This window comes from Triticum aestivum, chromosome 7D, assembly GCF_018294505.1.
Source record: "Triticum aestivum cultivar Chinese Spring chromosome 7D, IWGSC CS RefSeq v2.1, whole genome shotgun sequence".
In the NCBI taxonomy this organism is placed as follows: Eukaryota; Viridiplantae; Streptophyta; class Magnoliopsida; order Poales; family Poaceae; genus Triticum; species Triticum aestivum.
In genome coordinates this window covers 133,427,003-133,499,091 of record NC_057814.1, presented here as the reverse complement: position 1 = coordinate 133,499,091, position 72,089 = coordinate 133,427,003, and the positions used below count along the sequence as shown (strand labels likewise).

General features: G+C 46.2%; 2 protein-coding genes across 9 annotated transcripts; one reads left to right on the top strand and one right to left on the bottom strand.

The window, feature by feature from the left end:
* Positions 1 to 41,232: 41,232 nt before the first annotated feature.
* On the top strand, positions 41,233 to 50,115 carry LOC123166143 (probable DNA helicase MCM9). 8 transcript variants are annotated; one of them, XR_006483380.1, is made up of 22 exons: positions 41,233 to 41,478; positions 41,557 to 41,659; positions 41,758 to 41,887; positions 42,006 to 42,144; positions 42,766 to 42,832; positions 43,051 to 43,225; positions 43,483 to 43,582; positions 44,318 to 44,415; positions 44,600 to 44,665; positions 44,819 to 44,911; positions 45,705 to 45,821; positions 45,942 to 46,014; positions 47,116 to 47,182; positions 47,284 to 47,365; positions 47,701 to 47,822; positions 48,052 to 48,146; positions 48,401 to 48,510; positions 48,576 to 48,623; positions 48,722 to 48,874; positions 49,185 to 49,312; positions 49,436 to 49,544; positions 49,723 to 50,115. XR_006483380.1 is itself a non-coding variant. In XM_044583910.1 (20 exons), the coding sequence occupies exons 1-20, from the start codon at positions 41,309 to 41,311 to the stop codon at positions 49,235 to 49,237; spliced, it is 2,061 nt and encodes a 686-aa protein (XP_044439845.1). In that variant the 5' UTR covers positions 41,233 to 41,308; the 3' UTR covers positions 49,238 to 49,673. The 8 variants fall into 8 exon arrangements, 1 of the variants encoding a protein (XP_044439845.1); XR_006483381.1 differs by lacking the exon at positions 49,436 to 49,544; XR_006483377.1 differs by having other exon boundaries at positions 49,185 to 49,544.
* A 1,023-nt stretch (positions 50,116 to 51,138) lies between these two features.
* On the bottom strand, positions 51,139 to 52,259 carry LOC123165659 (blue copper protein). The gene is made up of 2 exons (XM_044583351.1): positions 51,967 to 52,259; positions 51,139 to 51,853 (listed from the first exon to the last, which is right to left on the bottom strand). The coding sequence occupies exons 1-2, from the start codon at positions 52,133 to 52,135 to the stop codon at positions 51,426 to 51,428; spliced, it is 597 nt and encodes a 198-aa protein (XP_044439286.1). The 5' UTR covers positions 52,136 to 52,259; the 3' UTR covers positions 51,139 to 51,425.
* Between the last annotated feature and the right edge of the window lie 19,830 nt (positions 52,260 to 72,089).

The window sequence follows — 72,089 nt, the reverse complement described above, 5'->3', positions numbered from 1 at the left end:
ATATGCATCAGCTCCGAATCATGTCATTGGTCAATAGTTGGGTTGCCCGGCTCCTGTGATTACCACCTTACGTTCCGCTCGTTTCGGCTAAGGTAGTAAAGGGAGAACTACTGCGATTGTGTTTCTGGTTAGTCTGGTTAAACACCTCAGTAGAGAAAGCCGAAAACTGACTGTCATGATATGGTGAGAGCTGGTCAGCGATACGGTGACTTGCTACAAATCTTTTGCGATTTACTCCGTACTATACGAGGGGCTGGAATTCGCTCAGTCATGCGCTTAAGGCATCCTAGTTCGGATGGCCGCATATGCACTAGGGGCTAGTACTTAGCCCCACTATCAAACTCCTATGGCTAAGTGAAAGTGATAGAGCCACATAGTCTGATTGCCTGGTTCGCTGCGCAGACACCTCCTTTACGGACCAAGACGTTGGGTCAAGTGTGATCACGCGCTATTCCGAACACCCCCGTAGCATCTACATGGGGGCTGAATCCGATGACTGACAAACTCTTAGAATTAAAAAACGGCCGCACAGGAGGAAAATAATTTCAGATAAAAGCATACATATATTACAGGCCTTGGTTCATAACACAAAGTATAGATAAAACATATCACATTCACTCAAACATGATATCCTTTGAGCATTGACCCTCTACTATTCGGGCACCTGCCAGGACGTCGTCGAAGTACCGCTCCGGCTTGCGGTGGTCCTTGCTTTCAGGTGGGCCCTCGGTCGCCATGATGGTGGCCTTCAACTTTTCCCAGTGCATCTTGACACAGGCAATGGCCATCCGCGCACCCTCTATGCACGCCGAGCACTTCACGGCTTCAACTCGGGGCAACGCATCGATGAGTTGCCTCACCAAGACGAAGTAGCTGCTCGAAATGGGTTCGGCTGGCCAGAGCCAGACTATGATGTCCTTCATGGCCAAGCCAGAGATCTTATGCAGCTCCGCCAGTTGCATCATCTGGTTGTTAATAGCGTCGGACGCTCCGGCGCCACGAACTGTGACCAGAACAGCTTCTCCGTCGTGTTCCCCTCTTGGGCTCGGAAGAATTGCGCGGCGTCGGTGGCACTCCTCGAAAGATCCGCAAAGGCGTCTGGAGAACTCCATAGTCAAGTGAGCAAGGCATATCTCTGACCCCCAAATATAGTCTGCAAAAGAAAGGGCTTACCAGCCGCTATCTGTTCGGCTTGCCGGATCTCCTCACGAGCGCTCCGGGACTCGGTCCTGGCCTCCTTGGCCTCATGGAGGGTGTTGGCGAGTTCGACCGCTTGGGACATAGTCTTCTCCTCCAAGGCCTCGCACTTGCCGATGGCGGCCTTCAGTTCTTGCTCCACTTCGCCCAGCCTCTCTTCGTGCTGGCGGCGGGCGACCTGTTCGGTCTTTAATTCCGTCGCCGCTTTGTCAGCGGCCGCCTTGCCCGCCTTCGCCTCCTCCTTGGCTTGGACAAGGGCGCTCTTGAGCGTCTCAACCTCGGCTACGCTACCTACAATCATAATCATCGCATGGCATGAGCTACACTCTGAATTTGCATATCACTTCAGATACATATGAAAAAGAAAGCTCTTTTAAACATACCTTGCGCCTTATCGAACCGCTTGTTAATGCGGTCGATCTCATCATCGGCCAGCTTCAGCTTCCAATTGAGTTCAGAAACTTCAGCGGCCTGGGCGGTTGCCGCCAACACGGAAGCCTGTTATAAAATAGAAAAGTAAGTCACCTCTTCCGAATACTATGTGATCCTCTGTTCGGCTTTTTTCAAAGCCGAACACAGTCTCAGGGGCTACTATCTGTATACAGGCATATTTCCTTCATATGAAAAGCGTCTAAGAGTATTACGTCGCATACCTCAAAGCCTGTTAGTAGGCTGGTGAAGGCTTCGTTCAGCTCGCTCTTGGCGGACTGAACCTTCTCAACCACCACACCCATCAGGGTGCGGTGCTCCTCCATGATGGAAGCACGTAATAGTGCCTCCACCAGAGCGTTCGGCCCCTCCGGATTAGTGGAGGTCGCCGCCGGAGTTGGCGCCACCCTCCTTCAAAGGGGGTTGCTCGCTCGATTCCGGAGCCATATGGTTCTCCAGAATAGTGTTCGGCTGGGGGCCGGACTGGTCAGGGCCCCCGCCGTCGGTCTCCATGGGGGTTGCACCCCCATGTTCTCGGCAGCCGAGGCATCACCCTTAGGCGCCGTCTTGGCAGCCTCGCTCACCACTCCATGGCTCGGAGAGGCCCTTCGGGACAACACCTCGGTGTCATCCGCGATGGTTGGCAGAGAGGCCCGCAGAGGCGTCTCGCTCTCCACCATCTCTGGTGCCAGAGAGCTTCCCTCAGATATCGACGGATTGGGGAGGTCGCGGGCAGGGCTGAAATACACACAACAAAATATGTTATATAGAAAACATAAAAGACCGGATATTTGTAAAGTATCCTCTGATACTTACGATGCGGCCAGGGGCTTTGCCCTGGGGCGCCTCTTGGGGATGGGTTCGGCATCCGAATCCGAACCATCTTAGAGGGTTATCTTCTCCCTCTTGGACGCCCCCTCCTCCGGGTGTATTGAGGCTGCCCTTTTCTTTTTCCTCCCCTTGAGGGGAGGGTCACTTTCCGCCTCCTCCTCCTCTTCGTCTTCGTCCCCCTCGTGGGAGGAGAGGGATTTGGTCTGTCCGGACACTGCATCTAAAGTACCCTTACAGCTGAGGCCACCCTTGGCCTCCTTGCTCTTCTTCTTGGCCTTCTTCTCCGGCGCCTGATAGGGCGCCGGAACCAGCATCTTCATGAGCTGGGGTGTGGCCGGATCTTCAGGCAACGGTGCCAGACACTTGATCCGCTCCGCCTTTGCTATCCAGCCTTGTGGGAGGGACGGAGAACTCGTTATGCCTAAGGATTTATGGACCAAAGGTATGTTTGGGAATAATACACTTGCCGGAGTGGCCGGATTCTCCCTGTCAAGGCTGATGTCTTCGGTCTTCTTCGGCCACGTCTTCTGGGCCTTAAAGAGCAGCTTCCAGATCTCTTCGTGCGTTGTGCCGAAGAAGCACTGCAGGGTCCGGCGACCTTCCGGATTGAACTCCCACATATGGAGAGGCCGGAGTTGGCTGGGGAGGATCCGACGGAAGAGCATCACCTGAATCATGTCAGTGAGACTGGTGTTCTTGCTTATCATGTTTTTGATGCGCTTTTGTAGCATAAGCACTCCCGCGGTCGACCCCCAGTCCAGACCCTTGTTGGTCCACAACGCGAGCCGCATAGGGGGTCCGGATCTAAACTAAAAAGTGGCCGCCCATCTGGCGCTGCGGGGTTCAGTGATGTAGAACCACTCCTGCTGCCACACCTTGACGGTCTCCACCAAGGCCCCTTTAGGACAAGTGGTGTTGGGGAGCTTGCTCACCATGGCGCCGCCGCAGTCCGCATGCTGCCCGTCGACCACCTTCGGGTTCACATTGAAAACTTTTAGCCATAGGCTGAAGTGTGGGGGATGCGGAGTAGCACCTCGCACACGACGAGAAATGCCAAGATGTGAAGGAAGGAATTTGGGGCTAGATCATGGAAATCTAGCCCGTAGTAGAACATGAGGCCACAGACAAAGGGTGGAAGGGAAACCCTAGTCCACGGAGGGAGTGAGGGATGAACAAAACCCTTTCGCCGGGCTCTGGGGTGGGGATAACTTGCTCCTTGGCAGGGAGCCTGTGTGTGATGTCCGCAGACAGGTGCCCACCTCTCAGAGCTCCTTGACATCCTTCTCCGTGATGGAGGAGGCCTCCCACTTGCCCTTTGAGCCAGATGCAGACATGGCTGGAGAGGTTGGTGGCGGTGGGAAAGATTGAAGCTTGGGCGTTGGAGCTTGAGGATGGGAAAGTAGGAGAAGGAAGAAGGCGTGGGGAGAAGAAAAGGGATCTTTATCCACTTATACATGCAGTGAATATCAAGAGCCCCCCTCAAACCCTAAAACTCGCTTGTTCCCAAGGGGTCGTGCGGATGGCACGGTTGGATTACCCAAACCCGTATTGATGAGGATCCCGCAATAAGCGTACACGGACTCTGTTTGGACAAGACGTGTCAATAGAGCTCGCGCCTCGAAACACAAAGTGGGAGGCCGAAAAACGGTACGAAATGTTAAAAGACGCTAGACGTGGCATCTCGCCGGAAACATTTTCAGTTGACAGACATTATTTTGATTAAATATTTTGCCTTCGTGGTTGAGGGTTGTAACTGTCATGCAGAGCCGGATACAGTTCTTTTATTCAGAAGATTGCTTTAAAGTATTCGGGAGGAGGAACCCGCCTTGCAATGCCGGAGACAATCTGCGTGCCGAACATATCATCGTTGAAGACGGGATCACATCATTAGGAGAATGATGTGATGGACAAGACCCACCCGTTAGCTTAGCATTTTGTCGTGTAGTTTATTGCTACTGCGTTCATGTATGTCAAATACATATTCCTTTGACTATGAGATCATGCAACTCCCGGATACTGGAGGAATGCCTTGTGTGCTATCAAATATCACAACGTATCTTGGTGATTATAAAGATGATCTACAGGTATCTCTGATGGTGTTTTGTTGGGTTGGCATGAATCAATATTAGGACTTGTCACTCCGAGTATCGGAGAGGTATCTCTGGGCACTCTCGGTAATACACATCATAAGCTTGCAAGCAAACAACTAAGGAGTTGTGATGTATTACGGAACGAGTAAAGAGACTTTCCGGTAACGAGATTGAACTAGGTATGAAGATACCGACGACCGAATCTCGGGCAAGTAACATACCGATTGACAAAGGGAATTGCGTATGTTATCATAACGGTTCGACCGATAAAGATCTTCGTAGAATATGTAGGAGCCAATATGAGCATCAAGGTTCCGCTATTGGTTATTGACCGGAGAGGTGTCTCGGTCATGTCTACATAGTTCTCAAACCCGTAGGGTCCGCACGCTTAACGTTCGATGACGATTTGGTATTATATGAGTTATGTGATTTGGTGACCGAATGTTGTTCAGAGTCCCGGATGAGATCACAGACATGAGAAGGAGTCTCGAAATGGTCGAGAGGTAAATATTGATATATAGGGGATGGTATTCAGACACCGGAAGTGTTCTGGAGGGTACCGAGTACTTATCGAGTCACCGGAAAGGAGTTTCGGGCACCCCCTGCAAAGATATGGGCCTTATGGGCCAAGTGAGGGAACGCACCAGCCCTGGTGCACCCTTATGGAGGCCAGCCCTATGAGGAGGAGACGGAAAGAGGGGAGGGCAATGAAAGTGTGGATTAGGATTCCTACTTCCTTCCCTCCCCCCTCTTTCCTTCCACCTCGGTTATATATGGCAGGGGGGCGCGCGGCTTGGGAGGGACTCCAAGTAGGATTCCTCCTACTTGGGGCGCGCCCTTGGCTGCTCCCTCTCCCTCCCACCTATATATATGATGGGGGGCGCCTAGAACACACATCAACATCTGTTGGCCGTGTGCGGCGCCCCCCTCCACAGTTTACGCTTCCGGTCATATTCACGTAGTGCTTAGGCGAAGACCTGCGCGGATCACTTCACCATCACCATCACCATGCCGTCGTGCTGACGGAACTCTCCCTTGACACTTTGGTGGATCAATAGTGTGAGGGACGTCATCAAGCTGAACGTGTGCAGAACTCGGAGGTGTCGTGCGTTCGGTGCTTGATCGGTCGGAACAAGAAGAAGTTTGACTACATCAGCCGCGTTGTCAAACGCTTTCGCTTTCTGTCTACAAGGGTACGTAGACACACTCTCCCCCTCGCTGCTACGCATCTCCATGGATAGATCACTGCGTGTGTGTAGAAATTTTTAGTTTTCCATGCGACGTTTCCCAACAGTGGCATCCGAGCCAGGTCTATGCGTAGATGATATGCACGAGTAGAACACAAAGAGTTGTGGGGGGATCGTCATACTGCTTACCACCAATGTCTTATTTTGATTCGGCGGTATTGTTGGATGAAGCGGCCCGGACCAACCTTACATGACCACGTTCATGAGACCGGTTCCACCGACAGACATGCAACTAGTTTTGCATAAAGGTGGTTGGCGAGTGTCTGTTTCTCCAACTTTAGTTGAATCGGATTTGACTGCGGCCGGTCCTTGTTGAAGGTTAAAACAACAAACTTGATAAATCACCGTTGTGGTTTTGATGCGTAGGTAAGAACGGTGATTGCTAGAAGCCCGTAGCAACCACGTAAAACTTGCAACAACAAAGTAGAGGACGTCTAACTTGTTTTTGCAGAGCATGTTGTGATGTGATATGGTCAAGACATGATGTGATATACGTTATTGTATGAGATGATCATGTTTTGTAAAAGTCACTGGCAACCGGCAGGAGCCTTATGGTTGTCTCTTTATTGTATGAAATGCAAACTCCATGTAATTGCTTTACTTTATCACTATGCGTTAGCGATAGTTTTAGAAGCAATAGTTGGCGAGACGACCACGACGCTGCGATGGAGGTCAAGGTGTCAAGCCGGTGACGATGGAGATCATGACGGTGCTTTGGAGATGGAGATCGGAGGCACAAGATGATGATGGCCATATCATGTCACATATTTTGATTGCATGTGATGTTTATCTTTTATGCATCTTATTTTGCTTAGTACGGCGGTAGCATTATAAGATGATCCCTTAACTGAAATTTCAAGGTATAAGTGTTCTCCCTGAGTATGCACCGTTGCGACAGTTCGTCGTGCTAAGACACCACGTGATGAGCGGGTGTGATAGGCTCTACGTTCACATACAACGGGTGCAAGACAGTTTTGCACATGCGGAATACTCGGGTTAAACATGACGAGCCTAGCATGTACAGACATGGCCTCAGAACACTGGAGACTGAAAGGTCAAATGTGAATCATATAGTAGATATGATCAACATAGAGATGTTCACCATTGATGACTACTCCGTCTCACATGATGATCGGACATGGTTTAGTTGATTTGGATCACGTATCATTTAGATGACTTGAGGGATGTCTATCTAAGTGGGAGTTCTTAAGTAATTTGATTAATTGAACTTAATTTATCATGAACTTAGTCCTGATAGTATTAGCATATCTGTGTTTTAGATCAATAGCTTGCGTATAGCTCCCCTGTTTTATTTTTGATATGTTCCTAGATAAAACTAAGTTGAAAGATGATAGTAGCAATGATGCGGACTGGGTACGTGATCTGAGGATTATCCTCATTACTACACAGAAGAATTATGTCCTTGATGCACCACTAGGTGACAGACCTATTGCAGGAGCAGATGCAGACGTTGTGAACGTTTGACAAGCTCGGTATGATGACTACGTGATAGTTTAGTGCACCATGCTTTATGACTTAGAACCGGGACTTCAAAAAAATTGAACGCCATGGAGCACATGAGATGTTCCAAGAGCTAAAAATGATATTTCAGACTCATGCCCGTGTTAAGAGGTATGAGACCTCTGACAAGTACTTTGCCTACAAGATGGAGGAGAATAGCTCAGCTAGTGAGCATGTGCTCAGAATGTCTACGTACTACAATCGCTTGAACCAAGTGGGAGTTAATCTTCCAGATAAAATAGTGATTGACAGAGTTCTCTAGTCACTATCACCAAGTTACTAGAACTTCGTGATGAACTATAATATGCAAGGGATGAGGAAAACGATTCCCAAGCTCTTCGCGATGCTGAAATCAGCGAAGGCAGAAATCAAGAAATAGCATCAAGTGTTGATGGTTAACAAGACCACTAGTTTCAAGAAAAAGGGCAAGGGAAGGAAAGGGAACTTCAAGAAGAATGGCAAGCAAGTTGCCACTCCCGTGAAGAAGCCCAAAGCTAGACCCAAACCTGAGACTGAGTGATTATACTGCAAAGGAAATGGTCACTGGAAGCGGAACTACCCCAAAAACTTGGCGGATAAGAAGGATGGCAAAGTGAACAAAAGTATATTTGATATACATGTTATTGATGTGTACTTTACTAGTGTTCGTAGTAACCCTTGGGTATCTGATACCGGTTCAGTTGCTAAGATTAGTAACTCGAAACAGAAGTTGCAGAATAAACAGAGACTAGTTAAGGGAGAGGTGACGATGAATGTTGGAATTGATTCCAACGTTGATATGATCAACATCGCACACTCACTCTATATTCGGGATTAGTATTGAACCTAAATAAATGTTATTTGGTGTTTGCGTTGAGCATGAATATGATTAGATCATGTTTATTGCAATACGCTTATTCATTTAAGTCAGAGAATAATTGTTGTTCTGTTTACATGAATAGAACCTTCTATGGTCATACACCCAATGTTAAGTTGATAACGATAGTGCAACATATTTGTGGCACTGCCGTTTAGGTCATAGTGGTATAAAACACATGAAGAAACTCCATGCAAATGGGCTTTTGGAATCACTTGAATATGAATCATTTGATACTTGCGAACCATGCCTCATGGGCAAGATGACTAAAACTCTGTTCTCTGGAACAATGGAGCGAGCCAATGACTTATTGGAAATAATACATACCGATGTATGCGCTCCGATGAGTGTTGAGGCACGCAGCGGGTATCATTATTTTCTGACCTTCACAGATGATTTGAGCAGATATGGGTGTATCTACTTACTGAAACACAAATCTAAAACATTTGAAAAGTTCAAAGACTTTCAGAGTGAAGTGGAGAATCACCGTAACAAGAAAATAAAGTTTTTAAGATCTAATCGCAGAGGCAAATATTTGAGTTACGAGTTTGGCCTTCATTTAAAACAATGTAGAATAGTTTCACAACTCATGCCACCTGGAACACCATAGCGTAATGGTGTGTCCGAACATCATAACCGTATTTTATTGGATATGGTGCGTTCTATGATGTCTCTTTCCGTTTTACCACTATCATTTTGGGGTTATGCATTACAGACAGCCGCATTCACATTAAATAGGGCACCATCTAAATCCGTTGAGATGACACCGTATGAACTGTGGTTTGGCAAGAAACCTAAGTTGTCATTTCTTAAAATTTGGGGTTGCGACACTTATGTCAAAAGGCTTCAGCCTGATAAGCTCGAACCCAAATCGGAGAAGTGCATCTTCATAGGATACCCTAAGGAAACAATTGGGTACACCTTCTACCACAGATTCGAAGGCAAGATCTTTGTTGGATTCTTTCTAGAGAAGGAGTTTCTCTCGAGAGAAGTGAGTGGGAGGAAAGTAGAACTTGATGAGCTAATTGTAGATTCTCTCGAATTGGTAAGTAGCTCATAAGAGAAATTCGTTCCCGTGATGCCTACACCAACTAGAGAGGAAGCTAATGATGATGATCATGAAACTTCAGATCAAGTTACTACCAAACCTCGTAGGTCAACCAGAGCATGTTCCGCACTAGAGTGGTATGGTAATCCTGTTTTGGAAGTCATGTTACTAGACCATGTCGAACCTACGAACTATGAAGAAGCTATGATGAGCCCAGATTCCGACATATGGCTTGAGCATGAAATCTGAGATAGGATCCATGTATAAGAACAAAGTGTGGACTTTGGTGGACTTGCCCAATGATCGGTGAGCCACTGAGAATAAATGGATCATCAAGAGGAAGACAGACACTTATGGTAGTGTTACCATCTACAAAGCTCGACTTATCGCAAAAATGTTTTCGACAAGTTCAAGGTGTTGACTACGATGAGATTTTCTCACTCGTAGCGATGCTTAAAGTCTGTCCGAATCATGTTAGCAATTGCCACATTTTATGAAAACTGGCAAATGGATGTCAAAACTGCATTCCTTAATTGATTTCTTAAAGAAGAGTTGTATATGATGCAACCAAAAAGGTTTTGTCGATCCTAAAGGTGCTAACGAAGTGTGCAAACTCCAGCGATCCATCTATGGACTGGTGCAAGCATCTCGGAATTGGAATATATGCTTTGATAAGGTGATCAAAAGCATATGGTTTTATACAGACTTGTGGTGAAGCCTGTATTACAAGAAAGTGAGTGGGAGCTCTCTAGCATTTTTGATATTATATGTGGATGACATATTGTTGATTGGAAATGATATAGAATTTCTAGATAGCAGAAAAGGATACTTGAATAAGAATTTTTCAATGAAAGACCTCGGTCAAGCTGCTTATGTATTAGGCATCAAGATCTATAAAGATAGATCAAGACGCTTGATAAGATTTTTCAATGAGTACATACCTTGACAAGATTTTGAAGGAGTTCAAAATGGATCAGTCAAAGAAGGAGTTCTTGCCTGTATTGTAAGGTGTGAAGTTGAGTAAGACTCAAAGCCCGACCATGACATAAGATATAGAGAGAATGAAAATCATTCCCTATGCCTCAGCCATACGTTTTATAAAGTATGCCATGTTGTGTACCATACCTATTGTGTACTTTGCCATGAGTTTGGCAAGGGGGTACAATAGTGATCCAGGAGTAGATCACTAGACAGCGGTCAAAATTATCTTTAATTACCTAAAAGGACTAAGGAAATATTTCTCGGTTATGGAGGTGATAAAGAGCTCGTCGTAAAAAGTTACGTTGATGCAAGCTTTGACACCGATCTGGATGACTCTGAGTCTCGATCTGTATACATATTGAAAGTCGGAGCAATTAGCTAGAGTAGCTCCATGCAGAGCATTGTAGACATAGAAATTTGCAGAATACTTACGGATCTAAATGTGGGAGACCCGTTGACTAAACTTCTCTCACAAACAAAACATGATCACACCTTATTACTCTTTGGGTGTTCATCACATGACGATGTGAACTAGATTATTGACACTAGTAAACCCTTTGGGTGTTGGTCACATGGCAATGTGAACTATAGGTGTTAATCACATGGCAATGTGAACTATAGGTGTTATTCACATGGCGATGTGAACTAGATTATTGACTCTAGTGCAAGTGGGAGACTGAAGGAAATATGCCCTAGAGGCAATAATAAAGTTGTTATTTTATATTTCCTTATTCATGATAAAGGTTTATTATTCATGCTAGAATTGTATTGATTGGAAACTTAAATAAATGTGTGAATACATAAACAAATATCGTGTCCCTAGTATGCCTCTACTAGACCAGCTCGTTGATCAAAGATGGTTAATGTTTCCTAACAACGGACATGTGTTTTCATTTGATAAAGGGATCACATCATTAGGAGAATGTTGTGATGGACAAGACCCACCCGTTAGCTTAGCATTTGATCGTACAGTTTATTGCTACTGCTTTCATGTATGCCAAATACATATTCCTTTGACTATGAGATCATGCAACTCCCGGATACCGGAGGAATGCCTTGTGTGCTATCAAACGTCACAACGTAACTGGGTGATTATAAAGATGCTCTACAGGTATCTCCGAAGGTGTTTTGTTGGGTTGGGATGAATCGAGATTAGGATTTGTCACTCGGAGTATTAGAGAGGTATCTCTGGCCCCTCTCGATAATACACATCATAAGCTGCAAGCAAACGACTAAGGAGTTAGTCATGAGGTGATGTATTATGAAATGAGTAAAGAGACTTGCCGGTAATGAGATTGAACTAGGTATGAAGATACCGATGATCGAATCTCGGGCAAGTAACATACCGATTGACAAAGGGAAATACGTATGTTGTCATAACGGTTCGACCGATAAAGATCTTCGCAGAATATGTAGGAGCCAATATGAGAGATAAAGATTGATATATAGGACGATGGTATTCGGACACCGGAAGTGTTCTGGAGGGTACCGGGTACTTATCGGGTCACCAGAAAGGAGTTTCGGGCACCCCCGGCAAAGATATGGGCCTTATGAGCCAAGTGAGGGAACACACCAGCCCTGGTGCGCCCTTATAGAGGCCAGACCTATGAGGAGGAGAAGGAAATAGGGGAAGGCCAGGAAAGTGTGGATTAGGATTCCTACTTCCTTCCCTCTCCCCCTCTTTCCTTCCAGCTCGGTTATATATGGCAGGGGGCGCGCGGCTTGGGAGGGACTCCAAGCAGGATTCCTCCTACTTGGGGCGCCCCTTGACTGCTCCCTCTCCCTCCCACCTATATATATGAGGGGGGAGGCACCTAGAACACACATCAACATCTGTTAGCCGTGTGCGGCGCCCCCTCCACAGTTTACGCCTCCGGTCATATTCACGTAGTGCTTAGGCGAAGCCCTGCGCGGATCACTTCACCATCACCGTCACCACGCCGTCGTGCTGACGGAACTCTCCCTTGACACTTTGCTGGATCAAGAGTTCGAGGGACTTCATCGAGTTGAACGTGTGCAGAACTCGGAGGTGTCGTACGTTCGGTGCTTGATCGGTCGGAACAAGAAGAAGTTCGATTACATCAACTGCGTTGTCAAACGCTTCCGCTTTCGGTCTACAAGGGTACGTAGACACACTCTCCCCCTCGTTGCTATGCATCTCCATGGATAGATCATTGCGTATGCGTAAAAAAATTTTGTTTTCAATGCAACGTTTCCCAACAGTGTTATCATTATCAACTCACATCTTTTTGCATCAATGTTATGAACATGTGTATCACTACGATTGAGATTCAATAAACCATTCTCATTGGGTGCAGGACTATAGAAGGTATTATTCATGTGAACAGAATAACCATTATTCTTTGACTTAAATGAATAACCGTATTGCAATAAACACAATCTAATCATGCTCATGCTCGAAGCAGACACCAAATAACATTTATCTAGGTTCAACGCTAATCCCGAGGGTAGAGGGAGCGTGCGATGATGATCACATCAACCTTGGAAACACTTCCAACACACATCGTCTCCTTGTCCTTACCTAGTCTCCGTTTATTCCGTAGCCTTTGTCTCGAGTTACCAATATTAGCAACTGAACCGGTATCTAATACCCAGGTGCTACTAGGAGTACTAATAAGGTACACATCAATAACACGTATATCAAGTATACTGTTGTTGAAGTTGCCAGCCTTCTTATCTACCAAGTATTTAGGGTAGTTCCGCTACCAGTGACCGTTCCCCTTACAATAGAAGCACCTAGTCTCGGGTTTAGGTTCAACCTTGGGTTTCTTCACTGGAGCGGCAACTGGCTTGCCATTCATGAAGTTTCCCTTCTTGCCCTTGCCCTTCTTGAAACTAGTGGTCAACCATCAACACTTGTTGTTCCTTCTTGATTTCTACCTCCGCGGCCTACCGCGAACAACTCCGGGATCATCTCCATCCCTTGCATGTTATAGTTCATCACGAAGTTCTGGTAGCTTGGTGATAGTGTCTAGAGAACTTTGTCAATCACTATCTTATCTGGAAGATTAACTCCCTCTTGATTCAAGCGATTGTAGCACCCGGACATTCTGAGAGCATGCTGACTGGCTGAGCTATTCTCCTCCATCTTGTAGGCAAAGAACTTGTTAGAGGTCTCATACCTCTCAACACAGGCATGAGCCTGAAATACCAATTTCAGCTCTTGGAACATCTCATATGTTCCATGGCGTTCAAAAACGTCTTTGGAGCCCCGATTCTAAGCCGTAAAGCATGGCTCACTAAACTATCAAGTAGTTATCATAACGTGTCTGCCAGACGTTCACAACATCCACAGATGACGCTAGAGGGGTTGGCACACCGAGCGGTGCATCTAGGACATAAGCCTTTTGTGCAGCAGTGAGGACAATCCTTAGACTATGGACCTAGTCCGCATCATTGTTCACAATATCTTTCAACTTAGTCTTTCTCTAGGAACGTATTAAAACAGGGAGCTACAGCGTGGGCTATTGATCTACAACATAATTTGCAAAGCTTGGACTATTGTTCATGATAAATGAGTTCAATTAATCATATTACTTAAGAACTCCCACTCAAATTGACACCCCTCCGGTCATCCGAGTGTAACATGATCCAAATTCACCAACCCAAGTCCGATCATCACGTGGGATGAGGTGGTTTCAATGGTGAACATCTCCATGTTGATCATATCTACTATATGACTCATGTTCGACCTTTCGGTCTCTTGTGTTCCGAGGCCATGTATGTACATGCTAGGCTCGTCAAGTTTAACCCAAGTGTTCCGCATGTGCAAAAACTGGCTCACACCTGTTGTATGTGAACGTAGAGTCTATCACACCCGATCATCACGTGGTGCTTCAAAACGATGAACTTTCGCAACGGTGCACATTTGGGGAGAACACATTTTTATCTTGAAATTTTAGTGAGGGATCACCTTATAATGCTACATCGTCCTAAGCAAAATAAGATGCATAAAAGGATTAACATCACATGCAAATCCTAAGTGACATGATATGGCCATCAACTTGTGCTTTTGATCTCCATCTCCAAAGCACCGGCATGATCTCATCGTCACTCGCATGACACCATGATCTCCATCATCGTGTCGCCATCGGGGTTGTCACGCCAACCATGCTTCTACTACTATTGCTACCGCTTAGCGATAAAGTAAAGCATTACATAGCGCTTAATGATTGACACGCAGGTCATACAATAATTAAAGACAACCCTATGTGTTGTAGGGTGAAACCCTAGAGGGGATCTTTTCACACTTAGAGGGGGAAAAGGGCAAGAACACACAAGAACACAAGAGGAAATCACTCAAACAAATCCCAATGGCACATCCACTAGAATAGCATCACAAGATCCACAAGTTCACAATCACAATCAAAGGAAAGATACAATGATGATGTTCATCCCACTCCAAAGAGGTGAGGTCTTGATGGTGGTAGTCCACTCCAAGGAGGAGGTCTTGATTCCACAAGTGGATCCTCTCCAAAGAGGTCTTGATCTCCCAAGGAGGTAGGGGAAGAGCAAAGCTCAAAAATATCTCATCCAAATCTATTCTAACCCTCTAATGAGCTAGGTGGGAGGTACTTATAGTCTAGGGACGAAATTAGGAGGGGGAGAGGATACAAGGGCATCAACCCAAAAAGGCACGCAGGCCCTCGGAGGTGTCCGGGCACCCGGTGCAAAGTGGCCGGGCACCCGGACCGGACAGGGAGTTGGCGGAGGAGGGACCGGGCACCCGGGGGTCCAAGCCCCGGGCACCCGGTGTAGGCGCTGGCGGCTGGGCAGCTAGGGCCGGGCACCCAGGGCCCCCAAGTCCGGGCACCCGGGCGCGAGCTGGTGGCGGGCGCGGGAGGGGCCGGGCACCCGGGGTTGAGGGCCCGAGCACCCGGGGTTGGCCGGGACAAGGCCCAGGTCCTGGCCGGGCACCCGGGGTGGCCAGGGGCCGGTCCAGGTCGCGGTCGAGGGCCCGGTCACCCGGGGGCTGCGGGGTGCGGGTGCCCGAAGTGTCCAGGGCCACCTCTCCTTGGCGCCTCTCGAGGTTTCCTTCCTCCTTCTCCGTAGGTGCTCGGGTCTCCGCGTTGGCCTCATGATGGTCGTTTTCTTCGTACCTAAAGATGCATAACATTTCTGTTTGAGGTAGGACCCAACTCTCATGTGAATTAGAATGGAGCTCGAAGAGGAAGGAGTTCACCTTGTTCTCAATGGCGCGTGCACATGCTCTTGTCATTGGCCCTCTTGGTGCTTGTGGTGGTGATGGATTGTCGGTGTGGGTGGTCGAGGGATGCTCCGCGTCATCTCCCCCCCCCCCTTGGGAGAGATCCTTCCACGGATCATGATCATCATCACCATGGTACTTGGCCAAGTCTTTGACGTTGAAGATGTCGCTTACGTTGTACTTGTCACTTGGAATGTCAATCTTGTAGGCGTTGTCATTGTAGCGTGCGAGAACCTTGAATGGTCCATCGGCTCTCGGAAGTAGCTTTGACTTGCGTTCCTTGGGGAAGCGGTCCTTGCGTAGATGTAACCATACTAGATCGCCCGGTTGGAACACCATCGGAGACTTGTTGATGTTGAGCTTGGAGGCGAGTCTTTGTACTTGGCGCTCAATCGTGGAACGTGTTTCTTCATGCATCTTCTTGAGGTAGGTAGCTCTTGCACTAGCGTCCATGTTTGCTCGTTCTTGAAGCGGTAGAGGAAGAATGTCCAATGGTGACAATGGGTTGAAACCATAGACAACCTCGAAGGGGGACTTGCCGGTGGTAGAGTGTCTTGCGCGGTTGTAGGCGTACTCAGCGATGGGTAAGCACTCTTCCCACTCCTTGATGTTCTTCTTTATCAACACACGAAGGAGAGTGCCAAGCGTCCGGTCGGTAACTTCCGTTTGGCCATCGTTTTGTGGATGATACGCCGTGGAGAAGAGGAGCTTGATTCCGAGCTTGGCGCATAGCGTCTTCCCAAAGTAGCTTAAGAACTTGACGTCTCAATCCGACACAATTGTCTTTGGCACACCGTGCAACCTCAAGATTTGCCTACAAAAGATATTCGCAACATGTAAAGCATCGTCTATCTTATTGCATGGGATAAAATGAGCCATTTTAGAGAATCGGTCCACAACAACAAATATGGAGTTCTTGCCATTTTAAGTCCTAGGTAATCCAAGCACAAAATCCATGCTTATATCTTCCCAAGGTTGATGTGGAATAGGTAAAGGCATATGTAACCCATGGGATTGAGATTGTGACTTAGCTTTGCAACATGTAGAGCACCGGTTGGTGAAGCGGCCGACATCGCGAAACATCTTGGGCCAAAAATAGTTCTTGGAAAGCGTGGCAAAGGTCTTGTCGCGTCCAAAGTGTCCCATGAGTCCACCTCCATGAGCCTCTTGCAAAAGTAACAAACGAAGAGAAGACTCGGGAATGCATAGTTTGTTAGCTCTCATAAGATAACCATCTTTGATATAGTATCATTTCCAAGAAGTATGTGTCACACACTTAGCATGAGTAGCAAAAGTCACATCATGCTCATACAAGTCTTTGATATGATCAAATCCAACAACATTCAATTCAAGTTGAGTAAGTAACATGCATTTGCGGGAAAGGGCATCCGCCACAACATTTTCTTTGCCCTTAATGTACTTGATCACATAGGGGAAAGATTCAATAAATTCGCTCCATTTAGCATGTCGTTTATTCAACTTGGTTTGACCTTTAAGGTACTTAAGTGTCCCATGATCGATATGTATGACAAACTCATGCGGTCTAAGATAATGCTCCCAAACATGCAACACACACACTAGAGCATACAATTCTTTGTCATAGATGGGATAATTGAGTTGAGCACCAGAGAGTTTTTCACTAAAATATGTGATGGCTCATTTTTCTTGCATCAAAACTCCACCAATTCCATTACCACTAGCATCACAATGGACCTCAAAAGTTTTGTCAAAGTTAGGCAAAGCAAGAATCGGAGCATGAGTAAGCAAGGATTTGAGCTCATCAAAAGCGGTTGATTGCAAAGGTCCCCAAACAAAGGGTGCATTCTTCTTACTCAAGGCATGCAAAGGTGCGGCAATAGAGCTAAAATCTTTCACAAAGCGACGATAGAAACCCGAAGGCCAAGAAAACTACGCACTTGTTGCAAATTAATGGGTTGTGGCCAAGTTTTAATTGCTTCAATTTTAGACTCATCAACATGAACACCCTTTGAGGAAACAACAAAACCCAAGAAAACAAGCTTGTCAACTCCAAAAGTGCACTTTTTCATGTTTGCAAAAAGACGTTCTTGCGAAGGGTTTGCAAAACGATGCGAAGGTGGGTGACATGCTCTTTGAGAGATTTACTAAAAACAAGGATATCGTCGAAGTAGACCACAAGAAACTCACCAATGTAAGGGCGAAACACATAATGCATAAGACGCATGAAAGTACCGGGTGCTTCCGATAAACCCATAGGCATAACTAACCACTCATACAAACCAAACTTAGTTTTGAAAGCGGTTTTCCATTCATCACCCTCTTGTATGCGTATTTGATGACCCACAAGTATAGGGGGTCTATCATAGTCCTTTTGATAAGTAAGAGTGTCGAACCCAACGAGGAGCAGAAGGAAATGATAAGCGGTTTTCAGCAAGGTATTCTCTGCAAGCACTGAAATAATAGGTAACAGATAGTTTTGTGATAGGATAATTTGTAACGAGCAACAAGTAACAAAAGTAAATAAAGTGCAGCAAGGTGGCCCAATCCTTTTTGTAGCAAAGGACAAGCCTGGACAAACTCTTATATAGAGAAAAGCGCTCCCGAGGACACATGGGAATTATCGTCAAGCTAGTTTTCATCATGTTCATATGATTCGCGTTCGGTACTTTGATAATTTGATATGCGGGTGGACCGGTGCTTGGGTGCTGTTCTTACTTGAACAAGCATCCCACTTATGATTAACCTCTATTGCAAGCATCCGCAACTACAACAAAAGTATTAAGGTAAACCTAACCATAGCATGAAACATATGGATCCAAATCAGCCCCTTACGAAGCAACGCATAAACTAGGGTTTAAGCTTCTGTCACTCTAGCGACCCATCATCTACATATTACTTCCCAATGCCTTCCTCTAGGCCCAAATAATGGTGAAGTGTTATGTAGTCGACGTTCACATAACACCACTAGAGGATAGACAACATACATCTCATCAAAATATCGAACGAATACCAAATTCACATGACTACTAATAGCAAGACTTCTCCCATGTCCTCAGGAACAAACGTAACTACTCACAAAGCATATTCATGTTCATAATCAGAGGGGTATTAATATGCATAAAGGATCTGAACATATGATCTTCCACCAAATAAACCAACTAGCATCAACTACAAGGAGTAATCAACACTACTAGCAACCTACTAGTACCAATCCCGGACTTGGAGACAAGAATTGGATACAAGAGATGAACTAGGGTTTTGAGAGGAGATGGTGCTGGTGAAGATGTTGATGGAGATTGCCCTCTCCCGATGAGAGGAGCGTTGGTGATGACGATGGCGATGATTTCCCCCTCCCGGAGGGAAGTGTCTCCGGCAGAACAGCTCTGCCGGAGCCCTAGATTGGTTCCGCCAAGGTTCCGCCTCGTGGCGGCGGAGTCTCGTCCCGAAAGGTTGCTTATGATTTTTCCTCGACGAAAGACTTCATATAGCAGAAGATGGCCACTTGAGAGCCAACAGGGGGCCCACGAGGCAGGGGGCGCGCCCTGGGGGGTAGGGCGCGCCCCCCACCCTCGTGGGCAGGTGGTGCCCCCCTGACGTATTTCTTCCGTTCCGTATTTTTTATTATTTCCAAAAATGACTTTCGTGGAGTTTCAGGACTTTTGGAGTTGTGCAGAATAGGTCTCTAATATTTGCTCCTTTTCCAGCCCAGAATTCCAGCTGCCGGCATTCTCCCTCCTTATGTAGACCTTGTAAAATAAGAGAGAATAGGCATAAGTATTGTGACATAATGTGTAATAACAGCCCATAATGCAATAAATATCGATATAAAAGCATGATGCAAAATGGATGTATCAGTATTTGATAGTAACCACTTTTGAGATCAATTTTGGAGAAAATAGTGGCACCGCTAAGTTCATCTAGCATATCATCAAGTCGAGGTATGGGATGCCTATAACGAACGGTGATAGCATTGATGGGTCTACAATCGGAGCACATGCGAAAACTACCATCTTGCTTGGGCACAAGTATAACCGGAACGGCACAAGGGCTTAAGCTTTCACGTACATGGCCGTTGTCGATGAGTTGTTGTACTTGCCGTTGGATCTCCTTAGTTTCTTCGGGGTTGACGAGGTAGGGAGCCTTGTTCGGAAGAGGTGCTCCGGGGATGAGGTCGATCCTATGTTCAATGCCACGTAGAGGAGGAAGACCGGGAGGTAGCTCATCGGGAAAGACATCCTCGAATTCCTGCAACAAATTAGAAAACACTAGAGGATTAGGACTGTTAGTTTTCGCCACCTCATCTTTGCATAGGAGGACAAAGTGGATGACACTTGATGGGTTCTCACAAACTTCTCTCATCTCTCTTTTTGTGGCTAGGAGGACTAAGTTTTTCTCTCTTGGCGAAGAGGCGCTCAAATTTGGCTTGTGGCTCTCACTTTCTTTTTGGTGGTTCACTCTCTCACTAGGATCTCCACGATGGGTGGATGCTTGCTTATTGGCGATCACTTGGCTTGGGGACATTGGTCGAAGCACATATTCCTTGCCTTTCATCTTGAAGCTATAGTGGTTGGTTCTTCCGTTGTGGATGACTCCGCGATCGAATTGCCAAGGTCGTCCCAAGAGAAGGTGGCACACCGACATAGGAACTACATCACACTCCAAGGTGTCCTCATAGGCGCCGATCTTGAAAGAAACTTGCACCGTATGCTCCACTTGAATAGTGCCGGAGTCGCTTAGCCATTGCACCTTGTAGGGACGAGGGTGCTTCTTCTTGACCAATTGGAGCTTGGAACATAGCTCGTCGCTTGCCAAGTTGTGACAACTTCCTCCATCGATGATGACCTTCACGGAACGCCCGTTGATGCCGGCCTTGGTGTGGAAGATGTGGCACCGTTGGTCTTCCTCTTGATGGTGTTGGAGCGTCAAGACCTTGGAGACCACGAGAGAGGGACTTGAATCATTGTCACAAAACACTTGATCATCTTCATCTTCATTGACGCGCCGGTGCATGGCCACGTGCTCAAGGGCTTCCATTTCTTCTTCACTCATCGAGTCATATGTGCCATCATCGTTGAAGATCATGGTTCGCTTGTTGGTGCACTCGAAGGACTTGTGTCCTCGGCCACCACATGTGAAGCACTTGAAAGAACTTGTCTTGACGGGGTCGTTAGGTGGCGCCGAAGATGAGGGAGTCTTGGATTTGTAGGAGCTTGCCGGAGAACGAGACGAGGAAGGCGTAGCTTGCTTGGATCTTGACTTGTCGTCGGTACTTGGTGATGCTCTAGTTGAGGTAGGAGTTGCCGAAGTCGCGGGAGCTTGAGAGTAGGAGCTGTAAGTCTTGGACGAGTACTTGGCGTATTTGAAGTCATCTTGGACTTGTCGCTCGGCCTTGGTCACTTGATGAACTAGCTCGAGAAGGTTTGAGTATGGTTGGAAGTCGGCAATCTGCTTGATTGGGTGGTTGAGGCCGTTCAAGAAGCGTGCCATCGTTTGCTCGTCGTCTTCCTTGACATTGGCTCGTATCATGGCAATCTCCATTTCTTGGTAGTACTCTTCCACTGTCTTCGTGCCTTGTTTGAGGAGTTGCAACTTCTTGAAGAGATCACGGGTGTAGTGTGTAGGCACGAAGCGAGCTCTCATGACATCCTTCATTTCCGACCAAGTTGTGATTGGTGGTTCGCCTCATGTATGTCGTCGCTCGATCACTTGTTCCCACCAAATGAGGACGTAGTCTTGGAACTCGAGGGAGGCCATGGCGATCTTCTTTTCCTCATCGTAGTTGTGAAGACGGAGGATCTTGTCCACCTTCAAGGCCCATGAGAGATACTCTTCGGGATCATTGCTTCCGGAGAACTTGGGTATGGTGAACTTGAGCTTGTCGTAGAGGAGTTCTTCATCGAAGTAGCGGTTTTGATGTCGTTCTTGCCGTGGAGGAAGGTCCTCAAATGCTCGTTCCTCGAGATGTCGCTCTTGGCGTGGAGGAGGGTCTTGAAGCACTTGATTCTCTTGATGTCATTCTTGCCGTGGAGGAGGACGAGGGATATGCGCTTGGTTGCACCTTTCTTGTTGTTCTTCGCGATGCACGGCTTCTTCTTGTATCTCCCGACGAAGAGCTTCATCTTGCTCACATGCTTCCCGACCGCGTTGGACAATGACACGAGTGGAATCTCGGAGTGCATCTAGGGCCGCTTGAGCTTGAACTTCTCGCCGTAGTTGTTGTTGTCGAAGTGCTTCGGCATCTTGCTCCTCTTGGTGTTGGCGCGCTCGCTCTTCTTCTTGTAGGCGTTGGCGTTGCCTTGCTTGTGCCTCCACAAGGGTAGCTTGATTGTGGCGATGACGATTGTCTTGTGCTCGAGGTTGCTCTTGAGGATCGATGTCGTGAAGAGGATTGCGGTTGGCTTGACGGTCTTGGCGCACCGCTCGTCGAAGAGTGTTTGATGTCGGAGAACTTGAGCCGGAGATGGTGTCGTAGGAGTGTCGACTCGAGTGACTCTGTCTTGAGTAGGACGGCGCGGTACAAGAGCGATTGACCAACAAAGCACGAATCTCGTCCATTCTTGCATTGCTCTCTTGTTTTTGTTCGTCGAGCTTGTTGTCGAAGTAGTCTCTTGTACGTTGCTCGGAGAGGCGTAAGTCGGTGGCGAGATTGTCAATGCGGTCGCTCATTGCTAGTTGCTCTTGATGCAAAGCTCGTTGTGTGCCAAATAGGTGAGTCTTGGTGACGTAGGAGGTCATGTCGCCGTCTTGCTCGATGAAGAGTGGATTTGTAGAAGAACTCGGCCTATCCATCATAAGAAATTGGAGGTGAGGAGGAAAAAGAGAGAACAAAATCAAAGTTACCTTTACTGAAGATTGTGAATGAAACAAGTATGATCCCACGTGATGCTATAATAGGAGAATTGGTAGCGGGAGTTGTTTCTCACACCTACAAGTAAAAGGCTTAATGAGTAGCTCTGTTAGGATGGTGGCAAAAATTTCAAGCAAATGTTAGTCAAGATATCGATAAGGCTGAGAAGGTTCACAAAAATGCAAGTAAAGCAAATAGATCAAACCCAAGGATATCATTAGGAACACACACACGGAAGATAGATTGGATTCGCACAACCAAGGGGTGAGCTCAAAATGTGCAACCACGGAAAATGCTCTTGTTGTGCGAATGCTAGAGAGACATTAGCTCGATTGCTCAAATGGGCAAGATACGCATGTGCACCAACCTATAAGAGAAACGTGCCATCTTCAATCCCAACTATGCTATGTATGCGGTGACCAAGATGATATGAGTATGCAAAATGGCTCAATGCTATTGTTTACAAGCTCTTTGTTTCTCCTCTTTTGCTTAAAAGCTTTTCGTTCTTTCTCTTCTTCTTCTTCTTCTTCTTCTTCTTCTTCTTTTTCCTCTCTATGCTTGATGCTCGAGCCAAGTATGATATGAGACAAGTGTGTAAGATATGCACGGGAGAGACTTATGGCACTAAGATGATAACACGATCACTACGGTGCACAAAAGCGTGGCCCGGCAATTCTCAACTCGCTAGTCTCGATGGGTAAGCAACGCGAAATGGCTCGGGCTATCAATGCAAAAGCAAAGGTAAGTGTCGTCGAGGTTACCGTCCTTGCTTACGGTTAGCGGTGAAGATGACTCCGAGGCGATGATGAATAGCGGTGATGTCGATGTCACACGCTCCTAAGTAGCCGAAACACCTTAGGAAACGCAAATCGCAACTCAAAATCGGTCAAATGCGAAAGGTGGGAATTTTTTTTGTGATGATTTTTGGATGGAGGCTAATGGTGGTGGTAATGATATGAGTGGATGTGGGATGTCAAGAGCTTCCTACGAGCTAAAGAACACAAAAAACGGACTTGGGAGGTGGAAGTTATGGTCAAATTGGTGTTGTAGTTGGGCTGATTCGGGGGGGTGCGGGCACCCGGGGGTGGGAGGTGCGGGTGCCCGGGGTGGTCAAGGGGAAATGGCCTGGGGGTGCGGGTGCCCGGTGGTGCGAGGTGCGGGCACCCGGAGGTCGACGATTTGGGCGGAAATTTTGGGGGAAAAGCAAAATTTAGAGGATTTCGTGGTGGGAAGGGTGGGGATTGTTGGGGAGGGGCTAGATCCACTTGCCAAACATCAAATCCATGGACCAAAACAACCAAATCTCACAAGATCCAACAAATTGCAAGAAAAATTTTTGGGACTGTTTTTGTGGGGATTTTCGAATTTGGACGAACAACAACAAAATCAAGCTAGCAAATGGGGGGATGGGACTCCAAGATGTGAATCAACCTTGCTCATGATACCAAGATGTTGTAGGGTGAAACCCTAGAGGGGATCTTTTCACACTTGGAGGGGGAAAAGGGCAAGAACACACAAGAACACAAGAGGAAATCACTCAAACAAATCCCAATGACACATCCACTAGAATAGCATCACAAGATCCACAAGTTCACAATCACAATCAAAGGAAAGATACAATGATGATGTTCATCCCACTCCAAAGAGGTGAGGTCTTGATGGTGGTAGTCCACTCCAAGGAGGAGGTCTTGATTCCACAAGTGGATCCTCTCCAAAGAGGTCTTGATCTCCCAAGGAGGTAGGGGAAGAGCAAAGCTCACAAATATCTCATCCAAATCTATTATATCCCTCTAATGAGTTAGGTGGGAGGTACTTATAGTCTAGGGACGAAATTAGGAGGGGTAGAGGGATACAAGGGCATCAACCCAAAAAGGCACGCAGGCCCTCGGAGGTGTCCGGGCACCCGGTGCAAAGTGGCCGGGCACCCGGACCGGACAGGGAGTTGGCGGAGGAGGGACCGGGCACCCGGGGGTCCAAGGCCCGGGCACCCGGTGTAGGTGCTGGCGGCTGGGCGGCTAGGGCCGGGCACCCGGGGCCCCCAAGTCCGGGCACCCGGGCGGGAGCTGGTGGCGGGCGCGAGAGGGGCCGGGCACCCGGGGTTGAGGGCCCGGGCACCCGGGGTTGGCCAGGACAAGGCCCAGGTCCTGGCCGGGCACCCGGGGTGGCCAGGGGCCGGTCCAGGTCGCGGTCGAGGGCCCGGTCACCCGGGGGCTGCGGGGTGCGGGTGCCCGGAATGTCCAAGGCCACCTCTCCTTGGCGCCTCTCGAGGTTTCCTTCCTCCTTCTCCATAGGTGCTCGGGTCTCCGCGCTGGCCTCATCATGGTCGTTTTCTTCGTACCTAAAGATGCATAACATTTCCATTTGAGGTAGGACCCAACTCTCATGTGAATTAGAATGGAGCTCTAAGAGGAAGGAGTTCACCTCGTTCTCAATGGCGCGTGCACGTGCTCTTGTCATTGGCCCTCTTGGTGCTTGTGGTGGTGATGGATTGTCGGTGTGGGTGGTCGAGGGATGCTCCGCATCACTATGGCTCCTGCCGGTTGCCGTATGCATCGACAAGCAAGTCGATATAAACTATTACAAACATGATCATCTCATACATCAAATATATTTCATCATGTCTTTGGCCATATCATATCACAACATACCCTGCAAAAACAAGTTAGACGTCCTCTAATTGTTGTTGCATGTTTTACATGGCTGCTATGGGTATCTAGCAAGAATGATTCTTACCTACGCAAAGCCACAACGGTGATATGCAAGTTGCTATTTAACCTTCTACAAAGATCGCCTTTGTCGAATCCAATTCAACTAAGGTGGGAGAGATAGACACCCGCCAGCCATCTTTATGCAACAAAGTCACATGTCAGTCGATGGAACCGGTCTCATGTACGTGGACATGTATGGTTGGTCCGGGCCGCTTCATCCCACAATACCGCCGAATCAAGAAAAGACCAAGGAAGGAAGTAATCTGAATATCAACGCCCACAAACTCCTTTGTGTTCTACTCGTGATGTCATCTACGCATAGACCTAGCTCTGATACCACTGTTGGGGATCGTTGCATGGGAAGCAACAATTTTCCTATGCTCACCAAGATCAATCTAGGACATGACCATCTACGAGAGGAGAGATTAGATCTACATACCCTTGTAGATCGCTAAGTGGAAGCGTTAAGAAACGCGGTTGATGTAATCGAACGTCTTCACGATCCAATCACGATCCGTCCACGAACTCCCCGATCAAGTGCCGAACGGACGGCACCTCCGAGTTTAGCACACGTGCGGCTCGGTGGCGTCCTCTCCTTCTTGATCCAGCAAGCGAGACAAAGGAGGTAGATGAGATCTGAACCAACACGACGGCATGGTGGTGGTGGTGGCAGCGAAACTCTAGCAGGGCTTCGCCAAGCGCGTACTGGTGAATCGTGGGAGGAGTTGGGAGAGGTAACAGGCAAGGGTCGAAGGGTCGCTGCCCCCAACGCCTCCCAACCTTTATATAGGCGTGGAGTGGGGTGGTGGCTTGCCCTCCAAGGCCCTAAGGGTGTTGGTCAAAGGGGGAGGAAGGAAATCCCTCCTTTCCTTCCCCACCGATCGCTATCCCCCCATTTTAGGGATCCTGATCTTATCCCTTTGGGACATGATACTATTCCTTTTAAGGGAGGATCTTGGTGCGCCTAGACCAGGGTTGTAGGGACTTTCCCCACTACCCACGTTCATGTGGGTCCCCCATGCAGGTGGGCCCCACTCCGGAAAGTTCTAGAACCTTCCCGGTACAATACCAAAAAAACTCAAACTTTTTTCGGAACCCCGATAACAACTTTCCATATATGAATCTTTACCTATGGACCATTCCGGAGCTCCTCATGATGTCCCGGATCCCATCCAGGACTCCGAACAACCTTCAGACTTCCACTATTAATATCTCAATACTACCCTAGCGATACCGAGTGTTAAGCGTGCGACCCTCTGCGGGTTCGAGAATCATGTAGACATGACCGAGACTCCTCTCCGGTCAATAACCAATAGTGGGACCTGGATGCCCATATTGATTCCTACATATTCCACTAAGATCTTTATCGGTCGAACCTCGATGTCAAGGATTCAGCTAATCCCATATGCAGTTCCCTTTGTCTATCGGTATGTTACTTGCCCGAGATTCGATCGTCGGTATCTCCATACCTAGTTCAATCTCGTTACCGGCAAGTCTCTTTACTCGTTCCGTAATACAAGATCCCGTGACTAACTCATTGGTCACATTGATTGCAAGCTTATTGTGATGTTGAATTACCGAGTGGGCCCTGAGATACCTCTCCATCATACGGAGTGACAAATCTAGTCTTGATCCATGCCAACTGAACAAACACCCTGTTGGAAATATGCCCTAGAGGCAATAATAAATGGTTATTATTATATTTCTTTGTTCATGGTAATTGTCTATTATTCATGCTATAATTGTATTGTCCGGAAATCGTAATACATGTGTGAATACATAGACCACAACGTGTCCCTAGTAAGCCTCTAGTTGACTAGCTCGTTGATCAACAGATAGTCATGGTTTCCTGACTATGGACATTGGATGTCATTGATAACGGGATCACATCAGTAGGAGAATGATGTGATGGACAAGACCCAATCCTAAGCATAGCATAAAAGATCGTGTAGTTTCGTTTGCTAGAGCTTTTCCAATGTCAAGTATCTTTTCCTTAGACCATGAGATCGTGCAACTCCCGGATACCATAGGAGTGCTTTGGGTGTGCCAAACGTCACAACGTAACTGGGTGACTATAAAGGTGCACTACGGGTATCTCCGAAAGTGTCTGTTGGGTTGGCACGGATCGAGACTGGGATTTGTCACTCCGTGTGACAGAGAGGTATCTCTGGGCCCACTCGGTAATGCATCATCATAATGAGCTCAATGTGACTAAGGCGTTAGTCACAGGATCATGCATTGCGGTACGAGTAAAGAGACTTGTCGGTAACGAGATTGAACAAGGTATTGGGATACCGACGATCGAATCTCGGGCAAGTAACATACCGATTGACAAAGGGAATTGCATACGGATTGATTGAATCCTCGACACCGTGGTTCATCCGATGAGATCATCGTGGAACATGTGGGAGCCAACATGGGTATCCAGATCCCGCTGTTGGTTATTGACCGGAGAGGCGTCTCGGTCATGTCTGCATGTCTCCCGAACCCGTAGGGTCTACACACTTAAGGTCCGGTGACGCTAGGGTTGTAGAGATATATGTATGCGGAAACCCGAAAGTTGTTCGGAGTCCCGGATGAGATCCCGGACGTCACGAGAGGTTCCGGAATGGTCCGGAGGTGAAGAATTATATATAGGAAGTCCAGTTTCGGCCACCGGGAAAGTTTCGGGGGTTACCGGTATTGTACCGGGACCACCGGAAGGGTCCCGGGGGTCCACCGGGTGGGGCCACCTATCCCGGAGGGCCCCGTGGGCTGAAAGTGGAAGGGAACCAGCCCTTAGTGGGCTGGGGCGCCCCCCTTGGGCCTCCCCCCTTGCGCCTAGGGTTGGGAACCCTAGGGGGGAGTTCCCCCTTGCCTTGGGGGGCAAGGCACCCCTTCCCCCCCTTGTGGCCGCCGCCCCCCTTGAGATCCCATCTCTTGGGGCCGGCGCCCCCCCCAGGGGGCCTATATAAAGGGGGGAGGGAGGGCAGCAACCTACAGCCTTGGGCGCCTCCCTCCTCCCCTGCAACACCTCTCTCTCTCTCGCAGTAGCTCGGCGAAGCCCTGCAGGAGAACTGCTACGATTCCCAACAGTGGTATCAGAGCCAGGTTTATGCGTAGTTACTATGCACGAGTAGAACACAAAGAAGTTGTGGGCGTTGAGTTTGCCAATTCTTCTTGCCGCTACTAGTCTTTTCTTGTTTCGGCGGCATTGTAGGATGAAGCGGCCCGGACCGACCTTACACGTACACTTACGTGAGACAGGTTCCACCGACTGACATGCACTAGATGCATAAGGTGGCTAGCGGGTGTCTGTCTCTCCTACTTTAGTCAGAACGGATTCGATGAAAAGGGTCCTTATGAAGGGTAAATAGAAATTGGCAAATCACGTTGTGGTCATACGTAGGTAAGAAACGTTCTTGCTAGAAACCTACAAACCACGTAAAAAACTTGCAACAACAATTAGAGGACGTCTAACTTGTTTTTGCAGCAAGTGCTATGTGATGTGATATGGCCAGAAGATGTGATGAATGATATATGTGATGTATGAGATTGATCATATTCTTGTAATAGGAATCACGACTTGCATGTCGATGAGTATGACAACCGGCAGGAGCCATAGGAGTTGTCTTTATTATTTTGCATGACCTGCGTGTCATTGAATAACGCCATGTAAACTACTTTACTTTGTTGCTAAACGGGTTAGCCATAGAAGTAGAAGTAATCGTTGGCGTGATGACTTCATGAAGACACAATGATGGAGATCATGATGATGGAGATCATGATGATGGAGATCATGGTGTCATGCCGGTGACAAACATGATCATGGTGCCCCGAAGATGGAGATCAAAGGAGCATGATGATATTGGCCATATCATGTCACTATTTGATTGCATGTGATGTTTATCATGTCTTTGCGTCTTATTTGCTTAGAACGACGGTAGCAAGTAGGATGATCCCTTATAATAATTTCAACAAAGTGTTCACCCTAACTGTGCACCGTTGCGAAGGTTCGTTGTTTCGAAGCACCACGTGATGATCGGGTGTGATAGATTCTAACGTTCGAATACAACGGGTGTTGACGAGCCTAGCATGTACAGACATGGCCTCGGAACACACGCAATACACTTAGGTTGACTTGACGAGCCTAGCATGTACAGACATGGCCTCGGAACACGGAGGACCGAAAGGTCGAGCATGAGTCGTATAGAAGATACGATCAACATGGAGATGTTCACCGATCTTGACTAGTCCGTCTCACGTGATGATCGGACACGGCCTAGTTAAACTCGGATCATGTTTCACTTAGATGACTAGAGGGATGTCTATCTGAGTGGGAGTTCATTAAATAATTTGATTAGATGAACTCAATTATCATGAACTTAGTCTAAAATCTTTACACTATGTATTGTAGATCAAATGGCCAACGTTGTCCTCAATTTCAACGCGTTCCTAGAGAAAACCAAGCTGAAAGATGATGGCAGCAACTATACGGACTGGGTCCGGAACCTGAGGCTCATCCTCATAGTAGCCAAGAAAGATTATGTCTTAGAAGCACCGCTAGGTGAAGCACCAATCCCTGAGAACCAAGACGTTATGAACGCTTGGCGGCAGCGTGCTGATGATTACTCCCTCGTTCAGTGCGGCATGCTTTACAGCTTAGAACCGGTTCTCCAAAAGCGTTTTGAGAAACATGGAGCATATGAGATGTTCGAGGAGCTGAAACTAGTTTTTCAAGATCATGCCCGGGTCGAGAGATATGAAGTCTCCGACAAGTTCTTCAGCTGTAAAATGGAGGAGAACAGTTCTGTTAGTGAGCACATACTCAGAATGTCTGGGTTGCACAACCGCTTGTCTCAGCTGGGAGTTAATCTCCCGGATGACGCGGTCATTGACAGAATCCTCCAGTCGCTTCCACCAAGCTACAAGAGCTTTGTGATGAACTACAATATGCAGGGGATGGAAAAGACCATTCCCGAGGTATATTCAATGCTGAAATCAGCGGAAGGGGAGATCAGAAAAGAACATCAAGTGTTGATGGTGAATAAAACCACTAAGTTCAAGAAGGGCAAGGGTAAGAAGAACTTCAAGAAGGACGGCAAGGGAGTTGCCGCGCCCGGTAAACCAGTTACTGGGAAGAAGTCAAAGAATGGACCCAAGCCCGAGACTGAGTGCTTTTATTGCAAGGGAAGTGGTCACTGGAAGCGGAACTGCCCCAAATATTTAGCGGACAAGAAGAAGGCCGGCAACACCCAAGGTATATGTGATATACAAGTAATTGATGTGTACCTTACCAGTACTCGTAGTAGCTCCTGGGTATTTGATACCGGTGCGGTTGCTCATATTTGTAACTCAAAGCAGGAACTACGGAATAAACGGAGACTGGCAAAGGACGAGGTGACGATGCGCGTCGGGAATGGTTCCAAGGTCGATGTGATCGCCGTTGGCACGCTACCTCTGCATCTACCCACGGGATTAGTTTTAAACCTCAATAATTGTTATTTAGTGCCAGCTTTGAGCATGAACATTGTATCTGGATCTCGTTTAATTCGAGATGGCTACTCATTTAAATCTAAGAATAATGGTTGTTCTATTTATTTGAGAGATATGTTTTATGGTCATGCCCCGCTGGTCAATGGTTTATTTTTGATGAATCTCGAACGTGATGTTACACATGTTCATAGTGTGAATACCAAAAGATGTAAAGTTGATAACGATAGTCCCACATACTTGTGGCACTGCCGCCTTGGTCACATTGGTGTCAAGCGCATGAAGAAGCTCCATGCAGATGGACTTTTGGAGTCTCTTGATTACGAATCATTTGACACGTGCGAACCATGCCTCATGGGTAAGATGACCAAGACTCCGTTCTCCGGAACAATGGAGCGAGCAACCAACTTATTGGAAATCATACATACCGATGTGTGTGGTCCAATGAGTGTTGAGGCTCGCGGAGGATATCGTTATGTTCTCACTCTCACTGATGATTTAAGTAGATATGGATATGTCTACCTGATGAAACACAAGTCTGAAACCTTTGAAAAGTTCAAAGAATTTCAGAGTGAGGCTGAGAATCAACGTGACAGGAGAATAAAATTCCTACGATCAGATCGTGGTGGAGAATATTTAAGTCACGAGTTTGGTGCACACTTAAGGAAATGTGGAATAGTTTCACAACTCACGCCGCCTGGAACACCTCAGAGAAATGGTGTGTCCGAACGTCGTAATCGCACTCTATTGGATATGGTGCGATCTATGATGTCTCTTACCGATTTACCGCTCTCATTTTGGGGTTATGCTTTAGAGACTGCCGCATTCACTTTAAATAGGGCTCCGTCGAAATCCGTTGAGACGACACCGTATGAATTATGGTTTGGGAAGAAACCTAAGCTGTCGTTTCTAAAAGTTTGGGGATGCGATGCTTATGTCAAGAAACTTCAACCTGAAAAGCTTGAACCCAAATCGGAAAAATGCGTCTTCATAGGATACCCTAAGGAAACTATTGGGTATACCTTCTACCTCAGATCCAAAGGCAAGATCTTCGTTGCCAAGAACGGGTCCTTTCTGGAGAAGGAGTTTCTCTCGAAAGAATTGAGTGGGAGGAAAGTGGAACTTGATGAGGTGATAGTCACCCCTTCCGAACCGAAAAGTAGCGCAGCGCGGGAAAATGTTCCTGTGGTGCCTACACCGACTAGGGAGGAAGTTAATGATGATGATCATGAAGCTTCGGATCAAGTTACTACTGAACTTCGTAGGTCCACAAGGACACGTTCCGCACCAGAGTGGTACGGCAACCCTGTCCTGGAAATCATGTTGTTAGACAACGGTGAACCTTCGAACTATGAAGAAGCGATGGCGGGCCCGGATTCCGACAAATGGCTAGAAGCCATGAAATCCGAGATAGAATCCATGTATGAAAACAACGTATGGACTTTGACTGACTTGCCCGATGAGCGGCGAGCCATAGAAAACAAATGGATCTTTAAGAAGAAGACGGGCGCGGATGGTAATGTGACCATCTACAAAGCTCGACTTGTAGCTAAGGGTTATCGACAAGTTCAAGGGGTTGACTACGATGAGACTTTCTCACCCGTAGCGAAGCTGAAGTCCGTCCGAATCATGTTAGCAATTGCCGCATACTATGATTATGAGATATGGCAGATGGACATCAAAACGGCATTCCTTAATGGCTTCCTTAAGGAAGAGTTGTATATGATGCAGCCGGAAGGTTTTGTCGATCCTAAGAATGCTAACAAAGTGTGCAAGCTCCAGCGCTCAATCTATGGGCTGGTGCAAGCATCTCGGAGTTGGAACATTCGCTTTGATGAGATGATCAAAGCGTTTGGGTTTACATAGACTTATGGAGAAGCCTGTGTTTACAAGAAAGTGAGTGGGAGCTCTGTAGCATTTCTCATATTATATGTGGATGACATACTATTGATGGGAAATGATATAGAATTCTTGGAGAGTATAAAGGCCTATTTGAATAAGTGTTTTTCAATGAAGGACCTTGGAGAAGCTGCTTATATATTAGGCATCAAGATCTATAGAGATAGATCAAGACGCCTCATTGGTCTTTCACAGAGTACATACCTTGACAAGATATTGAAGAAGTTCAATATGGATCAGTCCAAGAAAGGGTTCTTGCCTGTATTGCAAGGTGTGCAGTTGAGCACGGCTCAATGCCCGACCACGGCAGAAGATATAGAAGAGATGAGTGTCATCCCCTATGCCTCGGCCATAGGGTCTATTATGTATGCCATGCTGTGTACCAGACCTGATGTAAACCTTGCCGTAAGTTTGGTAGGAAGGTACCAAAGTAATCCCGGCAAGGAACACTGGACAGCGGTCAAGAATATCCTGAAGTACCTGAAGAGGACTAAGGATATGTTTCTCGTTTATGGAGGTGACGAAGAGCTCGTCGTAAAGGGTTACGTTGACGCTAGCTTCGACACAGATCTGGATGACTCGAAGTCACAGACCGGATACGTGTATATTTTGAATAGAGGAGCAGTAAGCTGGTGCAGTTGCAAGCAAAGCGTCATGGCGGGATCTACATGTGAAGCGGAGTACATGGCAGCCTCGGAGGCAGCACAGGAAGCAGTCTGGATGAAGGAGTTCATTGCCGACCTAGGGGTGATTCCCAATGCGTCGGGCCCGATGACTCTCTTCTATGACAACACTGGAGCTATTGCCCTTGCGAAGGAGCCCAGGTTTCACAGGAAGACCAGGCATATCAAGCGTCGCTTCAACTCCATTCATGAAAGTGTTCAAAATGGAGACATAGATATTTGTAAAGTACATACAGACCTGAATGTAGCAGATCCGTTGACTAAACCTCTCCCTAGAGCAAAACATGATCAACACCAGGACGCAATGGGTGTTCGATTCATCACAATGTAACTAGATTATTGACTCTAGTGCAAGTGGGAGACTGTTGGAAATATGCCCTAGAGGCAATAATAAATGGTTATTATTATATTTCTTTGTTCATGGTAATTGTCTACTATTCATGCTATAATTGTATTGTCCGGAAATCGTAATACATGTGTGAATACATAGACCACAACGTGTCCCTAGTAAGCCTCTAGTTGACTAGCTCGTTGATCAACAGATAGTCATGGTTTCCTGACTATGGACATTGGATGTCATTGATAACGGGATCACATCATTAGGAGAATGATGTGATGGACAAGACCCAATCCTAAGCATAGCATAAAAGATCGTGTAGTTTCGTTTGCTAGAGCTTTTCCAATGTCAAGTATCTTTTCCTTAGACCATGAGATCGTGCAACTCTCGGATACCGTAGGAGTGCTTTGGGTGTGCCAAACGTCACAACGTAACTGGGTGACTATAAAGGTGCACTACGGGTATCTCCGAAAGTGTCTGTTGGGTTGGCACGGATCGAGACTGGGATTTGTCACTCCGTGTGACGGAGAGGTATCTCTGGGCCCACTCGGTAATGCATCATCATAATGAGCTCAATGTGACTAAGGCGTTAGTCACGGGATCATGCATTGCGGTACGAGTAAAGAGACTTGTCGGTAACGAGATTGAACAAGGTATTGGGATACCGACGATCGAATCTCGGGCAAGTAACATACCGATTGACAAAGGGAATTGCATACGGATGATTGAATTCTCGACACCGTGGTTCATCCGATGAGATCATCGTGGAACATGTGGGAGCCAACATGGGTATCCAGATCCCGCTGTTGGTTATTGACCGGAGAGGCGTCTCGGTCATGTCTGCATGTCTCCCGAACCCGTAGGGTCTACACACTTAAGGTCCGGTGACGCTAGGGTTGTAGAGATATATGTATGCGGAAACCCGAAAGTTGTTCGGAGTCCCGGATGAGATCCCGGACGTCACGAGAGGTTCCGGAATGGTCCGGAGGTGAAGAATTATATATAGGAAGTCCAGTTTCGGCCACCGGGAAAGTTTCGGGGGTTACCGGTATTGTACCGGGACCACCGGAAGGGTCCCGGGGGTCCACCGGGTGGGGCCACCTATCCCGGAGGGCCCCGTGGGCTGAAAGTGGAAGGGAACCAGCCCTTAGTGGGCTGGGGCGCCCCCCTTGGGCCTCCCCCCATGCGCCTAGGGTTGGGGGAGTTCCCCCTTGCCTTGGGGGGCAAGGCACCCCTTCCCCCCCTTGTGGCCGCCGCCCCCCCTTGAGATCCCATCTCTTGGGGCCGGCGCCCCCCCAGGGGCCTATATAAAGGGGGGGAGGGAGGGCAGCAACCTACAGCCTTGGGCGCCTCCCTCCTCCCCTGCAACACCTCTCTCTCTCTCTCTCGCAGTAGCTCGGCGAAGCCCTGCAGGAGAACTGCTACGATTCCCAACACACCCTCGGATATACCTATACAGCACCTTTATAGTCACCGAGTTACGTTGCAACGTTTGGTACACACAAGGCACTCCTCCGATGTCAGTGAGTTGCATGATCTCATGGTCATAGGAACATATACTTTGACATGCAGAAAACGATAGCAATAAACTTGATACGATCATATGCTACGTTTACAGTTTTGGGTCTTGTCCATCACATCATTGTCCCAATGATGTGATCCCGTTATCAAATGACAACTCATGTCTATGACTAGGAAACCATAGCCATCTTTGATCAACGAGCTAGTCCGGTAGAGGCTTACTAGGGACATGTTTTTGTCTATGTATTCACACATGTATCTGAGTTTCCGATCAATACAATTCTAACATGGATAATAAACGATTATCATGACCAAGGAAATATGATAATAACCAATTTATTATTGCCTCTAGGGCATATTTCCAACATGCAGATCCACATTTAGTCTCCTTCGAAAGAAACTATAACATCAACATGAATGCTTTTGTTACAATCTTGGTAGTTACAATTCGAGAACAATTGAGGATATTTCTCACAAAGGGGAGGATTATTATCAACAAGATCTTTCCAAAGCCTAGCCACATTGCCAGGATGGATCACCACTTGCCTACCTTTCATAACCGTATGTCTCAACATACACCACCCATTCATAGAGTCGCAGTCGCCTCAACTCGTCAGATCGCCTAGGTCTGACCCAAGTTTGTAATACCTGGAAATGGTAATGTTTTTACTTCGTTGCCTTGTTGAAGGCATTGCTCGAGCTCGGATATGCTCAGACTGATTCATCAAGGTGAAAACCTATATTATGGCCTTGTGTGGTTGGATCCGGTGATGGCGGCGCTTGAGGGTCGTTCCCTTCTTGAAGATGTTGTGGAAGAACCTTGTCATCCATGTGGTATCATGAGATGATTGTTGCGGATATGATCATTGTTGTAGTTTGCCGATTTCGGATATGATCGCTTTGGTTTTCTTTCTCCTCATATACGCATAGTTTTGATCTTATATGATTCTGCTATTTGTCGGCGTGTGTTTTGTATGTTCATTGATGTTGGTTGTGTGCACCCTAACTATGTAAAGGCCAGGTATGAGCTCATTATGTTTGTATCTTGATGCTCTATTTTAAGCCAACAAAATTCAACCCTTTAAGAAAAAAATCCGGTCATGATTTTCATTCGAGGAGCCCTCGACTGGGTGTTCGGACACCGTTCGGCGGAAGGCCACGAATGCCTCCGCAAGATTGATGACGGGGATCAACGGAGGCCACCATGGGAGATTATGACTCCACGAGGGGATTAACAGTAGCATTTTTTTCCTTTCTTTTAGGCAATTTTGAGCCAGCTTGGCAATCATCCAGCTCCGTAAAATACGGGAGAGCACGAAGCGACACTTTTGGCGACTCTGAGAAAATAGGTTGCTGGCTGCTCCGCCCCGAGACAAGGAAAGCACGAAGCTGACTTGTTCGGTGCTGCTCCGGGGGGCGCCCTTATATGCCGCTCTGTGCGGCAAACAGTCGTCGTTCCGCACAGGCGGGTCTTCGACTGGGTCGGCCCATAAACGCCAGGGAACTTGTACTGTAGCTCCAAAAATATTGAACTCGCAGGAAACCGAACCATGGATCTCCTGCTACAAACTACGCGGTACAAACGGCTGAGCTAGCGAGCATTACTGATTAGTAAGCCGCGTCAATCTTTAAGAACGAATTCTTAGCGCATATCCGCATTATTCACGGAATTTCAAATGCAATTTTTTTCAAAGAAACCGAGCATTTTATGAAATGAGAACACTTTTCAAATTATTTTTAGAAAACTTCAAAATTTTCAAAAAGCAGGAAAAAGATTCGAAATCATGAACACTTTTTTTTAAAAAATGGGAACATTTTTTAAAATTCCAAAACACATTTAGGCAATGAGAACATTTTTTAAACTCCCGACCAAAATTTGAAAATACATTTTTTGGGAAATTTATCAATTTTTTTGAAACGGGAATATTTTTAAAACTCGAAAACATGAAAACATGACCATTCTTTCAAATTCGTGAACAATTTTTTAAAATGGGAACATTTTTCAAATCCTTGAATATTTTTTAAAATTCATGATTTTTTTTGCAGAAACATACCGAACATTTAAAAAAACATGATTTTTTAATACACGCACAATTTTTTAATTGATGAACAGATTTCAAAACTCGACATTTTTTGAATTTTGATCATTTTCTGGAAGCAAGATCATTTTGAACTTTTGAACATTTTTTAAAATATTTTTTTTAAAAATTAACTTTTTTTGAATATTTTTTAAAAATTCTTTTTCGTAGATCTGTTTCTTTAAAATATTTTATCTCTTAAACCGTGCGTCCAAATCTCAAATTGTTTTTATCATTGGATTCCTCGCGTCGAGATCTTTAAAACTAGACCCCATGTTGGTAGGTTTTAACGAACTTTTTTTTCACAGAAAAAGCAAACGAGAAAACCAGAAAAAAAAACTCGAACCGGAAGCATGTTTTTTTCCTTTTCGATAGAGGCACGACTGTGCCTCTTGCAGAAGAAAATTTGTGCCTTCACGAGAAGTAAACCTATGTCTCTCGTGGAAGGAAAAGAAAATAAAACGTACTTTTTTCGTTTCCAAGAGGCACGGCCGCGCCTCTCGCGGAAGGAAAACCGTGCCTCTTGTGGAAGGAAAAAATATGTTTTTTTCCTGTTTCCGAAAGGCACGGCCGTGGCTCTCGCAGAAAAAAAAGACACGTTTTTTTGTTTTCGAGAGGCACGGTCGTGCCTCTCACGGAAGCACATTCGTGGCTCTGGCGAAAGAAAAAAAATGTGTTTTTCTTTCGTTTCCGAGTGGCATGGCCGTGCCTCTCGCGGAAAAAAATAGGCACGGCCTTGCCTCTAGCCGAAGCAAATAAGACATGCTTCTCGCAAAACAATAAAAACAAAAACATGTTTTTTCTGTTTCTGAGAGGCACGGCCGCGTGCCTCTCGCGGAAGCAAAAAAACACTTTTTTTATGAAAAATGATTTATTTTTGTCCAAAAGCTAAAAAAGATTGGTCAAAAACTGAAAAGCTGAAAAAACCCGGAAAAAACCCATGTAAAAAGGCGAAAGTGCGTGCGAAAAACAAAAAAAACCCAAAATCCTAAGAAATCGCCCAGAGCGCGACAAGCGGCAGCGGCTGAGAGCGCGCCCAGTCCACCTCAAGTGACCCTTGGGGAGGCCCCCAACGTAGCGCCCCTTAGTTAGGGGAGCAACTAGTTAACGAGCGCTCCTTCGGGAGCCTCGCAACGATCAGCGCCACTTGGCGCTGTCAGCCATTCGCCACGTGTCACCCTCTGGACGCTCCCTTCAGATTTTATTTTTTTATTTTTCCGCACACGTTTTCGGCATTTTAAACGGTTTTTTTCGACATTTTGGTTTTCCCCCGGTCTTCCTTATCGTTTCGACAAAAAAATGTGAAAAAAAAAATTTGCGCGAAAAAATGCGTTTACTTTTTTTCCTTTCGTGAAAAGTCACGTTTTTTCTTCCGCGAGAGGCACGGTTGTGCTTTAGCGAGAGTCACGGCTGTGCCTTTCGGAAACGAAAAAAAACGCGTTTTCTGTTTTTTTTCCGCAAGAGTCACGGTTTTACTTTCGCGAGAGGCACGGTTGTGCTTTCGTGAGAGTCACGGCCGTGCCTCTCAGAAAGGGAAAAACAAAACGCGTTTTCTGTTTTTTTTTCTTTCGTGAGAGTCACGGTTTTGCTTCCGCGAGAGGCACGGTTGTGCTTTTGCGAGAGTCACGGCCGTGCCTCTCGGAAAGGGAAAAAATACACGTTTTCTTTTTTTTTTGCGAGAGTCACGGTTTTGCTTCCACGAGAGGCACGGTTGTGCTTTCGCGAGAGTCACGGGCGTGCCTCTTTCGGAAAGGAAAAAAAATGCGTTTTCTGTTTTTTTCTTTCCACGAGAGTCACGGTTTTGCTTCCACGAGAGGCACGGTTGTGATTTCGCGAGAGGCGTGCCTCTTTCGGAAAAGGAAAAAAATCGTGCTCCCGGTTTGGTTTTTTCGTCCCGTTTTTTTCGTGAAAAAAAAGTTCGTCAAAACCTATCAACATGGGATCTCGTTTTGAAGATCTCGACGCGAGGAATTCAATGGTGAAAACAGTTTGAGATTTGGACGCACGGTTTAAGAGATAAAACGTTTTGAATAAACGAATCTACGAAAAAAGGAAAAACTCCTGGGTTGCGACAAGTGGCGCGCTGCAGGTGCGCCACTTGTCGTGACCGGGGAAGATGGAGTGTTCTTTGTAATGAGTACTCCTTAATTAGTGATTTCGCTTAGTTAGTTGCTCGCGGTTAAACTTTTTTTATACAAATCCCGATAAAACTGTAGCATAGCATTTTTCTTTGAGAAACTATCTGTTTTTTTTGAAACACAACTAAGGCTGCGTTTGGCAGCTCAGTATTTTTGAAGTTTTACCAGGATACCATGGTTTTGAGAAAAAACACTGGTTTTAAATACTTTGACGTGTTTGGCACAAATTAATACTTCAGTTTTATAAACCGTAGTATATGTGATACTGTGGTCTTTTTGCTGTATTTGAAAAAAGGTCTTGACCTCTTTTTTCGTAAACACAGAAACGCTTGCTTCACTTCTTCCTGTCGTCATTTATCCGACATTGCTCCGTCTTCCCTGCAGCCATCCTGGGAAGAAAAGTACGTGCTATTCTAAGTTGACTACTCTGCCATTCCTACGACCTACCTTCACTTGACTACTCCGCCGTTGATTTGTTTAATCCGTTGCCTATTGTTCCATTGCAACAAGGGGCAGCCCGTAGAAACAGATTGCATCTATAGCCGGGTCTCTCATACCCATCTTAAACGTTCGGACAGGTCATTCGGTAATTGATCAGTCAAAAAAATCGATCTAAGCGGACCTCTCAAACCGTCGACAAACGCCTGGATTGACTAGCACCCCTCGTATCCAGCTCAAATATAGAAGAATATGGGGCGGCAGGGTCATGCCCGGGCGTGTCCGCAGGCCCGGCCCACCATCGACCCCAGAAAAACCCTAATCCGGGTGGCGAGCTCAAACCCTAGCTCACTCTGTCCCCCGCTCTCGCTCCATCCACTCCTCTTCCTCTCCCTTCCCGATCCCATCCACCACGATGAGCAGCTCCGGCAGCGAGTCTAACTCGGAGCTCGACTACGAGGAGGAGATGGCCCTCCGCATTGCGCTGGAGCGGTCCAAGGTGGATACCGGCGGCAACTCCGGATCTGGAGCATCGCCGCAGCTCCCGGCCGGCGCGGCGCGGACGCAGGAGCCGGATCCTCCCGGCCCGTGCGCAGCGACATAAGGACAACACAGTCTGCATCGGCCCCGCGCCGTCTCCTTCCCGCTCCTCCACGCGGCCAGCGCTGGGAGCAGGACAGGGCAGTCCATCGGATGAAGGGGCTCATCGTCCTTTTCGACTCCGACTCTGAAGGCGGCGACAACTGCACCTCCTCGTCTGAGGACCAAGACCCTCCAACAGCCGCAGACGCCTACAGCTGCATCGACGATTGGAAGGATAAAGGTCCGGCGAGGAAGTGGTGATCCCCCCTCTCCTCCTCAATGTTTATATCGTTTTTAGTTGTAGAAGTTTATGAACTTGTCCAGGGACGAACTATGATCTTTTGGATGGTGGTGAAGTATGTTAATGTCCATTTGCACCCTATCTTGTGTTCCTCTGCAGCCGATTTTTGTTGTCCGTCATTTGATCACGTAGGATAGATCAACATTTGCATCTCTAGTATGGATATAAGGCGCCGAATATGCGATACGCGGATGCAAAGTGGCAAATATGAGGGGTGCCCGATGAGTGCACGCGGACGTGCCCGGGCGCGTCCACGGACGCTTGAGGGGCCGTATTTGCCAACTGGCTGTAGATGCTCTTAGAATGGGAAGTTGATTGATTGATCCTGACTTCCCGATACACGGCATGCTAAGCTAGCTAGCCAATTGATTGTGTGAATGGCCCTACACACAGCCTGATTGATCGTTGTAACTTCTTGTCCTTCAGTGCAGCTGAGTTCAGTTCAGGTAGACGATGAATGCAACAGTTAAACCAGGAAAAGTGAGGAATACTGCATTTGCCAAACATCTTCATAGTTTTGCTAAAACTGAGAAAAACCGTGGTTTTTAAAAACTGAAGTATCCATTGCCCACGCATTTGAATACTGAGGTTTTCACTTACTAAGGTTTTGGAAAAACTGTGTAGCCAAACCTAACTTTTTTTGTTGAGACAAGAAACACAACTAACTGTAGCATAGCAAAGTTGAGCACCCGCCGCAGTGCAATCTCCTCACCCGTGAACCCTCGCGCAAAAGCCCACCAAATGACAGAACAAGGTGTCCCCAAAGCCCATCACGACCCAAGTCTCGGGAAAAAGAACCGAGCAGCGCGACCACCGTCGTCTCCCTTCTCTCCTCCGTGACCAACCCCCCCCCGCCCCCTCCTAGCCGTTTCGCGCCGAAACCCCAATCGCCGCCCAAATGCCGCCGCCGGCGCCGCACGAGGAGTTCGAGGCCGCCGACGGCGAGGCATACAAGTACGCAGAGCACGAGCCTAAGCTCGCCGAGTTCCTCTGCAGTTTCCACTCCGACGACCTCCGCCGCATCCTCCTCCACCCCGAGTCCACGCTCCACTTCCCCCTCGTCATCGAGTGAGTCCTCCTTCCCCACCCCGCTCCTCTCCTCCTCCTCCTCCCCAAACCCTAACCCCGTCCCGTCCCCTCTCGCAGCTTCGCGGAGCTCCTGGACTTCGACCCCGGCTTGGCCAAAATACTCTACAACGACCCCAAGGGCTTCCTCCCCGCCTTCGACATCGCCGCTCAGGGCGCCCAGGTGAGTAGAACCAGCAGGCTGTGCGACCCGCATCCTCCCCTTTTTTTTTTCCCGCTTCTATCGTCGCATTTCTCGAGCACCTTTTTTTGTCTTCGCAGAGCGAGGTGTTGCGCATCCTCCGAAAGGGCGAGGCGTTGGGTAATCCGGACGAGTTGAGGCCCGCTGCCGTGCAGAAGGGGTTCGTGCACGTGCGCGTCAACGTCTGCGGGTCGCCACTGGAATTCCCTGGTGCGCTCACGCACGCGCCTTTTGTGTTCGTTGTAATGCTTGCAAGATTGTTTGGTCACGTGATGTTTCAGCTGTGTAGGGGTTTCCTGATTTGGCGGCGATGCTTTCATTTTTGCAGAGTCGTCGCCGAGCATAGGGAAGGTGAGGGTGAAGCATAGGGGGATTCTGCTGACATTGAAGGGGACTGTGATCAGATCAGGCGGTGTGAAGATGATCGAGGGCGAGCGGGAGTATCAATGCAGGAAATGCAACCACAGGTTTGTGAATTGTGATGCATGTTTCAGGGCTTAATAGCATACTAGTATTCTTGGCTGCGTATTCGAGCCCTTGCATATTAGTGGCTTGTCAAGCATAACTGTGAATTGCATACTAGTGTAATTAAGTTTAGACTCTGATCTACTTACTAGCATGGCTCGGTAGAGACCTTTCTTATAAGAATTTAAAGAAAGTTTCTTCTTGAATTAAAGGTGATATTTGATGGCCGTTTCCGCAAGTAAATTAAATATTTTTAGTTTTTTTCTTCCGAGATCTTAATATTTTAGTTGTGCTGGCAAGATTCATCTTCTGTTACATTGCTGGAGACACCGGCCAATTAATTTCCATCTTCTTGTTACATAATCTTGTAAGCTAAAAGCTGGGTGAGCAAGTCTACAATCCAAGTTTAAGCTTATCCTGTTTAAAAGCTTGCAGTGTGAGAGGCTTAACTTCTTTAAAGCAGCAGCATAATTTTGAGGAATTTAGTGAGACACATCCAGAGATTGCAGACTCCTTAACATACAATCATCTCCTTGTTACTTCTTACAAAGAGCGTTGAGTGCCATGGCTGTATGTTTATATCATAAAGACACCTGACCTTAATTTATTCGTGTATTGAATAGGTTTCCCTGCTATCCTGAGCTAGAGGCTGGGAATCGTATAACTCTACCTGCATCTTGCCCATCCATGGTATTCCATTTCCCTTCTTTTTAATCAAAGTTAGTGTGATTTCATTAGTGAGAAACAGTCTTTTGTTTTCTGGTTTTACCTATATTTGACAATGGTTTTATCCTGTGCTGGCCAATGTACATCATCTATTGTTCTTTTTTACCTATTACATTTTATAACTGTTCGAGACTACTCAACTTCTGTGGAAGGAGCTACTAATAGTTTTGCTCTTCATGCAGAGATCAAAAGGTTGTCAAAGTGCTTCTTTCCAATTGATAGGAGATAGCATAACCTGTCATGATTATCAGGAAATAAAAATCCAAGAAAGCGTGCAACTTCTGGATGTTGGGTCTATACCCCGTTCCATGCCTGTGATTTTGATGGATGACCTTGTTGATCTTGTTAAAGCTGGAGGTAAGTAGCTTCTTTGGGCTCATCCATTTATTGGAATCTGTGACTCCTTGTGTTTTGATGATCTTGAAAAGAAGATCAGAGTTCTTAATATATATACCAGGAGCTTTACCAGATAAGTTTATATGTTGGTTTCTCATTGTTCCCAGCTTAAAAGTGATGTGTTTATTTTGCTGGAATTGCAATCTAAATGTCCATCCATTGTTGATTTCTTGCTTTTCTGTGACATTGATATTCAGCTAAGTGTGTTCTTTCTCCAGATGATGTCATTGTTACGGGTATATTATCTGCAAAGTGGTCCTCTGATGTTAAGGATGTGCGTTGCAACCTTGATCCTATGTTTATTGCCAATTATGTGAGGTAATTGATAAGTCGAACTACCCCTCCATTTCTTTTTACTTTGCATATTAATTTTGTCTTAAGCCAAACTTTCTGAAGTTTGACCAAGTTTATAGAAAAAACAACATCCATAATACCAAATCAATATCATTAGACCCAGCATGGAATATTTTTTCATATTGTATTTATGTGGTACTCCCTCCGATCCAAAATAAGTGTCGCAGTTTTGAACTAACCCAGTTCAAAACTGCGACACTTATTTTGGATCGGAGGGAGTATTATAGATGTTGATATTTTTTATATTAACTTGGTCAAACTTTACAATGTTTTACTTAAGATTAACTAATATGTGAAGTAAAGAAACGGAGGGAGTATGGCTCTTTTCCAACTTCAGCTGTGGAAAGTAGTAATGGTAGTTTACTTCACATTTGTGAAGTTGTTGCAACTCCAGAAAATTTGTAGAATCGCTATGATGTTTTTTTTGGTCATACTATGTTGGTTTTACGTTAAAAAAATAAAATGGAAAGAATTTTACGTAATCGATATGTCAACATCTAAATTATTATATGGTCTCATGTGAAGGGACCTCCACAGTTTGTCACCCAAGTCGATGATTTACTTCCATTCATTGCACCATAGTTCCTTTTTGGATCATCTGCAGAACTAGTTGAATGCCGCCATGGACATCATCTGTTCAGCACTTTTAGGTTGCTGGGTTCTGAAGTTTGAACAATGTCTTTGTGCTGCGTTATACAGGAGAACTAATGAGCTGAAGTCTGGTATAGACATCCCTGAGGAAATTATCAAGGATTTTGAGCTTTTCTGGGCAGAAAACAGAGCTACTCCACTAGAAGGTGCTCAAGCTCCCCCTCCCCCCTCCTCCCCTCCTTGATGTTTTCCAGATCAGTGGTCCAAATCTTGGCATGGAAAAAATTGGCCTCATCAAAAAAAATTCCATATCTCAAATTGCATCTAGAGTTTCTTTTACCAGTTAATCGGTACTATAAGTTATCTATTATTTTCTTTTTGTGTACGTAGGAAGAAATAAAATCTTGAAAGGCATTTGTCCTCAGATTTTTGGGTTATTCACGGTAAAGCTTGCAGGTATGCTACTTTGTGTCAGTAAGCTATATTGTTAGTAATTCAGTAGTGTTTTTAAGCCTCGTCTGGAAAGAAGTTAATAACTAATTTGTTCTTTTAAGTGTTCCTGTCAAATACTATTGGCATTTAACTATCCATGATACATTTAAATTTCAGTTGCTCTTACATTGATTGGTGGAGTGCAGCATGTTGATCCTTCTGGAACAAAGGTTCGTGGCGAACCACATATGCTTCTTGTTGGTGATCCAGGTACTAATGTTTGTAATGACACATTTTATTGAGATATGATGAGTATATATGGCATTAAAAGTGTGTACACCGACAATAGGGTTTAGACTTCTGCAAAGTTTACATTGTAACTAGACTGAGAGTAGCACAAGAGAGAGATAAGCCCTCCACTGCCTGCCACGAGAATTAATTACACATTCAAAGTTTTGCATTTAGTATGTACCCAAGAGACAAAGTACTTCCATATTTCACAGCAACAGCTGAATGCCCTCATGCTGCTGCGGAAATAATTATAATAAATCTAATCTTGGTCAGTCTCCATCATGACCACAAAAACAGGCTTTGAGATAGAATAACAAGGCAACTTAGTGACTTGCAAATAATAACTAAAACCGTAAAAATAATCATATGCCATATTTATGCCCACCAGTCATGAAGTTGGTGGAGGGATGGGATGACAGACAAACCATCGCACCACTCATATATTTTTGGTAATAAATATTTTAGTTTTAGCTGATGATTGCAGATTAGTAGTAAATGCAAGGTCACAAGTGATAATGTTCATACACACTAAGTGACAAACAAATGCAATAAATATATGATAGTCTAGGAGCCTACTATGGCATATGATTTTGTTTTACCCTTAATTGTTGGAAGGACCCATGGAGACGATGGCATGAGAACCAACTCACAGTCTATTTACGAGTGTGTGTAGCCTATGAGGTTGCAATTGTCACTTGTGTACCACATCTAAGATTGGTAAATATACATTTGAGACAAGTGTAATGTGTATTGGTGTTTCACTGAACTCCAGGTACTGGTAAATCCCAGTTTTTGAAGTTTGCTGCTAAATTGAGCAACCGTTCTGTGATTACAACTGGTCTTGGAAGTACCAGTGCTGGTTTGACTGTGACTGCTGTCAAGGATGGAGGTATATATGTTCGACGTTACCATTCCTCTCATCATTATATGTTGAATTTTCGGTGTTGTTTTTCATTTGAAAGTAGCACTAGTTTTCTTGGTAGCAATTTTCTTTTGAATTCAATGATAGGTGAGTGGATGCTTGAGGCTGGTGCCCTTGTTCTGGCTGATGGTGGTTTGTGCTGCATAGACGAATTTGATAGGTTGGACTGTTTCTCTGGCTAATTTGCTACCCAGTACCTTTACTCACTAATACAATTAGTGCCCTGTGTCTTATCTGATATTCAACATATTCCAGTTCCTGATCACAACTGGCTTGACATTATGAAAATATTGAGAATGATTTTTTATGAAAATTTATGTCACATACTCATATTTGAGATTCGTTGATGGATCAGATCCTTGTATATTTAGCTTGAATGATCTCATTTGGACAATAAAAATAAGATACATGCACTTTACTTGATAACAGCCTCCGCTGTTCGAATCTCCAATAGCTTGATAATAATCTGCAACCTCCACTTCACCAAAAAACGTGTCAAAATTTTTGCACTGTATGCCCATTTACTCTAGTTAATTCTTAGGAACTTCAAAATGCTCATCGCAAGCACTTTCGACTCCCTCATGTATATGAATTCTCTAACTTTTCACAGCTGAAATGCCATAGTCCAGGCCTCATTTCAAAACCCTGTGTGCAATATGGACGCTTTCCTACTCTCATGCTCCTGTACAGTGGACACACGCTGTAATGTGGGGTCAGCAGTACAAACAGTGGGACTGCAAGGATTATGCCGCACACCAGGATCGCTTGTGGTGGGAGTAGAGATAGGATTGGTGTCCAAGTTTGTTATTACTTTTAATCAGTTTTTTATCTTGAGAAAGCATCCCTTGGATCAGATTGATTTCTTTTTTCGGTTTTGATGCCCTTCTCTATAAGATTCTTGGCCTATGAAACAAGACACAACAATAATCATCGATCTATCCCCACTGCCCTCTTCCAAGCAGACACCCCTATGGCCCTATAGCTCTGGAGTGCCGTGGCTGCAAGCCCTGGATTCCCGTCGAGTGACTGCTACCAGCCCTAATCCAGGAGCACAGTAATCTCCCAGACAATATGCATTTGCATTTCAGTTGTTTTATTTGATGTATTTTCCATGCTAAATTGATAGTTCTTTTTATTGGAGTATCGCAGGATATGATATGTTATTATTTAACGCTCTTAGCCTTATGCTAAAATCAAGACCATGTATTTATGCCTCTATGTTTTATCTGATATAGTTTCCAACTGACATTCTCATTAATAGTATGCGAGAGCATGACAGGACAACAATACATGAAGCCATGGAACAACAAACAATAAGCGTTGCAAAGGTACCATGCGTCTTTCACTCAAAACGGTTACCATTTAATGAGCCATTCATGCTCACTAGCATGCAATTTGGTAAAGTATTATCACTTCTTTGCCTTTTCAGGCTGGACTGGTGACAACACTCAGTACAAGGACTACTGTCTTTGGTGCCACTAATCCAAAAGGACAATATGATTCAAATGAATGTACTGCACTTAACATCAGTATAGACATGCTACTTAATAGTAAAAGAACACTTGACAGTATTTCAGGCACCGCGTATTTACTTCTGCAGTTCTATATTATAATAGCTCAACATTTAGTCATTTAATCTGTGTTACATTTGAGACTCGATCCAATAGTGGCATGAACAATAGACTACCACCACAATACCATCACTGTCTTTAACACTGCATATTAGCACATTAGTAAGGTTAATAATTTGATGGTGCAATCAGCTTAATGATATTTTAATCATTGTAATGTCTTTAGGTTCCTTTGAAGGATTTGCGTAACCTTTCGAAACACTTTCCATTTGCAGCCTTATCCGTGAATACAACACTTTCAGGACCATTGCTGAGTAGATTTGATATAGTTCTTGTTCTCTTGGATAAAAAGAACCCTAAGTTGGATGGTATAATTTCATCTCATATATTAGCTCAGGTACGGTTTTATTTCTTTTCTGTTGAGCTTGGTCTCTTGTGTTGCTTCTTAGATAAGCTTACCCCTGTTTGGAAATATGGAAAATGGCCAAATTTCTCTCTATTGCATAATTGGAACATATACAAGATGTGGGCCTCACTATCAACTCTATAAGGATGCACATAATATAGCAGTCTGTCATTTTGGAATACACTGCTCTATTAAGCACTATCTTTTTGAAATTATGTAGAGCACCAAAGCAGAAGAAAACAAGGCCAGTGACGCTGCCGTAAAAAGCACCCAACCTTTGGGTATAAAAGAGTGGACACTCCCCTGTTTGAGAAGGTAGATAGCCAACATGACAGTGTTGAGCTTAGAGACTTGTGCTCAGAAAGACAAGTACATGTGTTTCATTATGTTGTACTTAATGCTCAGACTTTTTTGTTGCCTTAGCAAGTGCTATTTTGTCAGGTCATGTATAATAAGCAGCTGAAATTTTCAAGTGTATTTGACTTGTTTGATTGTGCTGTTTACTGCCGAGATTTTATTTTTCATTGTCAATGCTGTATAATGATGCTTGAGTATTCTATAAATCACAGGTATATCCACTATGTAAAACAGCGGTTCAAACCGGTGCTGACAAAGGAAGCAGAAAGTGTTATCTCAGGCTATTATCAGCTTCAGCGGAGAGATGGAACACATAATGCAGGTTAGCAGAACATTTATTTTTCCTTAAGAGAGTTTTGCAGCTGCTGAAAACTTGATTTTGTGCAGCGAGGACAACTGTGCGTATGCTTGAGAGTTTGATAAGGCTGGCACAAGGCATGTTCTGTCATCTCTAGTGGATCTTTTCCCCTTTCAGATATGTTTTCTGATTCACATCTCCCCTCATTCTCACAGTTCTATATTTTTCCATGTAGCACACGCAAGACTAATGTTCAGAAATGAGGTTACACGGCTTGATGCTATTGCTGCCATATTATGCATTGAGTCCTCCATGACAACATCTGCAATCATAGACGGTGATGGAAATGCTCTGAACTCCAATTTCCAAGAGAACCCTGATCAGGAATGTATCCTAAAATATGATTTAGAACCTTATTTATTCAAAATTATTGAAGGTTTAACCAATGAAAACTTGAATGGGCGTTTGCTTAGTGTTTTTTCTTTTGTTTTGCTGTTCTGGCCTATTATCTAGGGTACTGCCATTAGGGCAAACTAGGATATACTTTTCCATTCAACGTTAATTTGAAGTTAAAGAGTATTTTTCTGTTATCTGGCTCGTTGCTAACTTGAAATACTTACATCAAGAAATGCATCGTTGTAACCTTTAGATTATGTGGAGTGTTCCCAATGTATTTGTTTGTCTTGACATTTTAATAGATATCAAAGAGGAGCAGAAAATCCGTGACAAGCTTGGGGATTACCTATACTAATATCTGATGCAGCAATACGGAGACCAATGAGCATACACGCATATCATCTGCAGTTCTGCATAGCAATATGATTAGGTGATCCACTCTGGTTTTGAATCATCAACTGCTATGTGTCTTGGCAGTCAATCACAATTGATAGGTTAGGAAGACTAAATGATACTTCCTCTGTAAACTAATATAAGATCTTTTAGATCACAGAGGGAGTACCAGCATGTCCTGCATACTGGCACAAGGCGTTAACGCCAAATCTTTGTCAGTGAGTGGTTGAGCTTTTTTTAGCTTGTACAACGCAAGCTAAAAGAACAAAGTAAGAATAGCTGCTTCTTGAGGAACATGATACGTAAGCTAAAGCACATGCTCATCTCATGCATCATTAGCTGTCCCAATTGACGTGTAGCTTTTCCCTTGATAAGTGAGATTCAACGAACTGCTACTATTTATGTTTTTGTTTTGGTATGGCACCCGTTTTAATCATCCTTTTGCAGTTTTGTCAGATATGCCAAAAACACATGTAATGATGATTGCTTACCACTCTGATGAGGATTACACATTATGAATCTTCTCGCTCAAATTGCAACAAACTGGCTCGTGAAATCAGGCTATTACTTCATATCAATGTCAATCTCGTTTGTTCTTACATAAACGGAGTGCTAAAGTTTGAAGATGTATACTTCATATTGTTTTACACGTTGTCTTGTAAATCTCTAACAATTTGGTAGCGCTGACTCTTGTAATTAAGCAAAAAAGCAAACCATCTATATATCATTAGTGTTAGAATCCACCGAGTCGTTATTTTTCCTCATTTTGTTCTTTCTCTTGTGGATATATTTGCCACTCCCTTGATTGATGAACTAAATATATTACTACTTGCTGCTGGATCTATGCTGTCAGACAACGACTAGAATGGAATCTGGACAATCCTATTTTCTAGAATCTTAAGGCCGTTCTCTCGCAAAAACAAAAGATGAAAAAGAAAAAGGAAAAAAAAAGAAGGGTCTGTCTAGGACACATCTAGATGTGACATAGTTATATAGTTATGTCACATCTAACCTGATGTTCACTATATTTGTGGTCTATTTTTTGTCTCAGCTTTTTTTTGTTCCTTGTTGATGTGTTATTTGTGGGAGCTTAGATGTGACATCCTTAGAAAACATATAGATGTGAATTAGACAAACTGAAAATATCCTAAGGCCGTTTTGGCGGGGCTTTGACCGATTATAGTTCCATCTTAGAGAGAGAAGTTCTAGTGCTACAAGCAGTATGGGTGCTACCGTGCTACGAATGCACTGTAGCACACCTTCAAATAAATAGTATGTCGGTGTGTGTTTATGATTCTATAAACTTCAAATCCAATTTGATATACGCATGGAGAACCAGCAAGACAAATTTAGATGTGAATAGTGTCTGGAAGTCGACTTAGTGGTAGGTGTTAATTTCATTCTTGTAATGGTATGGGCAATCAATAATAATGGTTGTGCATCACAATGATGCAGAGCATGGCGGTTTCAGTCTCTTTTAAGGGGGAAAAACCGACATTCACAGTTGGATTTGTCTTCTGTGTAGATCGAATTTGATTTGGAATTTTTTGGATTTGTCTTTTTTATTTTTATTAGCCGACGGTGATGCTCACTGCATTGACTATTTGGAAGGAGCCTAGCGCGGGGTTTTGCAGTTTTTGTTTTTGAGAAATCATATTCCTCTCTTTATTTAATTCATGAGCAACAGAATTAGCCTCCCTAAAACGGTGCACAAACAGGGTTTTTGCAGTTTGCACTATGCGGGGCGTCTTGGTAGCCAACCATCCAAGATCAATCGACGAAACCGGTTGTTCATCGGTACCCCGAAAGAAACCTCTTCAACAACAACCGATTGTGACATATTTCATACGCCACATGAATGAATTATGTGAAAATAAATCACACGTGCAAATCTGCCTATAGATAAATGATCCAAGCATAGTACAAAGTAGGCAAAAATACACGACAATGACATGAATGTGATGTAAAAAAATCGTAACATAGAATCCAGGTATCCAACCACCGTGTGCCAACCACAACAAAAGCCAGTCCCTTCCGTCAAAAGAAAGATGGCCTCCTCAACAAACGAGAAACGACTGACACGATGAGCTGATCGACGACATGCAACCTAACGTACAGCACTGCACTGCCTCCACCCTGTCCTCGCCCGTCTAGAAGAGCCGCGCGGCCACCAGCCCGGCGATGGCGCCCAGGCCGGCCAACGCCGTGGCCCTGAGCCCGGTGGCGCCGGACTCCGACTGCTTGGCCGGGGGCGCGAGCACGGTTGTGGGGGTCTTGGGCGTGGCGCCGGGGGTGGACGGGGACGCCGGCGTGGTGGAGGGGGTGTCGGGGGTGTCCGGGGTCGGGGACGCCTTGGGCGGCGAGGCGGCGGTGGCGGCGGCGACGTTGACCACGAGCTTCATGCCGTTGCTGCAGTGGCCGGTGACGCCGCAGATGAAGTAGTGCTTCCCCGCGGTCTTGAGCGCGACGGTGGTGGCGCCGCTGCCGTCGCTGCTGAGCGCGTTCGCGGCGGAGCACGACGCGTAGTCCGCCGCGCTCACCTCCGCCACGTTGTGCGCCCCGCCGGCGTAGTTGAACACTGCCAAGATAAACAAAAATTGCCGCGCGCGTCCATGGATGGATCAGTAAATGAGTGGCAGACCAGACGTAAATGTTACTAGAAAGGTACGTGGCCTGCCGGCAGTTACTGACCGAGGGTGTCGCCGACTTTGATCTTCTTGTCGCTGGCCCAGGTGGTGTAGTCCGCCCCGGTGGTCCAGCCGGAGGTGTCGCCGACGGTGTACTTCGCCGCGTACGCCGTCGACGCGCAGCTCACGAGGAGCAGCGCGGCCAAGGCCAGACACTTGCCACCAGAATCCATCTCACCAGCAAGCTCAACACAACCAACCGAACCGGAGACGAGAGTGCAGCTAGCTACCAGTGTCAAACAGTCAATGTGCTTCTCTCTCTCGAGCAATGGATCGACCGATGGCAGAGGCTTGCAGGGGTCAGGGCCTTATATACATGGCATGTGCACCGGTTAGCGACGGCGACGCGAGGGACGGTGCGCGCGCCGCGGCAGCTGGGAGTTGGTGAGCTCAGTGGTTTCCGTTGGGGTTGGTTGGGGGTAGGAACCACCTTTTCCAACGCCTCCGCGATCGAGTGTCCGCTCGATCGACGGCGTCTAGACATCAAATGTGCCTTAGAAACGACTCTACTCCAGCTAGCTAGCTGGCTACCACTGTCTTCAACGCTAGCTTTCGCGGAAGTAATACTACCTTCTCGATCGAAAGGGGAAAAAGGCGCATGTTTTTCGTGGTCGCAAAGCTTGCCGAGTGCCGATGCTTGACTAGCTAGCAGGAGTAGTTACTTTCTTCTCTCCGTTGGCTAGCCTTTTCAGCTCGGACATCTTTCTCACGTACGACATTCTTGCGATCGAGATCTACAGAGGAGAAGAACGAACGACGCCAACAAAATTGCCACACCAGAAATTATTTGCCATCTTTTTGAAGGAGAATTAGTGTACGTACGTACGCTGTACGCATCGTTCGGCCGGCCAGCTCTTCGTACAGGGCAATTGTGGTGTTAGATCAGCTGCAAGGTAGAGTAATGGCGGTGCAGTTGTACATATGTTTGGCGAGTGCCGTCTCGGTTCATCGGTCGATCGCTCAAGGGCACCTACCTTGTGGACAAGGACATCTCCAAGCTAGTACTTTAGCAGGCCTAACTAGCAGTAGTAACTCCTAATCCTTTTGTGCAAGCAAATCCTTTGAGGTGGATACATCCTATTTGCCGATCTTATAGCCACTGACAGAGATATCGAGGCGCGCGGCACTGTGAAATGCGGCCGGAAACCCTGCGGATAAGCCTTCTGCGCTGCAGTGAGCTCGATTGGACCCTGAGTAGATATATCAAGAGGGCCAGAGAATTAGAGAACAAGCTAGCGGCGTGTGGAGGTCCGTCTCCAATCCGGTTGTTGGTGATCACGTACCTAACATGGGGCGATTAGGTTTGTTCTATCTATCTATCTACGCTGGGCACAGGTAGAGCTGTCACGTACTTTTGTTTGTTGGTGCCCTTTTGCTCACCTTTTCAAAGTACATCACATGCTGTTCTTATGCCGGTCACATCTCACATCTCCTAGCTTGCTCGTTTGCTAGTATGAGATTTTGAGTTGCCCGAGGCAGTTTCGTTGCTGCGTTTTACTCGCGCACAACATGCGTGCCCAAGCGAATGCTCCTTCATTGCATCTCTGGATTGACCACTAGTACATGTGCATTCTGTTCCGCAACTCCGCCGGCGAGTCCGGTCCGAGGTTGCGGAGCGAGGGCGAGCGTCGTAGACGAAGTAGTCGAAGTAGTCGAAACACGCGAAAGTAAATGACACAGAGAGATGAAGAAGACCAGCTTTATTAATCAATGATCAGAGATTACAATGATGGCTCCTCGTTGCTTTATATAGGGACTGTGGGTCAAGGGATAAGTACCCACTTAACCAAAAGAGGGGAAACGGGAGGGGCCAGCCCGTGCGCTTTGCACTCGGCCGCCGCCACCCCTCCGGGTGGCCCGGTTTCCCAACACTCCCCCTTGGGTAATTATCCGTATATCCATGCCTCAAAACTCCGAAAAACCCAGTGGGAAAAAATGTGGAGAAAGAGCACACAGTATACGTTGTTGTATTGCACGAATTGCCTCGTCAAAAACCTCGTGTGAGAAACATCAGGAAAACTCACTCAAGGGAAAAAGAGTACAATCCACTCAACCATCAAGTTGAGTACTCGATCATCAGGATTGAGATTTTAGCGACGAGTTTGTGAAGTTTCTCCCCCTGAGCCTTGCATCTCTCTAAGTCTCATCATACCGATTCCACGCACACACCTCTCTAAGGTTGATGCCGGTAATGATTTAGTGAACATATCAGCAAGATTGTCACAGGACTTAGTATGCAAAACTCTCACCTCGTTCAACTGTTGCAGCTCATGTGCATAGAAGAACTTGGGACTAATATGCTTTGTGAGGTTACTCTTCACATAACCCATCTGGACTTGTGCAACACAAGCAGCATTATCTTCATAGATAATGGTAGGGGTTTGTACGGTGTTCAGCCCACATGTCTGCTGAATGTGGCCGATCATCCGCCGAAGCGATACACACTCTTTTGACGCTTCGAATAGTGCCATGATTTCCGAGTGGTTCGTGGAAGTCGACACAAGTGTTTGCTTGGACGATTTCCAGGAAAACGCAGTTCCACCACAAAGGAAAACATATCCAGTCTGCGATTTGCAATCATGCGGGTCCGACAGGTACCCAGCATCGGCATAGCCTATAATAGATAGGTCTTGATTCCTCTTATAAAATAGACCAAGATCTTTGGTCCCTTGCAGGTAACAGAAGACGTCCTTGACACCTTTCCAATGTCTTTTGGTAGGTTCAGAACTGTACCGAGCAAGCAAACTGACGGCAAACGCAATGTCTGGCCGTGTACAATTTGCGAGGTACGTGAGTGCTCCAACTGCACTCAGGTAAGGAACCTCTGGTCCCAGAGTTTCCTCCCCCTCTTCCTTTGGCCTGAACGGGTCCTTGTCTGGCTGTAAAGATCTTTCGACCATCGGGGTCTTAGAAGGATATGCCTTATCAAATCCAAATCTTTCCAACACCTTCTGGGTGTAGGCCGACTGGTGCACTAGAATCCCATCAGGGGAATGTTCAAGTTGCAGATCTAGACAGAACTTGGTTTTACCCAAATCCTTCATCTCGAATTCCGACATCAGGTAGGAACTCGCTTCCTCAATATCCTCAGGTGTACCGATTATGTTTAAATCGTCCACGTACACCGAGATTATACAGAATCCATCTTGGGATCACCGTATAAAAACACATGGGCAATCTTTATTGCTCGTGTAGCCCTTCTCATGAAGGAAATCACTTAAGCGATTGTACCACATTCTACCAGACTGTCTGAGTCCGTACAGTGCCTTTTGAAGTTGAACACTGTATAGACCCCTATTTGCTCTATCATGGTTCGGAACAGGGATACCTTCTGGAACCTTCATGTATATGTTCGAATCCAAGTTACCATATAGGTAAGCAGTGACAACATCCATTAGTTTCATTTCCAAGCCCATGTTTACTGCCATCGAGATTAAGTATCTAAAGGTAACTCCATCCATGACTGGGGAATAAGTCTCCTCAAAATCGACACCTGGTCGTTGAGTGAACCCTTGAGCAACGAGCCTTGCTTTGTACCGTACTACCTTATTATTTTCGTCTCTCTTTCGAACAAAAACCCACCTATGGCCAACAGGGCGAATGTGGGGAGGAGTTCGACAAACTGGTCCGAACACCTTCCTTTTGTTGAGAGATAATAATTCGGCAGTTGCCTGCTGCCAATCTTTCCAATCCGACCTTTTCTTGCAATCAGCGAGCGTGTTAGGCTCAGGGTCAAGATCTATGATTGAGGCAATTTTCGTAGCAAAGTTGATGTTGACAATCACCGTTGCTCGGTTCAGGGACTCCCCCGTATAAATATAATTTATGGCCATTTCGTCATGGGGCGCATCCGGCGCAAACACTTGCTCTACCAAATTTCCCATTATGGGAGCAAGGTCCTTTAGATTTCCCGCGCCGATGTGTGCGCTCACATCTCCGCTGGGTGTTTCCCCTATGGGAAAGTTTAAGTCCGGAATTTCGTGCACTGAATTTTCCGTACTTGTGCCAGGTCTCGACTGGCTCCCCGTTTCAATTTGGGGTACTTTGGCGACAGGTTGTGATAAATCTCTCTTATCCTTTTTCGTCGGGCGTCCCCGAGTACTTGGGATTTGAGAAGCCGGATTTCTCGTCCTTTTAGGCCTTTGGACGGGAGCGGGCATACCATCATTTTTCTTCGGTATTTCAACCCTTTCCGGTGCATTGCGCGCGTGCACATGCGATTTTGTCACAGTCTTTAAGTCACTAAAGTGGTCGGGCAGTTGATTTGCTAAAGACTGCAAATCTATTATCTTTTGGACTTCTCTCTCAGTCTCAGCAGTGCGCGGGTCATGAGCGTGGATCCCCGTGGCTTGCCACGTGATTTCTCGACTTTTAGCATCAAGGGGTTGATTCTCTCCCCCTAAAGTCGGGAAAAGATCCTCGTCAAAAATGCAATCAGCAAAACGAGCCGTGTGACAGTCACCTGTCATGGGGTCCAGATACCTGATTATGGACACAGTCTCATAACCAACGTATATCCCCGACTTACGGAGCGGGCCCATGGCCGATCGCTGAGGGGGTGGTATTGGTACATATACCTGGCAACCGAACCTACGAAGGTGGGAAATTTTCGGTGCCGACCCTTGCGCAAGTTGAACAGGAGAGTGGATGTTGTAGGCCGACGGTCGAAAGTTGATGAGATTAGCCGCGTGTAACACCGCGTGGCCCCAACATGTAGTTGGTAAATTACAACCCTGAAGGAGCGGTCTGGCAGTGAATTTAATTCTTTTAATCAATGCCTCGGCAAGTCCATTTTGTGTATGAACATGTGGTACCGAGTGCTCAACTTTGATTCCCATTGCCACGCAATAATCATCGAACGCCTTTGAAGTAAATTCTCCGGCGTTGTCCATTCGAATAGACTTTATACGATAATCCGGGAAATTATTCCTCATTTGTATGATCTGTGAGATCAATTTTGCAAAGGCATGGTTCCTTGTTGACAGCAGGCAAACTTGGACCATTTAGAGGAAGCATCAATGAGCACCATGAAGTACCGAAACGGCCCCGTGAGGGGCTGAATTGGACCGCACATGTCCCCTTGGATACGTTCCAAGAACGCGGGGATTTCATCCCTTACCTTGAGGGGCGATGGCCTAATGACTAACTTCCCCTTAGCGCATGCGGAGCACACGAAATCATCGGGATTCGGGAAGTTCTTCACGTTAACATTATGGCCATGTGAGTTGTTAATTATATTTCTCATCATCCTAAGTCCGGGGTGGCCTAACCTATCGTGCCAGAGGCAGAAGAGTTCAGAGCTTCTAAAAACGGTCTTGAGGGTAGTGTACACGGGCGGTGCTACGATCTTAGTGTAGTATAGCCCTGTGTCAAACGAAGGAAGCCTTTCGATAACATGTTTACCACCTGCATCCCGCTTTGTGATGAGTAGGCACTCCTTGCCGTTTTCATCATCGGTCTCAGCATGGAAACCATTAGCGCGGATGTCTCTAAAGCTCAAAAGAGTACGAGTCGACTCCGGGTACAACAACGCATCATTAATGATCAAAGTTGTTCCCATGGGGAGTATAATAGTGGCTCGTCCGGAGCCAACTATGTGAGAACCGCAGCCGGCGATTGTCATAATACTTCCCGGAGATTTTTTAATGGACTCAAAGTACTTAGTTTCTCGTAAAATGGTATGAGTGGTGGCGCTATCGGCAAGGCACGTTTCCTCCATTCGGGCGCCACACGCGTTCTAAAATATGACATCTAATTAATGTAATGAGGAAGAAAATACATTAAAAATAAATGCACACATCTCAGAACATAACATGCTATCATGTATAAATAATGGAATAAATGAATAAATGTCATCCAATCGCCAAAGTAAAGAATAATTTTATGCTCTCATAGAGCTTACAACCAAATCGAATTTATTCAATTTTATTGTATCAAATCACGGAATCATGATAACCAAAGAGGTATGCTAAGTGGACTCGGTGAAGAAGCCATTCACTTCCGCCGCAATCTCCATACTAGCGAGCCGATCCTCCTCAGAAATCATCTTGGAGGCAGCATCAATGTCTAGTGGCGGCGCCGCCGAGGCGACCATGTGGTCAACCTCCATGGCGACGTGGGCATCGGTAGAGACCGTCAAAGCTGCCGCGATGGGCACCACGGGGGTCGCCTCTATGGGCGCAACAGGGGGAGTAGCGATCATCACGGGTGCCGCCATGGGCGTCGGTGGAGCTCCCTCCTGAACCAAGGCGAGGTGCGTATCACGCGCCTTCCGAGCCTTATATGCATCAACGACCTCCTGTGGTGCGCGGCACTGGCGGGAGAAATGCTCCACCGAGCCACAACGGAAGCAGTCCTGAGGCCTTTGCCCTCCCTTGCCCGGCTTGTTCTGCTTAGCCGGGGCGGGGGGGGGGGGGGTGAGGGCCCTTCTTCTTGCCCTTCCGGCCCCTCTTCTTCTGTTGAGGCTTGCGGACTTTGAGAGCATTCACCTCCTGGCGAGAACTCCCCCCAAGTGGTTGCGCGACAAAGTTCTTTTTGAGAACCTCGTCCTGCGCCTCCGCCACCTGTAGGATGTCAATCAACTCTGAATACCTCGTGTAGTTCCCCTGGCGGTAGTTCCGTGAGGACTGGACCGCGTCGGGGTGGAAAGTGGATAGGGTTTTCTCAATCTTCTGGGAGTCGGTAATCTCAGTACCACACAACCGAAGAGTCGTACAAATCCGGTGCAGAGCCGAATTGTACTCCCAACCGTCTTGAACTCCGCAAACCTCAGACGGATCCACTCTGCCTCTGCACGTGGCTTCACAGTGTACTTCAGCCGTTCAAACCACTGCTTAAGAGTGGTCCAAAGGCCAGAAGCCCTGCGCTCAGCCATATACTCATCTTTCAGAGTAGGTGACAGGTGATGACGGAGAAAGTGCAGAGCCTGCGCATTCTCAGTTTCGAACTTGGGATCAGTGACGGCCAGCTGGGCCCCCTTACCGATCGCCCTCAGGAGGGTTTTGCCCTAGAGAAAGATCTCGCAGTCCGAGGACCATGACAGGTAATTCAGCCCTGTCTGGGCCAACTCAGGAAACTCCTTGTGGACAATTCCGGCCATCTGCGATTTATGCAAAAATCATGAGATTACAGCAGGTAATCTTTTGCACAAAGCGATGTTGATAAACTTATTCAATAAAATGACGTTCCAATATTTAAAACATGCTATTATATGACTTACTAGATGATTAAGAGTGCTAAACAATTAATCTACAACAGTAAAATCATACAATAATATCATGTTACAAAAGATAGCATGTTAAGCGCATCTAGTATGTGAAAACTAGCCCAAAAATTGAATTCCCGAGGTATTTTTAAGCCCAAATACGCGTTTTCAGCGAAAACAGACAATTCCAGGGGCTTCTACGCGAAATATTACAGCAGGAATAAAACATGCGTAAAATCTGGAAACTACAGGGGCTCAAATGCAAAGAATTGCGCGCGCGTGTGCTCTCTGGCCTGGTCCAGTGCGTTCGCAGGCCGAAATGGGCCATCGGCCCGTGTAGCCAGCCCCACCGCCCTCCCCCCTTTTTTTATATGTGGAGGAAAACCACGGCCGCGGCCCGTCCGGCAGCTTCGGTCCAGCCAAGCCCAGCAGAAAAACGCGCCGGGCCGGCCCAGGGCGTTGCACTGCCCACCAGGGGGCGACGCTAGGGTTGCCCTAGCGCCCGAGCAACGCCGTGGCGGCGGCAGCCGAGCCGGCCAACGCGGCGCGACGACCGGCCCGCACAGCGGGCCACGGCGGACGGGGGGGGGGGGGGGGGGGGAGGGGGGAAGGGCCGGCGGTCAACGGCGCGGCGGCGGGCCACGACGCGAGGGCACGGCGCGCGGCGACCGCGACCAGACCAGCGCGCGTGAGGCGGCGGCAGGCCACGGTGCGCGGCGACCACCGGGCCGCGGCCAGCAGGGCACGGCGCGGCGCGGCCGGCGCGGCCAGCGCGTGGTGCGGCCACGGCTCGCGGCGCCGGCGGCTGCCAGGCCGGCCAGTGGGGCGGGCGGCAGCACGCTGCAGGGGCGGCCAGCACGGCGGGTCTGCGCGGCGCGGCCAGCGGGGCTACGGCCAGCACGGCGGCGCCGGCGACCAGCGGGGTCGCGGCCAGCAGGGCGGCGCGTGCAGCAGGCACGCGAGCGCGGCGGCGGCAGTCGAGCGCTTGGCGACGGGGACGGCCAGCAGGGCCATGGCGACGCCGGTGGCGACGGGGACGTCGTCATCTGCCTCGGGATGGCAAGATCGTGCGTCTTCGGGACGTCACGACGCGTGTACGTCGGGTACAACGCGGCGGTACCGTGATCATCTGGATCACGATCTGTACCGACTCCCGTATAGTGTAGTCAACAAGTCTCTCGTGATCCAAAGACATCGACATTGGTCGGCGACGTGTTCGTCCGCTCGGTTTTTGGGAGAGAAATCCACACCATAGGTAGATGTATCCGAAAAATAATCGAATCGCAAAAACGGAATCGTAGTAACGAGAGGAATCCATTTTTGCAAAAGTGGGGATCAGATCTTATACCTCCGCGGGATCGACGAAAGCCTGCGTGATGCAGGCTTGACGGAGGGTTGATGGAGCGAAGCGTGCTGATAACGTGTTCCGCAACTCCGCCGGCGAGTCCGGTCCGAGATTGCGGAGCGAGGGCGAGCGTCGTAGACGAAGTAGTCGAAACACGCGAAAGTAAATGACACAGAGAGATGGAGGAGACCAGTTTTATTAATCAATGGTCAGAGATTACAATGATGGCTCCTCGTTGCTTTATACAGGGACTAGGGGTTAAGGGATAAGTACCCACTTAACCAAAAGAGGGGAAACTGGAGGGGCCAGCCGGTGCGCTTTGCACGCGGCCGCCGGGTGGCCCGGTTTCCCAACACATTCTATTAAGCCCCCTCAACCGCACGCGCTAGCGAGGAACCGTGCGGCCCGACTCTGAACGGTTGCGATGGAAAACTGACCACACACTGTTGGAGAAGTCAAATCGTGGGAGATGACGTGCACACAGTTCACCGCAAGTGACCGTGTGCCATGAGGGGTTCCATCGCGCATAGTTCATGAGGGGTTCCATCACACGCAATTCGTCTCTACAAATTGTATGGGCTGTTGTGCACAAAATTACTCAGAACGTGAGTGATGTGTGTGCTATCACATACAGACTGAGAAACTAAGCCATGTGCGCACACCATCGCCTCATCGTCTCGCGCTCCCTTCGATACGCCATGCCTCGTCACCTCCCCGACGAACACGTGGTGCCGAATGCCACGTGTTGGTGCCATGTGATGCCGATGCTGATGCGACGACTCCATAATTGCTAGGCGGGGAATTAAACCCTACGACTAGAAACTGATGAGACTGAGACGTGAATGGTTAGCGATTACTAACATGATATTTTTTTAAATGTTTACACAATGTAAATGTTTGCATAGTTAAAAAATTATTTGTGCCATAAAAAAAATGTTCAGCGTGTATTTAAAAAATATATTTTGCAAAAAAATGCTTAACATGCATTCGAAAAAATGTTCAAAACATGTATTCGAAATAGGTACACCATGAAAAATATTCAATGTGTAGTTCCACGTGTATGGGAAAAATGTATAGTGTGTATTAAAAAGTAAAAATGGGTTAAAAAAGATTTTTTTTTAAGAAAACCGTTGAAGAAATATAGAAACCGAAAACAGCAATGTAGAAGCATAAAGCCAGCCCAAACCGGTCATAGAAGTTTCCTAAAACCGGCCATATCGGGCTAGCCCATCTAGCGACCGCCTATTAGGCGAGACATAGCATTCACGCATAAAATATGCATGCTGTCTGGAATCACAAAGGTAGTAGTTATCTTTTTCTTTTTGTGGGAATTTTTTTTTTTTTTGCGTTCAAACCTGATGGCTTTTATTCAACGAAAGAACTCCTGGCATCATCAGCCAACAGGCTAGTGAGCAGGAAGGAGGGTCTCGAGTCAGTCCAACTCTCGGTGACCACCAGTGTGCACGCATGTTTCGCACAAAGGTGGGCCAGTACATTGGCTGCTCGTATTACATGTTGAATAACAAAAGAAGAAAAAGTAGCAGCTAGCTCTCCAATTTCTATAAGTAAAGGTGCCACCACAGAGAGGCTGGTGTGGCGCGTGTTTCAGAGATTAACAATCTCCAGGCAATCAGTCTCCATAATCACATGTGAGAAGCCCCGTAGGTTTGCGAAGATAACTCCATCTCGAAGCGCCAGTGTCTCACAGATGAATGGGTCCGTGACCCCAATATGAGGTTTACTCCAAGCACCCAACAAGGCTGTGTTAGACCGTGCTACACCGCCCACACCCACCTTGTCAGAGTCCATACTTAGTGTTGCATCCGTATTGATCTTGACCACACCTGACTCCGGCGGTCTCCATCCATGACCTGGTAGCAAAACACCATGAGACCGGGGGATATCCAGCAGTGCCAAGTCCTCCCGAATCCGCCTCACCGAAGTAAAAGGTTCCAAATGGTCATCATCATGAGTCACTCGATTTCTCGAGTGCCAAATTTCCCACATAACAGAGATCATTTGGGCCCTCTCAGTGTCCGTGAATTGATCATCACATATGATATCATGAGACCAAGTGTCGGGGTGCAGCCGCGGCCGTCGAATGCCAAAGAGGCCGTGGGCTTGCTCCCAGAAAAGTTTGGCATGAGAGCAATGCACTAAGGCGTGCATAAGATCCTCATCCATTGCATGGCAGACATTGCATCTGCTTATAGGTTTGATATGACGATACCAAAGAGGGCACTCGTCTAGAAGAATGCGACGAATAACCCGCCACGAGAATACACGTACCTTCGGCAAGACCTTGAGCTTCCAAAGTGACTTCCACATCCGTTCATCAGTCTGTGAGGAGTTTGTAACCGTCCCTTCCTCTTGAGCTGCATGCTCTTTCCGAGTCACGAGAGCATGGTACGCAGATTTTACGGAGTGGATGCGGCTTCTTTCAAAAGCCCAAGCTAGAAAGTCATCACCCCCACCGCGGCGTAAGGGGATATTCAGAATGGCGTCGACATCTGGTCGAATGAATACATTGTGAATCGGTTCCCGCCGCCACGTCCAGTTGTCATAGTCGATGAGCTCATCGACAGTGGCAAGGGTTGTCCCTCCCGACATCACCGCGGGAGACAAAGAGGGGAGGCCCGGGATCCACTTATCTCCCCAGATGGAGATAGTACTGCCGTCCCCCACCCTCTTAATTAGACCAACACGGAGAGCTTCCCTTCCGGCGATGATAGCTCGCCAAATAGCTGAAGATGTCTGTGGTACCGAAGCCTCCATGAAATCACAATCCCGAAAATAGTGCCCCTTCATCACTTGGGCACATAAAGAGTTAGGGTTTGTAATAAACCTCCATCCATGCTTACCAAGTAGTGCCAAGTTGAATAACTGAAGTTCGTGAAAGCCCATTCCACCCTGACACTTCGGTGATGCAAGTTTCTCCCAAGATAGCCAATTTATAGATTGTCGATCAAGAGATCCACTCCACCAGAATTTAGCCATACTAGCAATGAGACCTTTGCATACCTTCTTTGTCAGACGGAAGCAACTCATACTGAATGTTGGGATGGCCTGGATCACTGATTTAATAAGCGTTTCCCTCCCAGCGCAAGCTAGTAGCCGCTCCGCCCAGCCATTCATTTTACTCTTGGATCTGTCCCCGATGTGGTCAAAAGTCCTGCTAGTGATTCTTCCAACCGCAGTCGGTAAGCCCAGATATCTGTCACTGAATGCTTCAACATGAACACCAATAATCAGCTTGACTGCTTGTCGTCTTGCATGCGGTGTATTGGGCGAGAAAAAGATGGCACTCTTCTCGCGATTAACTGCTTGACCCGAGCATGAAGCATATATCAATAATATCAAATTGAGCCGGTCCGCACTTTCCTGTGTTGCACTGATGAAAATGAGACTATCATCAGCAAAAACAAGATGACTCACCCAGGGTGCCCGATAAGAAACACAGATGCCCCTGTCAATATGCATACCACCATAATAATTGAGCAATGACGTGAGTCCTTCGACACAGAGTAAGAAAAGAAAAGGGGACATGGGGCAACCCTGCTGTAGCCCCCTAGACGGTGTGAAGAATGGCAGCAACTCCCCATCCACCCTCACCGAGAACCGGACAGAAGAGATACACTTCAGTACCAGGTTCATGAACTGAGCACTAAAACCAAGCTTGACCATGATCGCCTCGAGGTAATGCCATTCAACTCTATCGTAGGCCTTCATCATGTCTAATTTGACAGCACACGAGTAGTTCTTCCCCTTCTTCCTTCGTCTCATTATGTGGACACTTTCAAAGGCCACCACCACGTTATCAGTGATTAGACAACCGGGGACAAAAGTACTCTGTTCCTGGCTAACAACCGTGTCCATCAGCTCTTTAAAGCGGTTAGTGATCATCTTGGCAGCAATTTTGTAGGGTACATGACACAGAGAAATCGGCCGGTATTGAGTGATAGACCGAGGATTTCGTACCTTAGGTATAAGTGTGATAGACGTATCGTTAAAGCCATAAGGTAGCTCACCCCCATTCAAAAAACCAAGAATCGCCGGCACTAGATCACCCTTGATGAGATCCCAGTGTCGTTGAAAGAACCCTGCGGTAAACCCGTCAACGCCTGGTGCTTTGGATGGAGACATCTGAAAGAGGGCATCGCGGACCTCGTCCGGCTCGAAGGGTTTATGCAAGGAAATATTCATGTCCTCGGTCACACATGTCGGGACAAACTGAAGCAACTCATTCATATCATTATAGCCTTGTGAAGAATACAAATTCTGGTAGAATGATTGCACCTCCGCCTTGTCTTCAGCCTCGGTCGCGCATGTCGAGCCATCCGAGCGCTGAAGATGGGCAATACGGTTCACCCACTTCCGCTGCGCTCCTAGGGCATGATAATAGGCCGTATTATGGTCACCTTTCCGTAGCCATGGCACACGTGAGCGTTGCCACATCCAAACCTCCTCCTGCCGCAATGCTTCCCGCAGTTGCAGCACGATCGCTTTTTCCTTGTCAGAAGGCCCTCGGCCAATGGACCTCCTCCTTAAATTTTCAAGTTTCCCTTGTAACTTTCGGACCCTCTTAGCGAGGCAGCCAAACTCCTTCGCACCCCATGCCCCGAGTTCAACTTGGAGCTGTTGTTGTGTGTGTTGAATAGCGGCAAGATCTTGGCCAGCATGATTCCGCTGCCACGCTTCCGCGACAATCTGATCATACTCAGCATGAGACTGCCAAACCTCCTCGTAACGAAACTGCTTTGGTCCTCTTGGGTATTTCAAATCTTGAGTCTCAACCAAAACAAAACAGTGATCCGACTCCATCGAGCTAATGTGTCTCACCCGTGCGTACTCGAAGCTCTGAGGAAAAGCTTCATTGGCCACCCCTCTGTCCAGACGGGCTTTCACGTTCATATCACCGGCCTGACCATTATCCCATGTGTATGGCACCCCTGAGAACCCAAGGTCCTGCAAGAAGCAATCATCCAGAACATCCCGAAATGCTCGCATCTACCACTCCGCCCTCTGAGCTCTGCTGAAGTGTTCTGTACCATGCTGCGTTTCGTTGAAATCACCAAGACATAGCCATGCTTGATGCGGTATTGCATGCAACCGTCTCAAGCAGTTCCAACTGTGTATCGGTCCTCGCTCCTCGGTGCTCCGTAGAACCCCGTGAATCTCCATTCGTGCGAGGGGGAACCAGCTTTCCGAGCCACCACATCATGTGGCCGGAACTGTAGATCTTAAGATCAACAGAAGTATCACTTGACCAAAACAAGCCGATGCCGCCACTGAGCCCCACGCTATCAACAGCAAACCAACCCGAAAAGCCAAGTGCGTGCTTCAAAATCTCAACTCTCTTCGCCCTAACCTTCGTCTCCATCACAAAGAGTAGGCCGGGCCCTTCCCGCTTCACAATTTTGCGAAGCTCGCGAACTGCCTCGGGGTTCCCAAGCCCCCGGCAGTTCCAGCTGAGATGTTTCATTGCTCCCCGCGGGGCTGACTAGCAGCCGCCGCCGATGTGTTCTCCGATGAATGTGGGGTAGGTTTCTTCTTCTTTGGGTCTGGTTCTGAGGTCCCGTTCTCCTCCTTCCCATTTCCATCAACAGAGTCCTTGTTTGCTTGAGCATTGAACACCACCATATCCGTAGCAGCACCGCTTCCCTCCCCCATATCATTGCCAGTGAGAGCCAAAGGTTCAACTCTACGGTACATTTTCTCCATCTGAGGCCCCCCTTTCTGTTGGGTGGGTTCTTTCTCTTTGAGGGAGAGTTCACCTCAGCCTGTGCAGTAATGTCTACTACACAACCTTCTTCTTGTAGACGTTGTTGGGCCTCCAAGTGCAGAGGTTTGTAGGACAGTAGCAAATTTCCCTCAAGTGGATGACCTAAGGTTTATCAATCCGTGGGAGGTGTAGGATGAAGATGGTCTCCCTCAAACAACCCTGCAACCAAATAACAAAGAGTCTCTTGTGTCCCCAACACACCCAATACAATGGTAAATTGTATAGGCGCACTAGTTCGGCGAAGAGATGGTGATACAAGTGCAATATGGATAATAGATATGGGTATTTGTAATCTGAAAATATAAAAACAGCAAGGTAACAAGTGGTAAAAGTGAGCGTAAACGGTATTGCAATGCGTTGAAACAAGGCCTAGGGTTCATACTTTCACTAGTGCAAGTTCTCTCAACAATAATAACATAATTGGATCATATAAATATCCCTCAACATGCAACAAAGAGTCACTCCAAAGTCACTAATAGCGGAGAACAAACGAAGAGATTATGGTAGGGTACGAAACCACCTCAAAGTTATTCTTTCGGATTGATCTATTTAAGAGTCCGTAGTAAAATAACACGTAGCTATTCTTTCTGTTCGATCTATCATAGAGTTCGTACTAGAATAACACCTTAATACACAAATCAACAAAAACCCTAATGTCACCTAGATACTCCAATGTCACCTCAAGTATCCGTGGGTATGATTATACGATATGCATCACACAATCTCAGATTCATCTATTCAACCAACACAAAGTACTTCAAAGAGTGCCCCAAAGTTTCTACCGGAGAGTCAAGACGAAAACGTGTGCCAACCCCTATGCATATGTTCACGAGGTCACGGAACCCGCAAGTTGATCACCAAAACATACATCAAGTGAATCACATGAATATCCCATTGTCACCACAGATAAGCATGGCAAGACATACATCAAGTGTTCTCAAATCCTTAAAGACTCAATCCGATAAGATAACTTCAAAGGGAAAACTCAATCCATTACAAGAGAGTAGAGGGGGAGGAGCATCATAAGATCCAACTATAATAGCAAAGCTCGCGATACATCAAGATCGTATCACCTCAAGAACATGAGAGAGAGAGAGAGAGAGATCAAACACATAGCTACTGGTACATACCCTCAGCCCAGAGGGTGAACTACTCCCTCCTCGTCATGGAGAGCGTCGGGATGATGAAGATGGCCACCGGTGAGGGTTCCCCCCTCCGGCAGGGTGCCGGAACAGGGTCCCGATTGGTTATTGGTGGCTACAGAGGCTTGCGGCGGTGGAACTCCGGATCTATTCCGTTCCCCGAAGTTTTTAGGGTATATGGATATATATAGGCGAAAGAAGTCGGTCAGGGGAGCCACGAGGGGCCCACGAGGGTGGGGGGCGCACCTAGGGGGGCAGGCGCGCCTCCCTGCCTCGTGGCCACCTCGTTGCTTCCCTGACGTACACTCCAAGTCTCCTGGATTGCTTCCGTTCCAAAAATAACTCTCCCAAAGGTTTCATTCCGTTTGGACTCCGTTTGATATTCTTTTCTTCGAAACACTGAAATAGGCAAGAAAACAACAATTTGGGCTGGGCCTCCGGTTAGTAGGTTAGTCCCAAAAATGATATAAAAGTGTATAATAAAGCCCATAAACATCCAAAACAGATAATATAGAACAATAAAAAATTATAGATACGTTGGAGACGTATCAAGCATCCCCAAGCTTAATTCCTGCTCTTCCTCGAGTAGGTAAATGATAAAAACAATTTTTTTGATGTGGAATGCTACCTAGCATATTTCTCAATGCAATCTTCTTTATTGTGGCAAGAATATTCAGATCCATGAGATTCAAAACAAAAGTTTAATATTGACATGAAAATAATAATACTTCAAGCATACTAACAAAGCAATTATGTCTTCTCAAAATAACATGGCCAAAGAAAGTTATCCCTACAAAATCATATAGTCTGGCTATGCTCTATCTTCATCACACAAAATATTTAAATCATGCACAACCCCGATGACAAGCCAAGCAATTGTTTCATACTTTTGATGTTCTCAAACTTTTTCAATCTTCACGCAATACATGAGTGTGAGCCATGGACATAGCACTATAGGTGGAATAGAATGGTGGTTGTGGAGAAGACAAAAAGGAGAAGGTAGTCTCACATCAACTAGGCGTATCAACGGGCTATGGAGATGCCCATCAATAGATATCAATGTGAGTGAGTAGGGATTGCCATGCAACAGATGCACTAGAGCTATAAGTGTATGAAAGCTCAACAAAAGAAACTAAGTGGGTGTGCATCCAACTTGCTTGCTCACGAAGACCTAGGGCAATTTGAGGAAGCCCATCATTGGAATATACAAGCCAAGTTCTATAATGAAAGATTCCCACTAGTATATGAAAGTGACAACATAGGAGACTCTCTATCATGAAGATTATGGTGCTACTTTGAAGCACAAGTGTGGTAAAAGGATAGTAGCATTGCCCCTTCTCTCTTTTTTCTCTCATTTTTTATTTTTATTTGGGCCTTTTCTCTTTTTTATGGCCTCTTTTTTCTTTCTCGTCCGGAGTCTCATCCCGACTTGTGGGGAAATCATAGTCTCCATCATCCTTTCCTCACTGGGACAATGCTCTAATAATGATGATCATCACACTTTTATTTACTTTCAACTCAAGAATTACAACTCGATACTTAGAACAAAATATGACTCTATATGAATGCCTCCGGCGGTGTACCGGGATGTGCAATGACTCATGAGTGACATGTATGAAAGAATTATGAACGGTGGCTTTGCCACAAATACAATGTAAACTACATGATCATGCAAAGCAATATGACAATGATGGAGCGTGTCATAATAAACAGAACGGTGGTGAGTTGCATGGCAATATATCTCGGAATGGCTATGGAAATGCCATAATAGGTAGGTATGCTGGCTGTTTTGAGGAAGGTATATGGTGGGTGTATGATACCGGCGAAAGGTGCGCGGTATAAGAGAGGCTAGCAATGGTGGAAGGGTGAGAGTGCGTATAATCCATGGACTCAACATTAGTCATAAAGAACTCACATACTTATTGCAAAAATCTATTAGTTATCGAAACAAAGTACTACGCGCATGCTCCTAGGGGGATAGATTGGTAGGAAAAGACCATCGCTCGTCCCCGACCGCCACTCATAAGGAAGACAATCAATAAATAAATCATGCTCCGACTTCATCACATAACGGTTCACCATACGTGCATGCTACGAGAATCACAAACTATAGCACAAGTATCTCTCAAATTCACAACTACTCAACTAGCATGACTCTAATATCACCATCTTCATATCTCAAAACAATCATAAGGAATCCAACTTCTCATAGTATTCAATGCACTTTATATGAAAGTTTTTATTATATCCCTCTTGGATGCCCATCATATTAGGACTAAATTAATAACCAAAGCAAATTACCATGCTGTTCTAAAGACTCTCAAAATGATATAAGTGAAGCATGATAGTTCATCTATTTCTTCAAAATAAAACTACCGTTGTGCTCTAAAAGATATAAGTGAAGCACTAGAGCAAATGACAAACTACTCCGAAAGATATAAGTGAAGATCAATGAGTAGTCAAATAATCATGCAACTATGTGAAGACTCTCTAACATTTAAGAATTTAAGATCTTGGTATTTTATTCAAACAGCAAGCAAAACAAAGAAAATAAAATGACGCTCCAAGCAAAACACATATCATGTGGTGAATAAAAATATAGCTCCAAGTAAATTTACCGATGGATGAGGACGAAAGAGGGGATGCCTTCCGGGGCATCCCCAAGCTTTGGCTTTTTGGTGTCCTTGGATTTACCTTGGGGTGCCTTGGGCATCCCCAAGCTTAGTCTCTTGCCACTCCTTATTCCATAGTCCATCGAATCTTTACCCAAAACTTGAAAACTTCACAACACAAAACTTAACAGAAAATCTCGTGAGCTCCGTTAGCGAAAGAAAACAAAACACCACTTTATGGTACTGTAGTGAACTCATTATTTATTTATATTGGTGTTAAACTTACTGTATTACAACTTATCTATGGTTTATAAACTCTTTTACTATCCATAGATTCATCAAAATAAGCAAACAACACACTAAAAACAGAATCTGTCAAAAACAGAACAGTCTGTAGTAATCTGTAACTAACGCAAACTTCTGGAACTCTAAAAATTCTGCCAAAATAGTAAGTCCTAAATAATTTGTTTATTGATCTGCTGCAATTGGAATAAATATTATATCACGTTCTGGTAATTTTTAACAATAGTTTTCGTGAACATAAAGTTTCTGGAATTTTCAGTAAGATCAAATAAATATTATCCAAGAAGATCCTATAGGTTTAACTTGGCACAAACACTAATTAAAACATAAAACCACATCTAACCAGAGACTAGATATATTATTTATTACTTAACAGAACCAAAAAGCAAGAAACTAAAATAAAATTGGGTTTCCTACCAACAAGCGCTATCGTTTAACGCCCCCTAGCTAGGCATGATGATTTCAATGATGCTCACATAAGACATAAGAATTGAAACATAAAGAGAGCATCATGAAGAATATGACTAGCACATTTAAGTCTAACCCACTTCCTATGCATAGGGATTTTGTGAGCAAACAACTTATGGGAACAATAATCAACTAGCATAGGAAGGCAAAACAAGCATAACTTCAAAACTTTAAGCACATAGAGAGGAAACTTGATATTATTGCAATTCCTATAAGCATATGTTCCTGCCTCATAATAATTTTCAGTAGCATCATGAATGAATTCAACAATATAACCATCACATAAAGCATTCTTTTCATGATCTACAAGCATAGAATTTTTATTACTCTCCACATAAGCAAATTTCTCCTCATGAATAGTAGTGGGAGCAAACTCAACAAAATAACTATCTTGTGAGGCATAATCCAATTGAAAACTAAAATCATAATGACAAGTTTCATGGTTATAATTATTCTTTATAGCATACATGTCATCACAATAATCATCATACATAGCAACTTTGTTCCCATAATCAATTGGAACCTCTTCCGAAATAGTGGATTCATCACTAAATAAAGTCATGACCTCTCCAAATCCACTTTCATAATTATAATCATCATAAATAGGAGGCATGCTATCGTCATAATAAATTTGCTCATCAAAATTTGGGGGGCAAAACATATCATCTTCATCAAACATAGCATCCCCAAGCTTGTGGCTTTGCATATCATTAGCATCATGGGTATTCAAAGAATTCATATTAACAACATTACAATCATGCTCATCATTCACATATTTTATGCCAAGCATTCTATGTAATTCTTCTTCTAGTACTTGAGCACAATTTTCCTTTCCATCATACTCACGAAAGATATTAAAAAGATGAAGCGTATGAGGCAAACTCAATTCCATTTTTTTGTAATTTTCTTTTATAAACTAAACTAGTGATAAAACAAGAAACTAAAAGATTCGATTGCAAGATCTAAATATATACCTTCAAGCACTCAGCTCCCCGGCAACGGCGCCAGAAAAGAGCTCGATGTCTACTACACAACCTTCTTCTTGTAGACGTTGTTGGGCCTCCAAGTGCAGAGGTTTGTAGGACAGTAGCAAATTTTCCTCAAGTGGATGACCTAAGGTTTATCAATCCGTGGGAGGTGTAGGATGAAGATGGTCTCTCTCAAACAACCCTGCAACCAAATAACAAAGAGTCTCTTGTCTCCCCAACACACCCAATACAATGGTAAATTGTATAGGCGCACTAGTTCGGCGAAGAGATGGTGATACAAGT

Coding starts and splice junctions, on each gene's coding strand:
- LOC123165659 (XM_044583351.1), bottom strand. CDS start 52,135: ATGGATTCTGGTGGCAAGTGTCTGGCCTTGGCCGCGCTGCTCCTCGTG. Junction 51,854..51,966: donor CAAAGTCGGCGACACCCTCG/GTCAGTAACTGC, acceptor TTATCTTGGCAG/TGTTCAACTACGCCGGCGGG.
- LOC123166143 (XM_044583910.1), top strand. CDS start 41,309: ATGCCGCCGCCGGCGCCGCACGAGGAGTTCGAGGCCGCCGACGGCGAG. Junction 45,822..45,941: donor GACTGCTGTCAAGGATGGAG/GTATATATGTTC, acceptor ATTCAATGATAG/GTGAGTGGATGCTTGAGGCT. Junction 46,015..47,115: donor TGCATAGACGAATTTGATAG/GTTGGACTGTTT, acceptor TCTCATTAATAG/TATGCGAGAGCATGACAGGA.